We start from the raw sequence: 69,884 nt of genomic DNA on the forward strand, positions 1-69,884 counted from the left end.
AAGTTCTACCCCCTGCCATGGGCAGGGACAGCTTCCACTAGACCAGGTTGTCCAAGTCCCATCCAACCTGGCCTTAAAGGAGACTGGTTTGTGGCAAACTGCTTTGGGGGGTTATCTTACTCATATCTGTGCAGAAATATGCTTAAACTGGAAAACAGGAGTGGGGAGACGAGAGCAGCCACCCCAGAGCTCTGTGCACCTGAGGGAAGGCAGGTAAATCCAAGGCTCTCCAGAGCCTCCGTGTAAGGATGTGACAGGGGAAGAACCAGCCAGGCACAGGCAGCCGGGTTTTCACACTTTTATTGTAAAGCTTTAGGAAGGGCTAATTACAATGGAGTTGGTCATCTGACAGCTCAGCAAACAAACAGAACAGGAGAGAGAACGGAAAGGGGATCACGACGGTGTCATGCTCACTGCTCCGAACAGAAAGAGTTACAAGGGAATCAATTGTGCTCACAGCGCCCGGGGAAAACCAAGCCCAAGGCCCAAAGCCTTCCCCGCACAGGGAAATGCATCACACATTGAGAGCAATACAACCTTAGCAAGAGGCGTCGCCTTAGACATAGGTCACCATCTGAAAAATAGTTGGGTACTTTTACTCTGCCGTAGGATTTCTCCTTTAGAAAAGCTACACCTGCATGTACATAAAACTGTACAAAAAACAAGGCATCACAAGCAAGGAAATGAAATCTCGTATAAATAGAACCAACACTGAAGAGCTACAAAGGGGTCGCTTAGATCCTTCCCACGCAGCCCGCCTGCTCCCTGGCTCCCACCTTTGGTTTTACCCCTGGCTTGTCCTAGTGCAGTGTGAGATACAGTGAACCCTCCTCAGAGGCGTCCAACCCCCTCCTCTTCCCTGTGCTTGTCTAGACTGGAGCCCGTGGGGAGCTTCCCCCTCCCCACGTGCACAGAGGCTTTATCCTTCTGGCTTATAATTGTGCAAATGAGCTTCTTTCCGACAGCACCTCTTCTACACCCTCCCCCAGGACCGATCCCCAGTGACACTGGCAACTTCACCCCGGGACAAATCCCCAGCACCCCCTCTCCCAGGGCCTTCTCCTCCCCGGGGCCCCATCCCTGCTGCACCCCACAGAGCCTCCTACCCCTCTGGCACCCCACCGAGGACCCAGTCCCGCTGCCCCCTCTGTTCTTCCCCACACACCCACCCTCCCCTCCATGCTCCCCCCAGCCCCCCAGCCCCTCTCCACCCCCAGCCCCCCGTGCCCTCTCCCCACTGTGCTGCCCTCCAAACCCCCGGCCCCACCATCCCTCTGTGCACCCCCCCACGAGACTCATCCCCCCAACCCTCCCTCCCCATGGCACCCGTGCTCACACCCACCCCTCGGGGACCCCCTCTGCACTCCTCCCCTCGCACCGTGCTCGCACTGAGGACATCGCCATGTGCTCCAGGAGACAAGGACAGCACCTCCAGCCACGGGGCTTCCAGCCTCAAGGGCCCTCTGGAGACCCCGGGCACAAGGCAGGGAACCCACCCGCAGTTGAGGGGCCAGGATAAAGTTGGTCTTGGACAAGCACCCCTCAGATGGGGCCACACCGCTGTCCCAGGGGGTCCCCACGAGGGGCACTGGACACTGCCACTGCCTGAGCCCAGGGGAGGCGTGAGCAGCCGGGTCGGCAGCGGGGTCAGAGATCCTGGCCAGCACGGCCAAATTGCACATTCTGCCCAGTTTGGCCCTGAAACTACAGAGCTACAATAAAAACAAGTTCAGGAGCGGGACCTGCTCAGGCAGCCAGACCAGGGGAACGCGGGCCCCCCGCGGGCGAGGGGAGAGCAGGGATGCCCGGACGGGCGGGCTGGTCCACCGGGAGCATCGCGCCCGACAGGAGGGACGCCCGGCCGGTGGGCAGGAGCAGCAGGAGGCCGGGAGGAGGGTCCTGCCTCCTCCGGGGGGCACCCCGGGTGCCGGGGCCGCGGGCGGTGCGTGGCACGGTGCCGCCCGGGGAAGGCAGGGCCGGGGCACGAGGGAACGGGGGCGAACAGGCGCCTTCTGCCGCCCTTCCTTTGCCACCCGGGCTCGGCTCGCACCGTGCCCCCTCAGGCCAGCGGGAGCCGCACCCGCGAGCTGGCCGCGTCCTGCCACCGCGGAAGGAGAGGAGCTGCTCAGAGAAGGATGCTGGAGGGAGGGAGGAGGCTGGGCAGAGGGGCCCTGGCGCGCTGCACCCCGACAGGCACTACAGCTGTGGCAGGGCAGTCCCTGACCCGCAGCCCCGGGGGTGTCCCTGTGCCGGCGGAGCCCCGCGGTGACGGACCGCGCGGTCCGAGGATGAGCCACCACGGGGGGAACCATCCCGCAGCTACCGCTGGCCCCGCTCCCTAAGGAAGATGCCAGAGATGAAGACGCGCGAGTACGGGAAGAACTACGGTGCAGCACAGCCCCTCCCCGCGCCCCGGCGGGGGAGGGCCGGGAAGGGCTACCCGGGAATGAGGCGAGAGTCGCCCGGACCCCATCTGCCAGGGGGGCACGTGGAGCGCCCCAAAACAGGACCATGCCCCAGCTCCCAAGGGAGCAGAGAGTGCCCAGGCGGCCCCTCTGGGGAGTCCCTTGAGGGGCAGGGGGTCCTCTCCCCGCTGCCCACGCAGGGTTGCCCTGGCTGGGTGCCCTGCAAGGGAGCTGAGGATGCCAGGGCAGCGGGGACCTGCCGGGGAGACCGGTGGACCTTTGACAATGGAAGAGAAAGCTGGACCCCGTGAGAGTGGCCCTGTGGCCTAAGGGCAGCGGGAGTCCAGTGGGCAGGGGCTCGGTGGCCCCCGGTGTGACCCTGAGACAAAGCTCCTCCTCACAAAGGCAATGGTGGCTTTACAGGCGGGTGGGACGGAGGTCCAGGGCATGGCACAGCCGCCTCACGGGCATCCCCTGCCCCGAGGAGGCACGAGGGGATGGGCTGAGACACCACAGCCGGTGACGACCTCCCTGCCAGCAGAGTGGGACTGAGGGCTTCTCCGGACCCAGCCGGTCCCTGCACTGGGACATCCCCTCCCCGGACCCAGCCGGTCCCTTCACTGGGGGCTTCCCCATCCCTCCTCCACCCGCCAGGCGCCAGGGAACCCCCCACCAGGGAACCCCCCACCCCCCAAAAGCAGACCCCACCTATGGCACCGGGCAGTCCCTAGGGACCCTGCAGCTTGTGGGCACAGTGACAACGTTCAGAAAGAGATCCAGGCTGAAAAATAGCAAAGTCCCTACAGTCCAGCAGGGATGCTGCCCCTCTCCTCCAGCTCCCCAGCTGTTGTTTCAGGGACTGGTCACATCTCTATTTACAATATAGAACATGAGTGCGGGCCGGACGCTGCGTTCCCAGGGGCTCTTCCACGCAGCAAACCATTCCAAGCTGGAACTTGCTCCCTGTGGTTTTTCTTTTTCCTTTTTTTTTTTTTGTTTTTGTTTTGCTTTTCCTCTTTTTTTTATGTGTGTTTTGTTTGTTTGTTTGTTTTTGTTTAAACGTCTTTTTTTTTGTTTCAAGGACAATAAAAAGTTTCGATCAGGCAGGACTTGAATGTCATTCCTAAGTATTTACAGGAGTCTACAGCAAAGAGACAGGCAGCTCGCTCCCCGTGTGCGGGGACACCCCTCGTCCTATGCCCCAGGAACTCCACCAGCTCTGCGTGGACCTTTGGTACGTAAGCCCTTCTCCCCAGCCGTGCCCTCCGCACCAGGAGCCTGCCCAGCCCTCCCCGGCGACGCAGCAGTTCGGAGACATGCACCCGCAAGTGCTCGGGAATCGGGTTTCAGATGCTTTTCAGCCTTCCCACCCACCCCCAGCCCCGGGAAACAGCGGGTTAAAAAGGCGCTCCTCGCATCCCTGCCTCGCCCCGCCCTGCTCTCCGCAGAGCCCACTGCCTGGAGGACCGGCCGGAGCCATAAAGCATCGAAGGTTTAAAACGTTCCTCTGGGCACTGGCCTCAGAAGCGCGGCTGCTCCCTGCCCCTCACGCCCAGCCTCACAGGTAGATCTCCCTCTTGGTGGTCTGCGCCGAGGGGGTGGTGGCTGGCTGGAAGTCCGAGGTCTGGGTGAGAGGAATTTCCTCCATGGGAGAGTCCTTGCAGGGCTCATGGCTACTATTGGAGAAGGCACTGTACGTGGGGAGCAGGCGGAGGTTGGCCATTTTGGTGCTGCGCTCTTCTGAGAGTCTGGGGCTGCCATTCCCGACTTGCTCTTGACTCCCTCTGTCTTGGTAAGGCACAAAAGTGGAGAGTTTGAGGGCGTTCTTGGGCCTGCGGCTGGGGGAGGACTGGCCGGGCATCCAGCAGGTGTCGGAGTGGCCGAACTCCGTGCACTCCCGGGTGCAGGTCCCAGTCATGGCTACATCGGGCAGAGGCCGGAGATCTGCGGGGAGGGAAGGGAGAGCATCGTTACACACCCCCGGGGTGCCGGGACGGGGCACAGGGATGAGCAGCACAGACTGGGGGTCTCCGTCCTGCCCTCACCCTCCAGCGGTGGGAGGGAACGGCTGGACCCACAGACACCCACGGAGCTGGACCCACAGACACCCACGGAGCTGGGCCCATGGACAGCCCAGGAGCAAAGCAGAGCTGGGAGGGGAACCCAAGGCTCCCATCCAAGGTGACAGCCCCAGCTCCCCCTGGACAAAGGACCACCCTGCAGCAGGTCCATGCAGAGAAGTGGGGGGCAGAGCGCAGGGCAGAGCTCACCAAGCCCACCCCCTTGGAGGCAAGGATGGCACAGGAGGTGCTCCACAGCCTGGATTGGCACAGCAGGGGACACGCTGCCCCCAGACCTGTGATCCCACAGCTGTGGGCACCACCTGGACCCTGCAAGGCTCCAAGAACTCCCTTGGTCCAGCACCTTTGGGCACCACCAATGGCTTCACCGTGCAAAGACGGAACTGCCCTAAACACAGCCCAGCTCTTCACCACCCCGAGGCACAACCGTGTTTCCTGAGCAGGATCCTTGGGCAGCCCTGCCCTGCTGGCATCAGTAATGGCAGGCCACCTGCCAGCCTCCCCAGGCACCCATCAGCAGGAGCCACAATCCCGGCCAAAAGTCCTCAGGCATCTTCTGGTCTCCTGCGGAGTCTGAAATCCCTGAGCGCAGCAAAGCACACGTGGGCAAACCCATGTCCCCCCCCAGAGAGGCTGGACATGCTGTGAGACCCTGTCCCCAAGTCTCTCTGTGCACCAAACACCTGCCCCTGGGGGAGCCTGGTATGTGAGGGCACCAGTAGCTCCCTGCTCCTGGCACACACAGGACGCTGACCACCAGTTACACCAGCCCACGGTCTGGTGCCCTCACATACCAGCCACCCCCCCAGCCCAGGCACTACAAGGTCTTCTCGAGCCTTGGCCATGTGTCCTTGACACATGCCACAAGTTTTCAGAAGCCAAAACTTGGCATTTCCATCCAGAAGTGTGTCCCTCCAAGAGCCATGCCAGACAGAAGCCATTCCTTGACTTCTCCCCCAGTTTGGGACACAACACAGTGCCCTGCTGCTGCCTGGGACACATCACTGCCTGCTGCCACAACCACCTGTGGGCAGATCAAGCCTGGTGCTGATGCTGGAGTGAGAGGGGGGGCTGTTCGTGACCTTGAGACTTGTAGATGTCCCTTGTGGTTCCCAGAAGTCCTCTCCATCTCTCCACCCAGGAGTTCACTACCTCACTGATAAAGACTGACAGAGGGAGCTGCTGAGGAGCTCTGGGACCTGAGGCACACAGGGCATCCCCCTTCCCACCAGACACACACTGGTACACGCAGTTCCCTTCTCCTAAAAAAAAAGACCCAGTGGCACTGCCTCAGCCCTGGGAAGAAGGAAACCAGAGCACCATGCTGGGGGTTCTGCCCTCATCAACACTCCCTCCTGCCTCCAGTTTGGGACCCTCAGACACAGATGTCCCCATGAAGAGAAGTGGGGGACAGTGCAGTCACCCTGGCACAGCTTTCACACACAGGCAACCCCAGGATTCAGGGAAGGACTCTGCAGGAGAAGGCTCCACACAATGCTGGGAATGCTTGACAAGGGTTACGAGTGACACGGGAATGGAAGAAGGGGCAAAGTTAGCAGCAAACCAGGGTGTGAGCATATCTTGCCCTAAAACAGCCCCCAGTGACTGCATCCCAAATTCTCAGCTCCTCTGGGGGCTGAGGCACCCCAGATGTTTCCCCTGGTTCCTGCAGGGGCTCTGGCCCCCATGCTGGGAGCCACCTCCTGTATCCCATCCCCTGGCACACACGGAAGCTGTGATATCCTGGCAGAAGCCATAGGGACATACCTCAGCGCAGACCCCCTTCACAGCCTGCTCCGCTCAGGGGACTCTAATGAGGAGCAGAAAAAGGACGAGAGGGTCACATCAGTGCACAGCCCCCACCTCCACACCCCCCCACAGGATCCTCCTGGACCCCTGACCCTCTGCCAGCCCGAGTCCCAGAGCATCCCCCTGGTCCCCACTGCCTTCAGGAGTCCCTTGGCCTCTCCTGGTCCTGCTACAGCCTCCCTGAGGCTGCTGGGCCACCGCTGCTCATCGCTCACTAGTTTCTCCAGCCTTATCCCAAGCCTTCCCGGAGCCCACTGGCCTCACACGTGATCCTGAGGCAGAGCTTGGAGCCACCTGGCTCGTGGCAGCCCAGGTACAGGCGTGCAGAGGGGCTGTGCATCCCAGCACAACACAGAGGCACGGACACAGCCCGGCGGGACGTGCCAGCACGCTCACACACCACCAACGAGCACAGCCACGCTCACACTGCGGGGACAAAAGCAGGAGCTCAAAGCATCACAGGGGACAAGGCACAGGCACGGGGCAGCACGAGAGCAGAGCTTGGCAGGGCATGTCTGTGGGGTCATCCTCGGGGCTGGCCACCGACCAAGTGTCCTATTTCCCGCAGAGCCGCCTCGGTTCTCTCTCCCAGCTGCAGCTGGAAAGCAAGAGATGACACCAGAGGCACGACAGCTTGGTTTTCATCTCTGCTCTGTGCAAGTCAAAGCAGAGAACAGAGCCCGAGCCCAGGATGATCCATCAGGTCTTCCTCTCAGGACAACACAACATCTTGGTCAGTTTGAGGTCGTGTTACGTCGTTTTCCACTTCTGTCCAAGAGGAAATATTGCCATCTCTTTCTCACCAGCTTTCCTACTGGACATCATTTCCTCTTCCAGAAATGCCTTGGGCTCCAAGGGCAGGCAGTGGATGGGTGCCATCCCTTCTTCCTCTGGCACAAGGTGCTTTGCTGAGCCCACAGAAGGGACTGGCAGGACTGAAATAAAACCCACCTCTGCAGCGAACAAAGCCCTGGCGATTTCCTCGTGCCAGCGGCAGCTTGGAAATGGCAGGATCAAGCAGGAACGCTGTGTTCAGGGGCTTTTATTCTGGTTTTCCCATTGTCTGTTGCTGGCACTAAAGCCTTTTTCCAGCATTGTCCCCTCGTTTGCAGTGGGATGTTGGCACTGGAGCTGCTGGAGGGAGTATTATGTGCCATGAGCTCTGCTTTGAGAGCCCGGGAACGGGGCAGGGTGTAATTCCTGAATAGCTGTGATTTAGGGCAAACACGACCCTAAGGCCTAATTCTCAGCACATGCTGGTGGCTCAGACTCTGATGTGCCACCGCACACAGGCAGCAATCTTTCTCCGGTGGAAATTTTGCCCACAAAGTGCTGACCTTGGATGCCCTGTGGCGTGGTGAGGTGTCCACATCACCCTACAAAGGGTACTCGGGATTTCAGACCCCTTCTCCACCCCAGAAATGCAGTTTTGTGCCTCCGAACCCCTGAAATCTGTCAAAGTTCCCAGGTGATGAAGAGGATGGCCGTGCCCTCTCCAGCATCACAGCATCCTGGCTGTTCAGAGCGAAGCTGTGCCTGTGCAGCCGCCGTGTTTTCCTGAGCTTTGCCGGCTCCCAGGGCTGGCCCATCCTGTGTTATCCTCATTCCAAGTCAGAAGGCTGCAATCCCCAGCCAGGAGGGCCGTGGGATTGGCTGGGCATCCTCACAGCCTTCTGGCTGCCCCCTTCCTACAGCTTTGCACTGCTCTGGCATCCATCCCCTTGTCAGGTGCCTCCCGGTGCTCTCCTCAGCACATTGCTTAGGGATGAATCCAGGGTAGGAAAAGTGGGATACCCTTGATTTTTGCAGAGGAAAAGGGGGCACGGCTGGGGTTTTACACCAGGATGCACCCTGGGCCCTCTCTCTCTGGCTGGAGGAGGGGAGGCTGTCTGGAGCCATGGCGCTGCTCTCATGGCTGTTCCCACCTCCTGCCATCCAGGGCACCTCTGCTCTTTGTGAAGGAGACTGTGCCAGGCTGGTTCCTCCGGGAAGAGGCACATATTGGTGCTGCTGCTAATTATTCCTCTCTCTCTATCCCCTCCCAGGGCAGGAACACATCCTGTTGCAGCCGTTTGCAAGGGCTCCTCTGGTGACATTATTGCTCTTCGTGGGGGATTGCAGCAGTGCTCTGGAGCACTGTGAGGGATGAGACAAAAGCAGGCACTTCCCTCTCCTGCAGGAGCCCTGCAGAGGTTCCCTTGCCCACTCCAAGCCAGGTGGCTTCAAGCAGAGGCTGAGAGCCAGCCCCAAGCACAGTTTTTATGCCACCATCTGCAACCATCCACAGCCTGGTTTGGTTCTCCCTTGTCTTCAGACATCAGCACTGTCTGGGGGAGCAGGATTGATGCAGCACAGGAGGCCAGACCTTGCAGGTGAGGGAATGTGGTGGAGCAGCTCTGGGAGGGGAGGCAGTGGGGCTGTGACAGAGCAGAGCAAAGCAGAGGATGCAGAGAAGCCTGGAGAGAGGAGGAGGAGGGAAGCACAGCATGCTAGGAGGGACTGGAGAGGTTTGGTGGCATGGAGAAATGGGGGATATGAGTGTGGGGAGAGCAGCTGAGAGGCAAAGCAGGATGTTTTCCCAAAGCGTTAGATCAGAGAGTCTCACCTTCCCTACCTGGGGAGAACACCAGCCACTCATTTTAACCAGCTACCCCAAAAGCAGAGCCCAAAAGCCCTGTACCTCTGCTACCCTGGCAGGTAGAGGGATGGAGGGTGGCCCAGAGCACAAACTGAGGTGCGAGGTGTCCCTTTCAAGTGTCCAAGGTGTCCCTTTCAAAGGTCTATCTTTCAGCCAGGGAAGGATGCAGTGTTTCCAGTGGAGGCAGCTTTGCCACCTCATTGTCCTGCTGTGGACACCTGGAAACACCCCTTCTCCCACTCAGAGCCCTCAGGGCTCTGCAGACCACCCCGGGCCATCCCCTACGGTGGTGCCCCCCCAACATCACACCCCAGCAGCACTGTCCTCCCTCCCCGTGCCATGGGAACAGCCTCCCTGATGCTGCCCTTTCCAACCACTCCCTTTCCACAGCACAGCTCCTGGGAGCGGGCACCACTCCCTACTCCCCTTCCCAGTGTCCCTACTCCCTGTTCTCCGGTGCCATGGCTCCCTCCAGGCTCCTGGAGCGCCGCTCCCCACAGGCCCCACTGCTGACGGATCCCATTCTCCGGTGCCAACGTTCCCTACAGGTGCCACTCCCCCGCAGCGCCACTCCCCACAGGTGTCCCCCACGGGTGCTGTCCCCCACGGCGCACCCACCCGAGGTACCCCTCTCCCGTGGTGCTGCTCCCCACGGGTGCCATTCCCCCCGCGGCGCATTCCCGGGAAGCGCCGTTCCCCCCCGGGCGCTGTTGCCTACAGGTGCTGCTCCCCCACGGTGCCACCTGCTCCAGGTGCCACGTTCTGAGCTGCTGCTCCCTCCAGGTATTGCCTCCCCCCGCTGCTGTGTGCCCTGCAGGCACTGCTGCCATTTCCTCCAGGTGCCATGTTTTACAGCGCTGCTCCCTCCAGATACCACTCCCCTGCCGAGCTGCTTCCTCCAGGCACCACTGCTGCTGCTCTGCTCCCTCCTCACTACACCCCGAGGCTGGATAGTGTGTCCCAACATCCCATTTCCTTACACCAGCAGCCCCATTGCTATCCTACCCTACCCTACCCCACCCTACCCTACCCTATCCTACCCTACCCTATCCTACCCTACCCTATCCTATCCTATCCTATCCTACCCTATCCTATCCTATCCTACCCTATCCTATCCTATCCTATCCTACCTTATCCAATGCTATCCTATCCTATCCTATCCCATCCTAATCTTATCCTACTCTATTTTATCCTATTCCATTCTGTCCTTCATGCCTGTGCATCCCGACACTGCTGGAATAAATGTTCTGCATTATCCCACCCCTTTATTTACCCCTCTCCGTGCCAGACCCAGTAGCCTGGAGGAGCCCCCCCGACCTCGGCACCAGGAGATGCTCACCAGCCCATCCCCACCTGGCTCAGCTTCCTCTGGGGAACAGGATCCCAGTGGCTCCTTCCGAACACATCTTCCCCTTTCAAGTGCTGTCGGGAGAGGGAGGCTGTGCTGGAGGGGGTGTGGGGCCATGACCTCCTTTGCAAAGCTCAGACACCTCCTTCAGGGTCCCCAGATGATCTGGGCACAGCCAGTGTGTTATCCCAGCAGGAAATCATAGAGTATCCTGAGTTGGAAGGGTCCCCAAAGGTCCTCAAGTACAACTCTTAACCCTGCCCAGGACACCCCAACAATCCCACCCTGTCCCTGACAGAGTTGTCCAAACCCTCCTGGAGCTCTGGCAGCCTTGGGGCTGTGCCCACTGCCCTGGGGAGCCTGGGCAGTGCCCAACCAGCCTCTGGGGGAAGAACCTTTGCCTGAGATCCAACCTGAGCCTGCCCTGACACAGCTCCAGCCATTCCCTGGCTGCTGTCCCTGGTCCCCCCAGAGCAGAGATGGAGCTGCCCCTCATGAGGAGCTGCAGATCCTGGTGAGGTCTGACCTCAGTCTCCTCCAGCTGAACAAGCCAAGTGACCTCAGCCACTCCTCTTTGGCCCCTCCAGATGCTTTACCATCCTCATGTCCCCCTCTAACAGCTTTAAATCTTTCTGACATTGTGTCCCCCCAGACTGCCCCAATGTTGCCCCAGGGCAGAGCAGAGCAGGACAATCCCCTCCCTGATGCCCCCCGGACACGGCTGGACACCCTTTGGACACAGGGTGCCTCCCACAGCTCCTCAGCCCATCTCTGCCTCCAGATTCCCACCTCCCACGTGGATGTGCCCAGAGCTCTCTGCCTCCAGAGCAGCAGGAGCACAACACCAATCCCACTTTCCAGGCCCTGGGGGAGGCTGCTGGAGTGCTGCCCATTCCCACAGCAATGCTCCAGAGATCAATGAGCACAGAAACGTCCGGGAGCTGAAAGCACAGGCAGAGAGCTCCCTGCAGTCCACGTCAGCCCCTGTTTTTCCCAGTCTGAGCTCACATCATCCCCCCCCCCCAGGCAGACGGTTTGCAGGACCATTCCTAGCACTACAACACCCAGACAGACGGCTTCGGGGACCAATTCTAGCACTACAACACCCAGACAGATGGCTTTCCAAACTTACCACCGTCACTACAGCGCGCAGACAGATGGCTCCTGGTACCAGAGACCGACCTGCCACTGCCCAGAAAGGTGGTGACTGCAGCTCCACGCCACACCTACAGCTCCCGGGGCAATAACGAGCAACACCCACTCTCCCAATAAATACTGAGGCATCCTCAGGCTGGTGCCAGCACGCAGATGGATCCCTCCTTGGCGCTGAAGTCATGAGATATAACACACAGAGCCATCTCCCCCAGACCCTACAGCACTGAGCATCTCTCCCCTCTTGCTAAACAATAGTAGCTACACTCTGGCACAGACAGCTTGCTCCGGAGTTAATGGCCTGTCAGCCCCCAGATGCGCACACGGATCAAACCGTGGCCTCTGGAGTGTATTACAACACTCACACGAGCTGCAGCTCCGCGGCAAACGACTTCCCAGCTCCTGCCAAGGGTATCCCAGCAGAACCAGCACGTAATGAATGTGGACAGATGCACCCACCAGCCTCGGCAGCACCGGCACAGGTAGTGCTGGAGCGCTCTGTCGGCAGCAGGGCCTGAGCCCGGGCTCCCAGGGGACGTGTTCTTCCCGTGTTTGCCGGAGCTGGAGCGTCAGGAACCACCTCCCTGCTGCAGTTACACCACAGGCGGCTGTGTGACAGCGGCCACATCGCCACAGCAACGGGAGGCAGAGCTCTCAGATGGATGTTTCTGGACACTGACCGTGTCCCTGCAGGGATCAGGAAGGGCTCACAGGGCTCAGCAACACACTGCGGTACCCACAGGGCTCCCAAAATCCCCACCTGCCCTCCGGCTTCACTGCAATCCCTGTGATACCCAGCAAAACAAATTCAATCCTCCTATAACAGATTTTGGGCTTGTGGTGCCACTTACATGATCTTCTGCCCTGCCACAGTGGGTCTTCAACCTTCACTGGACTATAAAAAGCAGAATTATTACATTAAACTACTGAATAATTATGTTAAGAAGTACCTTAATAGGATTACAGGGTTCAAAGGTTAGGAAATGCCAAAATTAGGATTGTCCATGCAGTCTTAATTCACTTCATGGAAGCCTGCTTCATGAGGCAGACCAGAGTTACACTCTGGTGGGAAATACTTTCCTCGGGGTCCCTTTGTGCCTCCCACACTTTGTGCCTCCCACGGAGGGGACAGAACCACCTGGAGATATAACAGGCTTTTCAGGAAGAAGATGCTTTCTCAGTGAGACTCTGCCCCAGAGGCTGCAGAAATTGGGGAAGGTACAAAGAAAAGGTCAAGAGATCACAGAAAATTGCTCCTCTAAAGAAAGGGCTGGAGGTGAGGGGGGTTGTTTTCCTAATGAGGAAAAACTGGCAATTTCCTTTCCTACCTCCTTTTGGAAGTGAAATACCTGGGCAGATTTCACTGGCACCTTTCAAAATATTTGGTATGTGGCACATGTCCACTGTGAAAAATTGGGTCCTTGCAGTTAAAACTTCCAGCAACTGAAACCGGGTGATAAGCATTGCTGGGCAATCCTCTTCACTCACAAATAAAATGAAGAAATCCAGCTCCAAAATTAAATCCTTATATCCAAACTCTCTGGTCAATCATGACCGACAACAGACGTTGCACAAACAGCCACCAGAAAGGTCGAGGAGACCCACAAACCAAAGTGTGCAGTAACCAAACCATCTCCCTCCTCACTGTTTGCTGCTGCAACATCCAGCCCAGGCGAGTAACAACTCCTGTGGGACCTTTAAGAGCACACAAAGGTCCTGACTAGGAGTCTGTGGAGCTGCCCTTCTTCCAGCCCTGCCCGTGGAAAAGGGACAGGTGGGAGCACACAGAGGGCTTTTGAGCCTCTCTCACAAGAGCTAATGATGGTTATGTAAATGCCATCAGGGAGCAGCAGCACCTGCTCTCCCCGGGGGCTGCCAGCTCATGCATGCCTTGTATGCGCATTCCTGCTGCCCAAATACCTCCACAATTGCTCCTTCCCCATCCCCACTTCACCTTAGCTGATGGATGCCTCCAGTGCTCAGGATTCCTCCCGGTGGGGGTCCCAGCCTGGCTCTGTGGGGATGACCTGTCCTGCTCTCCAGCCAGAGGCTCCCTGGGGACACAGGAATGCCCAACCCAGGGCTCCCTGGCATGCTCAGGGTGCCAGTGTGCTGCCAGCTGATGGGAAGGGGGTGGTCAGAAGGGGCCAGGCCACTGGGGAGAGTGTCACCTGTGCCACTGAGAGCTCTGGCCACTCCCTGACCCAGTGACACGGTCCCACAGCAGAGGTGCCCTCACCCAGCCCTCCAGACTCTCCAGCTGCATCTGGGTGAGGGACAGGTTGTGCCACCCTGTGGCACCAGGTCCTGGAGAGCTCCTGGTCCATGTCATTATGGGTTGGTGACATACAGTGCTCCTCTTACCCCACTTCCCCAAGTCCCCCCCTCTCAGAGCATCACTGAGACACACTGTGGTTCCGGAGGGGACTGGGGATGTGACCCATGGCAGAATTGTGCCCTGCACTCCTGTCCCTGCTCCCGGGGCTGGGGACACTCACCCCACACCCATGGGGTGTGTTAGAGCAGCAAATGCTTCTTACAGAAGGAACCTGGGCACCTAATCCTTGAGCTCTGCCTTGTGCCTGAGCCTGTGAAAGGCTGGGTCTAACCCTCCCTGACCTCTCCCCCCTGCTCAGGATCCAGGGCTCGGGGGAGCACATGGAGGGATCCCCTCCAGCCTACATCCCACACACGCTTCCAGGGGAACTGCAGCCCCCCATCCCTTGGGATGACCACAGCACTCTCCGTGTGCTGCAGCCCACCGCTCCACCCAGCCTCCCTCCTGCTCTCTAGAGCTTCTCAAAGCTAATTAGAAAGAGCCTGGGCAAGTGTGGTGGCAGACACCACTGCACTTATCTCCCCACTTCCGGGGCTCTGCCCTTATCATTTAATTAAAGCTGCAGTCGTGCTTCCCTTCCTGGCAGCAGCTAATCACGGAGGGCACTGGAGCTTGAGGCAGCCTCTGCCAGCTCGCCAGGGAAGGAGCAGAAGGGCAGAGAACAGGCCCCAGGAAGGACAATAAAAGGGAGAAGAAGACAAAGAAAGAGTCCCTCTGTGTTGGCAGCCCAGGGACTGGGAGGCCAGAGGGACCCCAGGTTGCCAGCCCTGGTGCTGTGGGGGGGGGGAGACACATGGGGTCCTCTGAGCTCCAGGTGGAATTCCACAGTGCCAGCCTGGGAGTGAGCCAAGGAAGCTGCCTTGGCTGGGAGGCACTACAGGTTGGCTCCATCTCCCAGCAGGAACAGGACCCTGGACCCCAAACCTGCCCCAAAGCAGGTTTCCCACAGAACCAAAAATTCACAGAATCATTGAGGTTGGAAAAGACCTCCAAGGTCACTGAGTTCAGCCATTGACCATTCCCCACCTTGTCCTCCAGCCCAGAGCACTGAGTGCCACATCCCATTCCTTGAACACCTCCAGGGACTCCAACACCTCCCTGGGCAGCCCATTCCAAGGCCTGACCACCCTTTCCATGAAGAAATTCCTCCTGATGTCCAACCTGACCCTCCCCTGGCACAGCTGGAGGCCGTTCCCTCTCCTCCTGTCCCTTGTTCCCTGGGAGCAGAGCCCGACCCCCCCCGGCTCCCCCCTCCTGTCAGGGGGTTGCAGAGCCAGAAGGTCCCCCCTGAGCCTCCTTTTCTCCAGGCTGAGCCCCCCCAGCTCCCTCAGCTGCTCCTGCTGCTCCAGCCCCTTCCCAGCTCTGTTCCCTTCCCTGCACACGCTCCAGCCCCTCCATGTCTCTCTTCCACGAGGGCCCAGAACTGGGCACAGCCCTGGAGGGGCCTCAGCAGTGCCAGCACAGGGGCAGTCCCTGCCCTGGTCCTGCTGATCACACTATTTTTGATATAAACCAGGTGTCCGTGGCCTTCTTGCCCGTCTGGGCACACACTGCTCAAACAATCACATCACTGCTCCCAGCAAGGCACCCTCAGGAGCACCCTGACACCAGAGCCCGTGCGAGCTACAAGCCCCTGTGGCAGAGCAAGCCATGCTCGACCCTCCCAGAGGAAAAGGGCAACCCATGTCATGCTGTACCAGAAAAGAATTTTCTTTGCTGTTACCAAAGAAAATTGGGCACCCCTAGAGTCCTGGGGAAGGGGCACATCCAGGAGGGATGCCACCAAGCAACAGGATGGATGGTCATCAAGAACCAGGAGGGATGTCCATCAAGCAACAGCAGCAAAGTCTTGCACCAGGTCTCCAAAGAAGGACATGGATCATAGAATCACAGAACGGTTTGGCTTGGAAGGAACCTGAGAGATCATCTTGTTCCAACCCTCCTGCCATGGGCAGGGACACCTCCCACCAGCCCAGGGTGCTCCAAGCCCCGTCCAACCTGGCCTTGGACACTTCCAGGGATCCAGGGGCAGCCACAGCTTCTCTGGGCAACCTGTGCCAGGGCCTCCCCACCCTCACAGGGAACAATTTTTTCCTAACATCTAATCTAAACCTACTCCCTGTCAGTAGGAATCCGTTCCCCTGATGATTCCCCTGATGCATAAACCCTGGAAATGCTGTTGCTTGAAGGCCACACAAGGGTGTGTGGGCACAGCTCCCCAGGGAATGGTGCTGGAATACAATCAATGAAAGGCTCAGTCATTTTGGGGCAAGCAACCCCCAACTGATACTGAGAGCTTCCATGCCAAATTCCACACCTCTCTTCCAAAGCATGGTTAAGCTAATGGGTCTTGAAAAGAAATTCTCATAATCAGTTTGTTAGCAGGGCTCAGGCAGCATGTCTTGTTCTCAGAAACCAGCTGGAACAGCTCTGCTAAAACTTAAGAAAAACAGAAAAAGAAATCAACCTGAGGGAAACCCAGCATGGAAAATTGAAGCTTTAGTGCTGGAAATCAGCTGCAGTGATAAGCAATCGAAAGTAAGCCTGTACAATACAAAATGTCAGGCAGCCCGAGGCTGCAGAGCCTACGGAATGATTCTCCTTGCAGGTTCCCAGGGCTGCTCCGAAGGCACAGCCTGGCTGGGAGATGTGTGTGAGTGCTTGGCACGCTCAGAGCAGGAGGAACAGAGCCGTGGTTCAGCCTCGTGCCAGCACTGCACAGCCCTGCCCTGCTCCTGGAACCGGGAGCACGAGTCTCCTGAGGGAGCTGGGGGGGCTCAGCCTGGAGAAAAGAGGCTCAGGGGGGACCTTCTCTTCTCCCTGACAGGAGGGGAAAGCTGGGGGGGGGGGGGGGAAGTTGGGCTCTGCTCCCAGAGAATAAGGGACAGGATGAGAGGAAATGGCTTCAAGTTGTGCCAGGGAAGGTTCAGGTTGGACATCAGGGAAAATTTTTTTCACGGAAAAGGTTGTCAAGCCCTGGCACAGGCTGCCCAGGGCACTGGTGGAGTCATCCTGGAGGGATTTAAAAGCCATGTGGGTGTGGCACTTGGGGACAGGGGTTAGTGGTGGCCTTGGCAGTGCTGGGGAACGGTTGGACTTGATGATATTAGAGGTTTACCAACCTTAATGATTCTGTGATTCTATGGAAAGGGTGATCACCTCCCACCACCTGCTAGTTCCTCAATCCTCCTCGTGCCCTAATCGCATAAGCACGTATTAACACACTATATTTTAACTATTTTTAGTTCATTTTCAGCGAGGCCAGTTCTCTCACCTCACCTACAGCCAGGCAGCCACACGCACAGCCAAGGAGCGAACTGCAAGGAGCACCAGTTCGTGTGCACAGGGACTGGGGACTACTGGTGTGGCTTTATGAGCCCTCTCTGTGTTCGCTCCTTGGTGGCTGCCTTTCATTGTTCCCCGTACTAAAGCTCTTGTGTCAAGGAGAAAAGAGCCGGCATACGCATGTCTGCCTTTGAACAAAACCATTGTTAGGCTCCATCAACAATTTAATAATCTTTCCCTGGCAGGACAATGGATGGGGGGAAATTGTTCATGCAGGGGGGCCGGCAGCCACACAGCAAAGCTCTGCTCCAGGCCTTTGAAGTCACGTAGGTGTTTAACTGACAAAAGAAATCACAAGTTTATGAAAAGGGCTCCCCTCAACAAGGGCACCTGGAAACAAAGGAAACCCAGACCACTCAGAGAGAAGCAGAGCAGGCAGAAGGAAGAGCCCTTGGAAGAGAGTCAAGCCAAACCCCAAGGAAACTGGGAGAGGAAATGACAGTATGGATTTGCATGTGGATGCTTTGTTTTCTTCCCATGGATCTTTCCTGGGCTGCTCGGGAGTGAAGTGAGCACACTCACATGTCATTTCAGCTCTTTTACAGCCTGTTCTGACTGCAGGAACGTGCTGGTTGCCTGAGCCATAATGCAGACACTGAGGAGGAAGAGGTCAGACCCCTGCCCGAATTCATGGTGGCTGTTTGAAGGATCAGGGGATGGGCACTAAATCCAGGGCTGATGCTCCTGGGCTGCCCTGAGAGGGAAATGCCTGTCTGCTGATGGAGGGTGGACACACAGCCCCGGACACCCCAGCCAGCCCCCAGGGAACCAAACACACATGAAATCCAACATACAGCAGTTTTGTGAGCATTAGACCAGGGATACAGTCAGGAAACTTGGGAGGAATGATCCGACACCAAACGAGGATGTCTGACTGCTGATTGCTCAAAGATCAGGAGCAGCCAACGCAGGAGAGCCTGAACCCCTGAACTGCCCAGCCCCTTTCTCTGCAGTGAGGAGACGTGCCACAAACCCAGCTGAAAATGCTCATTATTGACGCCTCAAACGCCCACAGACTCAGTCACAGGCTGAAAATCTGCAGTGGAAGCAAAACGGGGAGAGATTCTGTGGCTGGCACGTGGCAGAGGCAGCATATGCACTGGTCAGATCCTCCTGTGGTGCAGCCAAAAGACGTGCCAAGGAATCAACCCAGGTGGTTAACATTCCTGAATCGGACCACTTGCCATGCTTCTGGCACCATTCCCACCCAGGCACTGAAAGGATCTGCTGCTCTGATGGCCAGGGTTGGGGAGAAGTCACCTCCTCCTGAAAATCAGGAGGCATCAACACCAATGCAGCTGGGGAAAGGAGAAAACGGGGACATGGGGAGGTTTAGGAATGGAGGCACACAAGTTATTTGGGAAAAAAACCCCAGATCCTGATGAATATTGCTCTGCCTTATGTTTGTTATTAGGGTGGCAGAAAGATGCTCTTGTGGGAAAGTGGGAAAAAGACAGATAATCACTTCCGATAGGGAATATCAACCTCCAGCTGCCCCTGGGTGCTGCAGTTTACAGGCTGCTGGAGGTTAGATGCAATAAAGTTTGCACCACTCGAGGGAGACCTGCCAGAGGCTGTCCTAAAGGCGCCAGATGAATAAAACACACTTTAAAGAGCGAGTGAGGATTAATCCCAGTGCCTGAGATCCGGGCGGGACAACCGGGATCCATCAGCACCCCCCATCAGAGGCAGGTTGCCAGACGGGGTTTGCCAGCTCTGCCACCCCCAAAGCACAGCACGAGGGGGGCAGCAGGATGATCACAAGGAGATTTTGATTTCACGGTCCAAGAGAGACACGTGAAAATGTCCAGAATCGGTCCAAGGGCGTCGTTTTTCGAGCGATTCTTTCCCACAAGGGAGGGGTTGGTACCAGCAATACGTGTGCAGCATCAGGCAGAGCAGCCTGTACCTGTCGGAAAGAGCAGCCCAGAGCTGGACAGGGAGAGAGCTCGGAGGGAAGCGTGATTTGAGAGGTGCGGGATCGGCAATTGACCCTTTGAAGGAAGCTGTTCATCATCATTAAAGAGGTTTATGTCCCCGGGGAGCGAGAGGCAGAACAACACCAGCCCTGTGCCTCACGATGTGGGTGAGCACAGAGAGAAAACAGGGCTTGGGGGATGAAAAATGGGATGTGTGTGGGTGGGTGGCAGGGTTTACCTGCAGCAGGGAACTGCCTGAACACGGGAAGGGTTCAGGATCTGGCTGCTGAGGAAGCTGATAGGGGGAACAATAGCCTGGAAGCCGCATTGTTTGCAGGAAAGGCAAGATATTTGCTTTCTCTCACTGATGTAGCTGCATCTCTGTGGGGGCCCCTTCCTGTGTGGTTAATAAGCAGCAAGATGCTAGACATGGAATACACAATTCCTTTTGCTTTTATTCATTTTCTTTCTAGATATAATAAGTCTTGCCTTTGTCAAGATCCCTGTTGTCTGGGTAATTTCATCTAGAGATCCTCAAGGAACAGAGATCTCCATATCACTCAAAGTTTAATATCTTGGTTTTAGTTGGCATATTTTCAAGCAATAATTTATACAGCTGAAGAAGAAAAAAAAAAGATTACTTATGTCTAATTGGCATTACACTAATTACCAGCAAAATACATCAGGCAAATATCACATCTACTCACTCTCTGTCATTTTACATTCCCTACTCCATCTTCTCTTTCCTCAGCAGCTATAAAACAACTCGACATGCCGTTCTGACACATCCCTGAACAAATATCAGATCCTAACCCTCTCCTCCTTTCTCTCGCTGCCTCCCTGTTTCTCCACTTCAAAATAAGGTTGTTCTAAACCAGCCACAACCGAGGGAGAACTGCTGCTCCTTCCTCTGGACCTGAGTCCCTGTCCTCCAGCATCCTGGATCCCTTCTCTGCTGGATCCCTTCCCCAGCCTCTCCCATTGTTTCTGGTACAGAGGGTTCATGGTCATCCACGTAAGAACATTTTACCTTTTATATCTGAATAAGTACAGAGCACAGACTACAACAGAGGCACACATCTCACACGTGGGCCATCTGAGCTGATTTTTTCCTGACTCACAGCCTTTCTACCAGTTTACCCCAAATTAGTTTAAAAGTGAAATTATTTTAACGTTATTTTAACATGGTAATGCCAGTTTTACACTGGAGTAAGGGTCACAAGTGTAAATCTGAGCATCTCCAAGACCCACCACGAGCACTGTCCTCATTGTCTGGCTCATTTTGATGTTAATCTGCTTTCACCCTTCAGAGCAGCTCCCTGCCAGAAAAGAGCCCTGGCACAACCTGGAGGTGAGCACTGTGGAGGGACCTTTCCCTGTTCTTGGCCTCCAAGCCCAAGAACAAGATGTGGCTGTTTGGTTTTCATGACATAGCAGTGGAAGGAGCCCCCACTAAGTCTCCATCAGCCCCTGGGCTGTCCCTTGCTTCCACCAGTGAGGTGCAGCCCTCCTTTTCCACCAGGCTGAAGTGCACCACAGAGATTATTTGGGAAGCCTTGTACCCAGTGCAAAGGCACAGCCCCTTCTCCATCCCACTGGGTCCCAGTAACAACATACAGGGACAACTTGTCACTGTATGTTCCCGAGACCTGTCCTGGGAAAGCACATAGATTTCCCCCATTTCTGGGGGGAAAGATCCTTGTCCTGCTCAGACCAGACAGAGGTGCTGGAAAGGAAGCCCAGGGAAGAAGGACCTGCCCACCACGTGTCCTGCCCACGCCGCTGTTGTGCCGGCCCCGTCCCTGTGGCTGCATCAGCTCACACGAAATGAGCCCTGGTTCCTGCTGGGGACACTCAGCTCTCTCTGAAAGGAGAGGCAAATGCAGGGGCTGATACGGTTTGGTAACCTCTGAGTCAAAGCAGCCTATCCCTGGGATCGCTCTCCACATGCCATGACTAATGTGAGATTTATGGAGTGTCCTCTCCGCCAGCAAAGCAAAGCGCCGGCGTTACAGGCACTTAATGGAGGTGACTTCAAATCAGGATGGATGAGAGCTTGTGGGAAGGAGACAGGAAGAGAGATTCTTTAATAGTGAGAGCACAAAGGATAAAATCCTGGGGAAGAGCGAACAACTGAGACTGACACTTGACCTGTCTCAATAGCAAAGCTCCCATTGATTTCACTGGGGACAGGGATGAATCCCTTATCCTCTATCTCATGCCGATGAGAGGGATTTTCCATGTGAGGGATCTGACCGATCCTTCAAACTCAGACACATGCTATTTTTATGAGAAAGAAAATGCAGTGTGAAGTCCTCAAGAAGCTCAAATGGGAGACTTTGTAAGCTTCTCTGGCATTAAGTTTAAATCCCCCACTAATGCAGGTCCCCTTACATGGGCAGAGGCACTGCCAGGCAGGTTTATAGAGACATCCAGGAGCATTTGGAGGCAGATAAAGGGGGAAATAACTGCGGTAGATCACACAGGAGCTGGAAATGGCACGTCAAATTACTTCAAAAGGAGCTTTCTAAGGAAGCAGGTCTTTGAAAACAACAAATAGTCTGGGGCTGCTGAGGGATCCTGGTTGTCTGTTGCTTTTACACTTGGTCGCTTTTTCTGGTTTAGACGTGTTCGAAACCCGAACGTCGACCTCAGCTCCTGCAAAATCCCTGCTCCTGCCAGTTCAGCGCTTTGTGGAGCCACGGAGCAGCCAGGTTAGGAAAACTGCTCTGCCTGAAGAGTAATATGGCCAAAAAAAGAAAAAAAAGTGATCCAGCAAAAACTTCAGCCTGCTCAGCTCCCCGGTCCAGCTGGCCAGGCAGCTGTGTTGGCACAACAGGGCACAGGGATGAGCAAACCAGGACAGAGAGGAGGGGACCTGCCTCTTTTGGCACTTCTGCTACCAAAACATATGGGGGGGGGGTGCTGTGGCTCATCAACAGAAAGGCTCATAATTCCCATTCCTGGCTCTTCCCAATGGATATCACATGGAGCACCTGTCCAAAGGTGGGACACTGGGGCTCAAGGCCTGTTCAAGTGCATATTCTAAAATGTGGTAGAAAACACAAAAGAAGAGTCTGACAGAGCTTCATCCAACCCCCCACTCTGAGGAAATGTCCTCTCTGGAGAACAACATGGCACAAGGGAAGGACCCACCCTCTTGTTCCCACCGCGGATTCTAATTTGGAAAATTTCTTCCTGTAACACAGTTTAATGAACTTGAGTTGAAGCCATGAATAGTTTGAGGATGACATAAAGTATTTTTGGAAAATAGGCTTTATACCAAAGAAGGGATGTTTAGATTTGGTCCAGAGATAAGAATAGCTGTGCATGACCGTTTGCATGGGCATTTGCATCGGAATTTGCAGCCGTTTCCAGGCAAAAGTAAAATATCAAGTCCCGTGTGGACTGAGTTCCCTGTTTTAATGCCACTGGGGTACAGGAGGGCATGTCCTGCCAGGTGAGAGCTACAACCCTTCCCCAGGTCTGCTGAGGTGAAATGGTGGTGGAAAGTGTTCCTGCCCTGGACTGGAAGAGGTGCCTGATGCTGTTTGGTCTCCCTGATCTGGGAGACTTGGGGAGTCCTCCCTTCCCTGGGACAGCAGGAGTCATCATCCCTGCATGAGCTCATTTGTAGTTCTTAGATAAAAAATGATGCTCTCCAATCTGTTTGCAGCTGATTCCTTTAAGAAAAGTCTCAAAGTTTGCCATGGAGCTGACCAAGCCTAGTGAAGAGGGAAGAGTGTTTTTAAAGAGTGAGGTGAGTTTGGGGTCAGCAGCTTTCAGCTGTTCTCCAGTGTTCTCCAGGCCTGTGGTCTCTGCAGTACTGCCCTGTAAATCAGCAAATTTCAAGCAGGGTCACCCCTCTGAGATGTGCCCTCATGGCAGCACAGGGAGAGGATCACGTTGGGTAGGGCTTCCAGATGGAAGAAAGAACAAAGATTAAGAAAAACGATCAGATTTTCTCCATCCAGTAAGTTCAGAGCAGGAAGAATGTGAAGGGCATAAAACAAGGGAGAGGACATTCACTCATTTCCATCATCTTGCCACAGACAGCAAGAGGGAATGGAAGAGCTCACAGGATCACAAGGAGTAGCAGAAAACTCTAAAAATTCAATCTTGAATGCGGGAGGCACACACACAGCCATAGGGACCCATATATTCTACAAGAGAAGGCACCTTCCTACTGAAATATGGAGCTTTTTGTCTCTTGGGCATTGACTCAGAATGACTGCACTGCCCAGGTCTTTCATAATCACATAATGGAACCACAGTTCAGGGACAGAGAGGGTGGAAAAAGAAATCACAGTCCAACAGGGAAATTTGGTTTCTTCAAATAACTCCTCTAAAGATGTCCAGGATCTGCAAAGGATCTTTGGAGAACTTGAGGACAATCTTATATGTGCACTACCACATAATCCTGTGAGGCAAGAGAGACACTGCCAAATAAATTATTAAAGCTATTTTGGACAACGTCTGAAGGAAGCAGCATCCTTCTTAGAAGGTCTTGAGAGGATTAAAGGCATTCTCTGTAGCTGGTAGAAATGTACTCGTTACTCAGTCCGGGGAGGAAAAAACAGCTGTACCCTGTTTACCCTGGGATTCTTGGGACAATTAAGGAAGGTGACCTAGTTGACGTGGCGTGACACAACTGCTCTGACCTGAGCAGCTCTTTCATAAGAGTTTACCCAGACACAGCTGCTGGAAACCATGGAAAATAAAGACATGGGGTGAGAACGAGTTGGAAATTACAGCTCAGGCAGAAATGGGGTGTTGAAACCGAGGTGGTGTAATCCATGGCCATTTGCAATCTGTTGGATGTTGTCTCTGGTGATAAAAATCTTTTTCCCACAACTCTCTTCAGCAGTGATTAGGCAAATCACGAGCTGTCTTCGGGGATGAACCAACATTAAGGGTGGAAAGTAGAGAAGCTCCCGATTTCTTATGGAGAAACGCAGATGCCTGTAGAGCTGAAGATCACTGAGGAACCCAGCCATGGTTTGTAGAGGCAGATGAGATGGTCACGGAGACTGTGCATACCCTAAACCCGAGCAGCACTAATAGGGTTGTGCTAATAGGGACAAAACAGCGACAGCAAGGAATTCCAGCCCTGAAGTCACGTGTTAAAAAGGAAAGGGCTGAAGATGAGTTAAAACCCCCCAAAACCACAGTCTTAGCTAGAGAAGAGTCCAGGCACCAGCCAGACCTGACGTTCTCAGCTGGCCAGATGTGTGACCTGTTGGCCCTCAGTCAGCAAGGGCAGACTGGTGCCCAGTGCCAGCCACACACCAGCTTTATTCCAGAGATGGCAGCTTTTATCCCATCCCATGCCATACCCTCCATTTTCTCCCACAAAATGTGAGATCTTTCAGTAATAGAAGAGGTCTGGATACCAGACAACCTGTCCATGCACCCTGGCATTGCCCAGGAACAGCAGGGAGCTCAGATCCCACATCCCAGACAGAGCCCACTCCAAGGCATTTCCCAGCCCTCTGCTACAAAGCAAAACCGCTGCAGGGTACATTTGAAAAAAAAGCTCTGCAGACTGAACATGTGCCTGGAACTCTTTCTGCAAGACAAAAGGCACATTTAAAGATAATGTAGAAAAAAAAGAATAGGTTTTAAGATCTAGACAAGTCGCTGTGCCAGAGAAGGAGGCAGAATGTAATTTTTTTGTCCCATCTGTTGGCTGGGAGGGATCTGAACAACAATCACAGTGTGAGCCTTAAAAAGAAGCTCATGACTGGACTGGCACTAAGCAGAGACAGGAGGTGGTGGCTGCCCAGTGCTGCAAATCCATCCTCACCATGAGCAGGGAGAAGGGACTGTTGGTTTGGGAGTCCTCCTCTGAGCCACCCACCTTCTCAAGGGACTGAGAGCTGGGGGTGTTCACCCAGAGAAGAGAAGGCTCCAGGGAGACCTGAGAGCCCCTTCCAGGGCCTAAAGGGGCTCCAGGAGAGCTGGAGAGGGACTGGGGACAAGGGATGGAGGGACAGGACAAGGGGGAATGGCTTCCCACTGCCAGAGGGCAGGGTTAGACGGGATAATGGGAAGAAATTAATCCCTGGGAGGGTGGGCAGGCCCTGGCACAGATTGCCCAGAGAAGCTGTGGCTGCCCCTGGATCCCTGGAAGTGTCCAAGGCCTGGTTGGATGTCTGGTCTAGTGGAAGGTGTCCTTGCCCACGGCAGGGTGGTGGAATTAGCTGATCTTTAATGTCCAACCCAAACAATTCCATGGTTCCCTGGCACTGCAGGGTGCACACACAGCCCAGTGCCAGCCAGGAGCCACCGCGTTTGCATGCGATGGACACACATGAGCATCGTGAGACCAGGAAGACAAACACAAGCAGGCACATTATCCCTGATACAGATGTCACTGAGTGCTGCTGGAGGGCTGTGGACCATCATCTGGACACGTCCACACCGCTAAGAGGTTGTTGGCAGACTGATGGTCATGCAGAGAAAAAAAAACGCTACAAGGGAACGGAAGACCTGAACTATAATCAGAAGTGCAGCAAAGAGGAGGAGGACAAATGCTCCCCAGACTGCCTTTGCAAGGGTTGCCAAAAAGCAGCACATTACACCCAAGATGTGCCAGATGTTGCTGCTGCCCAGGAAAGGGGCTGCAGGTCTGTGGTGGTGTCAGGAGCAGATGGCAATGGCTGGGAGGAGCACGAGGAAGGGTGGGAGGAGAGGAAGAGAGACCCAGCTGCCAAAATAGCTTGCCTTGGCTCTGCTCACAGTGAGGGAGTTGACTCAGTTTTCGAGTGTATCAAAGAGAACTTTAATTGATGACTTGCTTGAATGTTGATCTACAAGTACACACCAGTATCATAGGACTCCACGGAAAGAAGTGGGAGGTAGAGCAGCTGAAGCAGAATTTAAGTGTAGACTGGTGAAACTGGAGGCAGAGAGGACCTACCACTGGAAGGGCTCACCTGGGGTCTCACATGCTTGCCAAAGTGGGATATTCCCAAAGGAGTGCTCAGAAATCACAGGGTGGAATTTCATGGCAGTGTCACGCAGGGGTAAGACAAGCTGCTCCTCTGGCTTCACAATGCATCAACCTAAATCTCTCTTGAAACAAAGAAAAATCCGGACTGACGGGGTTTTATTAAGCCCAGCAGTCAAAGCCGGGAAATGGTATCTCAATTCATCTGCTCAGGCTGTGCTGAGGTGTACAGAGGAGGTGGGGGACCACGAGGAGAAGGCTGGTCTTGTCAGAAAAGCCCGTGGCTATGAACCAGATGAGAGGGTTTTACATGCAGCCCTGCCACGAAGTCCCAAAGCCGAGCTGCTCGCGCCTCCTACGTCAGCAGCTGCCTGGAGGCGGCCGGCACAGCCTTGGCTTCACCATCCAAGAGCAGCTGGAGACCTGCCTCGTGGCTCTGGAGCGCTGGGAAGGCTCTCACCTTCCAAAAAGAGCAGACAGAGGAGCTGCCAGCTCATCTGGGGGTCACCCAGAGCTTGCAGACACCTCCAAAATGCAGAACATAATTTCCTGTTTCATCCCCCCCACCTACGGTGGAGTTTCTTCCCTGGGAGGGGAGCTGCGAGGATAAACTCATTAACATCTGTGAAGTACAGATACTACCACACTAAGTGCACTGCCAAAGCTCAGGAGATGACTGTTAATTACATATTCAGAGCGGGGTTGTTACAGAATGCATTTAAAAGTGGCATGGGGTCCCCACTTTAAATAACGGGGATAAAACAGATTAAATGTTTGCCCCTGTTCTGAGGGTTGAACAACACAAATCAGAAAGGCTTCATCCAATATATCATAATCTTGGGTACGTCTGGACCACACAGGAGCAGAGGGAAACAGCCTCTGTGTAACGTTTCCTAAATTGCACATATTGGTCCTGTAATCCTACTAAATTCTCTCCATCGCCAATGGAGAGCGACTGGCACTGTCATAATCCAAGCTCTGTGTGCATTATGGCAGGGCAGATCCTCTGCAGAGCACAATCACTCCCAGGCTCCTTCCAGCTAAAGCAAATCTGTGGTGCAGGGGGAACAGATGTCTCCAGAGAAAGCAACGGGTGGCCAAGTGGGAGACTGAGCTCCGTTCCCAGCTCAGAGTACCCCACCAAGGTGGGTAACAGCACTGCAAAACGCTGGGGAGGAAACAGTGGGCAGCCAGGTAAAATACCAGGGATGGCAAACCTGGGCTGGCTGAGGAGCTGGCACACGAGTGCCAAGATCCTGGAGAAGTCTTCATCAGAAACATCATAATTCCTCCTGAAAAGGACCTGGCTCAGCCCCTGCAATACAGCATCTTACTGCAGTCTGCACAGCAAAAAGGGTCCAAAAAAGGAGGACACTGATATGTGTGTTAATCAAGTGAAGAACCATCTACAAAGAAAAGGCATGGATCTGTCTTCCAGTTGAAAAGCTATAAATAGCCTTGCATACTTGCTTATCAGATTGGTTCGGCTGCAGGGATAATCTCCTGGAGAAAGCAATGGAAGCCCTGTTATGTTGGATATTTATAACTAGATGAAAGCCTAGAAAATGCACAGTCGTGTCAGTCTTGCGCTCGTGCCACGAGATAGGGTGTGTGGGATCCAATTCGTCTCCTCAGTTTAATATAAGGTCAAGAATGGCTTAGTCTTCCCAGCCTCACAAAAACACAAGATCCGATCTCTTTGAGGGGCTGCTGCTGCTTGAGCTGAGACAAGGGCATGGTGACACCGTCCCCAAAAGGTCATGGTGATCCCACATGGCTGGAAGCAAGGCATGACCCTTCTCTGGACAAACGAGACGGAAAGGTTTTGTGGGAGCCACAGAGGGGTCGGACGTGCCACACCTTGGGCAGACAAAGCGTGGGAAACACTGCTCTGATGAGCTGGTCTAACACCACCAGCGCCTGCTAATCCCCAAATCACCTGTCCCGGTGCCAGGGTCTGCTTAAAGGATCATGACCCTGACCCTGCTCCTCAGGTCCCTGGAACTGCCGCTGCCAGATTATCCACAGAGCCCCAGGACCAGCTGGGGCTAATGCTGGTGGATTCCCCAGAGCCTTGGCCCGCCGTGGCCTCTGCACTCCACCTGCTTTACACGGGTCAGGATGGCTGCTGGAGGCACTGGGGCCTGACCTCCCATCCCCTGCCATGGGAAGGGAGCTGAGACAGGACAGGCTGGGGGGCAGTGAGCAGAACAGGGTTATGGTTATGGTTATGGTTATCCCCTGGGAGCTCTGCACCTCTCTGTACCACACGTGCATTTGTTGGTGGATGGGTGTGGGGTGATTCCTGTCCTCCTGGGATGGGAACATACGCAGGGAGCCTTGTACAAAGAGAGGGATCTGCCTGGTTTATAGGGCAGGTTGGGGTTTGTGATGCTGGGGGCAGGGAGCCGTGCCCTGCACTCTGTCCCAGTCAGAGCCACTGCTCTGGGCAGTGTCCCTCAGCCTTCCTCAGCTCTGCTCATCACCTGGGGCAGACAGGGAACATCCCAAGGACTACAGACAGCCCCCTCTGCCCTCCATCTCCTGCTGCAGACCTCCCAAGTGCTCCTCTCTCTCTCCTCTTTCTACTTTTAGTCCTGCTCCTCCCTCACCATCTCCAAGTTGCCTGGCACTTTCCAGGACTCAAACTTTCCTCTTCCAGGTCCCCTACCACCGCTGCCTCCCCACAGCCTTCAGCACAGCCACATGGAATCTCCTTGCCCATGTGGCCTTCAAGACTCTCTTGACTTGGGAAGTCCAGTACTGTCATTTGTACTGTGTGCCAGGGTTCCAGGAACCTCTCCACACTGCTCTTCCCAGTTGCTTGACCAGGAAGTTGCCTGAAGAAAGTGATCTGCACAACACTCCTAGACAAGAGGGTGCCTCATATTGCAGGAGCAATAAATGGATTTGGGAGCCCTGCCAGACCTGGCCCCACCATGGGGCTTCAATGGTTGTAACACAGAGAACTCCAGCAATACTCCAGGAACTAATGCAGGAAGAAGGATGAGAACTTCCACTGAACCTTCTCACGTGGTTCCTTAATAGAGGAATCCAGCAGGTTTGCAGCTCCCTAAAAAACAGCTGAACACATTCTCAGCCATTTTCACACCACATACAGACCTGTCCCAAAGTCAAGGATGCTCCCAGAGGTAGGAGGAGACTTCAGGAGAACCCTCTGCCACCACTTCCCTTTCCCTCCCAAAGGTTTCACTGAACTTTCCGGCTCCACAGCAACCTCCCCTCAGCACAAGAGCACAGAAGGCAGCAGGTGCAGGACAGAAGATGTTGTATGCACAGCGAGAGCCAAGTCTGAGGAAGCAACTGAAGCTGGCCAGAGAAGACAGTGGGGGAGTGGGCTGCTGAGGGCAGTCAGGCAGGCAGCACAGAGGCAGCACAAGGAGCAGAACCGGGGGTAAAGCTGCGCCAGGGCAGGGGAAAGCCTGCAGTGAGAGCACAGACAGCTCCTGGGGGGTTCTCAGGGGAAGCTGGGCCCGAGCAGGAGGTGACCTGCAGGGCCCAGTGAAGGCAGGACACGTCGCTCTCAGGTTTGCCACCCCCACGCTCTCTGATCCTCCACTCCACGGGTCTCCTCACCCCGGCCTGTGCCCCTAAACCTGCTCTCCCTCTGCTCCCCGGGAAACTCCCATGGCTCTGACTCCCCCCACAGCGTGGAGAGCTGCATCACACCCCACTCACCCTGCCCTGCCATGGGGACAGGCACCCGTGGGACCCCCTGAGTGCGGCACACGAGCTCACCTTGGCTGGGTGCCCCTGTGCTGCCACCCTGGACACCCTGCTGGACCCCCTCTCTACATCATGCCAAACCCATCCACCTCCTGCCAAACCCATCTGCCTCCTCAACTCTTCCCGCTCCCACATCCCCTTGCCTCCCCCAGACCTCCCTTCCCTCCCCCACCTCTTCCCCTCCCCACCACGTCCTCTCTGTACCTGCTTTGAGTGAGCCTCGTCTCTCCTCCATCCTCCCCTCCCCACCACAGCCCAGCGTGGCCAGCCGAGCTCCTCGGCCCATCTCACCCCCCCGGGGAGGTGCAGGGTGGGGGATGAGCATCCCCGGGCCCCGGGGGAGGGAGGGGCGGGCCCGGGTGGGCGGGCACGTACCGTTCTCGGGGTGCTCCATCTCCCCGATGCTGCCGTCGGGCGTGGTGCGCTCGTAGTGGTCCTCGGGCAGGGCCAGCGGCCCGATGCGGGGCCCCGACGATGATTTGCTGCTGGGGGTCTCTGATTCCTCCAGCCCACTGTCGTAGTAGCTGTGCTGGGAGGGATCCTGCAGGTCCTGAGCCTGGCTGGCTGCAGAGAACGTCACTCGGCGATGAGGTAACTGGAGAGAAAAGAAGAGCTGTTGCATCACCCACCCAGCAGAGGAAGGCAAAGAGGGGGGTCATCAAACCTGACACACAAACAGAGGCAGAGAGCTCCTGCCCGGCGCTGCCAACACCAGCAGGGTCCATCCTCAGCCCCCCACAGCCATCCTGACAGACACAGTGCTGGGGCCTTCCCCAGCCAAGAGCAGCCCATCAGACACCACCACACGTGGGGAGCACGCTTTGCACGGTCCCTGTGCTCCCCCAGCCCACCAGCTCCCCCCGCAGCTCCTGTCCCAGCCTCTTCTTTCACCCAGAGACAACCCTGGGCAGATGTCCTCTCCCATGGCAGGAAGGTTCTGGAAACACCCCCCTGAATCCTGAAGCACTTCTCCCCCCCTTTCACCTGGGGTCCCCACTCTACATGTCCCCTTGGTGTCTTCAGAGACCCAACCCAGAGACCCACGTGGCCAAACCCACCCCAGAGCCCCTCTAATGGGATCACTGCCCAGCACAGAGCCACGGTGACATCATCCCTCACCTCCCAGCCTCTGGCCTGACCCCATCTCTCATCCTCAGAGCTTCTCCACCAAGGGTCACCATCGCAGCTTTTGTCTGCTCGTTAAGCATTTCAAAGACCCTACTTCACACTTTCTCTCCCCAGCTTTGCCTCACGCTTAGGAGGAGCTCCGCGCAAACAACCATTAAGCTACATCATTATCCTCCTCCAAATCCTTCCACAAAATCCTTCTTTGTCGTGATTGCCGAGGAGTGGAGAGGGTAGCACGAGTTCACAGGGCAAGAGCGGGATGATGCGTGCGGAGAATGAAACACAAAACACAAACACCAGGAGAGAGAAAAAGACACCACGGCGCCCATAAATGTAGGAAGGAGCCCAAGAAAGGAGCTATTTGATGGAAACCTGGAGGTGATGAGGAGACAGAGGAGCCAACACATCGTTTAGGCTGAACACCTTTTTTTTTTTGCTGGTGTCTTTACTACAAATGAGTGGCAATCAGGCGTCCCACACAGCGAGCACCGACCAGGAAAGGGAAGGAATTGAGACAAACGGAGGGAAGGAACATACAGGGAGCATTTAGATGAGCTAGCTGCTTTAAGGTTGGTTGGACCTGATTAAATTCACCCCAGATGCTTAGAGACCTGATTTAAGTAACTTCAGAGTTGTTGGGGCTGGGTTGTTTTTTTTTTTTTTCCATACTTTTTTTTCTTGAAGAATTCGTAGAGAATCAGGGAGCTTCCAGAAGGCTGGAAGAGAGCTAAAATAGCGCCTGTCTTTAATGATGAGAAAAAAGAAGAGCTGGAGAATTATAAAACAGTTAGCTTAATTTCAGTTCCTGGAAAAATACTGAAGCAGATAAAAGAACTCTTTGTAAGTACCTACAAGATAACAAGGAAATGAGTAACAGCCACTGTAGGTTTGTCACAAACAAACATGTCAAGCCATTGAACTTCTTCCTTTGAAAAGACAGCAGACCCGGTGGATGGAGGAGGAGCAGTAAATGTTCTACCTTGACTTTAGGAAGTTTTTTTGACACTGTTTTCGATGACATTCTCATAAGTAATGCAAGAAAACAGTGTAAGTGCAGCATGTACATCTCTGCCTGGGTAATATAGTGCAACTCACTGCAGGGTGGATGCAAAGCGTTTAGAAAGTTGCATTCACAAAGTCATTACTGCAGACAGGCTGGGACGATGGATCAAATTAAATTCTCTGGGTTGTGTCCCGGGTCCATCTCTAGCCTGTATTTCCATTAACTGCTCGGGTGACAGATGTGGGATATATCTGTCACATCTGCCAGAAATAATCCCCCCCCGAGCAGCGGGGCGGGCGGAGGGGCCGGGGGCTGCAGCACACCAGGGCTGGATGATCCATCAGCGGCGTCAACCCGGCCCCAAAAAACACATCTATATTGGGATGTGTAAACAGCCTTTGAGCCACGCAGGGATCTCTCTGCTCTGCTGAGTTTGAGCCGGGCTTTGGAGGCAGAGCTGTGCCCTGCTTGGGTGCCACTCCCAGGATGAACAGAAACAAGCGGTTGTTAGAAACCACGGCAAAATATTAAAAAAGGAGTGAGGAATTTAGTTCAGGAAGGAGAAGGGTAAGGGTGGCAGAGGCCGCTCTTGAAGCTTGTGAAAGCCTTCTGCAAAGAAAAAGATGCTGCTTTGGACCACAGGCAGATAAGGAGAGGCTCTCAGCCACGGGAAGACTGAGGTTAATCACTATGGAAAAAAAAATGGTAGTTTTGGCCAAGTGCAATCACAGAATCCTGGAATGGTTTGGGTTGGAAAGGGCCTTAAAGATCATCTCGTTCCACCCCTCTGCCATGGGCAGGGACACCTTCCACTAGATCATGTTGCTCCAAGCCCTGTCCAGCCTCACCTTGGACACTTCCAGGGGTGGGGCTTCTCTGAGCAACCTGTGCCAGAACCTTCTTGCCAAAGCAGAAGGTGCAATCTTTGTCATGGAGGGACAGGCAAGGCCCTCTCAGGAGGACTTTGTGCCCAGCTGAGGGCAAGGCAGTCCCACCCATGGCAGAGCTGTGTGCTGATGACCCTCTGGAGTCCCCTCCCAGCCCACTCCAAGGGCAGCCCAGCTGTGTAAAGCCCACAAAAGCCACCACTGCACAGACATTACCGCACACTATGCCAGGAGCTGCTCTCCCACAGCCTCTTCCTGCATCCTGACTGCCTGCCTGAAGATGATTTCCTCCCTCACCGAGGCTCATCCCGAGCTCCAAGCTCCTGCTTTCACTCTGTGCTTGTAAAACCTCAGCCAAACAACCCGGGCTCCTCGGGGTGCCTGCAATAACACAAACAAACAGCCTCTGAAACCCAGCCTGTGACAGCTACTATCCCTCCCCTGAGGGGTCTCCGTCCAAATAGCATCACTTTTACCTGAAAAACACCTCCTTTAAATGTCACATCCTGCCTGGCAGCCCTTGAAAGGGCTCTTCTCCTCCCTGGGGGGGAAAGACAACCCGCACTCAACTCCACTCCCCCCCAGCCCAACATGACACTGAAGTGGGCAGTGCCCCCCTCATTCTCTGCCCAGCCCTACCCAGCTTGTGCCTTGTGAAGCTCTCCAGCCCGGAGAGCCTTGTTCTGGAGTCACGGAAAGACACTGAATCAATTTGTCTGGCACTGACTTACAGAAATTGGGTTTTGTTTGACCTTTCTGTGGTAGGTTAAAGAGCCTTTCAGCACGCAGCATCCTCTACACAAGGAGTCGCTTGTACAGTGCAATCCAGGCATGCCTCAGTCTTCTTTTCAAGTCAAACAAATCAGGACCAAGTCACAACCTGCAAGCCAGCAAATCAGTTTTGTGGCCCTCATGTGTAATTGCCCCAGTTTTTCCCCATTCCTCATGGGAGGTGATCCTTGCAGGACCACTGCTGCCATCTCACCAGGGCTTCCTGCAGAACCTTCCTTCTCCTACCTCTCAGGTTTTTCTCACCTGAGGTCTGCACTAGCCCTTAAGTGTGAGTGCCACGAGCACTCACGCTGAGCTACTCATGCAGTGTGACCCTTAAATCCATTTTAAAGTCAGTGCTTCCCAGGATATAAACCAGCATTCCTCATTTCTCAACGCGCAGCTTTGCACTCGGCTGTGTTAAAATGCACTTTGTTTAAATGGGCCCAGTTTACCAAGCAATCTGGATTGCTCTGCATGACTGCTCTATCCTCATCATGATCTCCCACTCCACCAATCTCCATGTCAGCTGCAGGTTTTATCAGCGGTGATTTTATATTTACTTCCAGATCGTTGATTGCAGCGTTGAATGGCAGCGGTGCTGCCGCCGGGGAGCTCCTCCAGGAGAACCTCCTTCCACCAGCACTCCAGACAAACTTTTCTTCGCCCAGCTGAGGATAAACCAGATCTTCATCCGTCTCACAATGCTTCGCTTGTAATCACAGAATCACTGAGAAAAGCCCTCCCAGCCCACGAAGTTCACCCTGTGCCCCATCCCCACCTTGTCCCCCAGCCCAGAGCACTGAGTGCCACGGCCAGGCCTTCCTTGGACACCTCCAGGGATGGGGACTCCAGCACCTCCCTGGGCAGCCCCTTCCAGTGCTTGACAACCTTTTCCATCCTTCCTGATGTCCAACCTGAGAGTAGTGCTTGTTCAAAATAATAATAATAATAATAATAACAACAACAAAACACATCATCAGCTCGGCGTATCCATCAACTCCAAGCTGATCAGCCAAGCCCTGTAACCTCAAACCGGCTCTGCCGCTTCAGACCCGCAGGAATGCCTCGAGCAGATCCTGTTCCTACAGAGGCCAGGACCAGATGCCTAAGGAAAGGTTTAAAAGCTGGACCTGTCATGTAATGACACTGCCCAGTATCCCCTGCCATCAAGCTGCGGTGACTGACGTCAATGCTATTTCCATCATCGAGTTCCCTGCTTTAGCCATTAATCCAGTTGTTCCCCGGGGCTGGGAGGACAGTGTGCACTGCACACAACATCCCCATCCCTGGCCCAGCTGGCTCATGCCCTCCCACTCCTCCTGGCCCTGCTTGGGCTCCCCAGCTCCATTAACACCCCCGGATCAGAGAGATCCTACTCCAGACTTTTGAATACTCTTTGGTACAAATTATTTCATTCAATTATATCAAGTATCACTCTTTCAAGGCGATTTTGAATGACTTCGCTGGTTACCAATGCATGGGCAGGTACTGCATCCTACGTTGTTATGTCTCAGTCCAAATTACTACAACTATTCATTGAATACTTTTGCAGTTTTCTACATAATTAACAATTTTGCAATCTCCAGTTGGAATTGACAGTTACTGGATTCCACCTCTTCCCAGCACATTTTTTAAACTACTTATTGTGTTTACCTTGTCAAAATTGATTTCCCCCCAATGTCTTTGGCTTTCCTTGTTAATTTTCTACACTCCATAACTACTCATTTCTACTAATTGCTATCCACTCCTTCCCTTTTCCCCCAGTATTTATTAGTTTTCTATTTCTATTTCTGCTGCCTCCACTTTGCCACCGCGCCAAAATGGGATTTGGGGCAAAGCTGTCTATTTTCTCAGCTGAGAAATTGTGGCTCTGGAAAAAAATCCTTTCAAGGGCTCCCCAGTGCTAGGGAGATGATGGGGAGACCTGTGCCAGCCTCTAAATCTGAGGAACAAACCAAGCCCCCATCCCACTCTTTCCTCAGGGAGCACCGGCAGCTGCCTCCAGCACCGGCAGATGTTCTGATGAAGATGTTCATCCCCTGGTAAGTCCTGTGGGTTTCTGTGCTGCCACAGTTCAGGGTTTATTTCCTGAGAAGGAATGGTTTGCAGCTCTACATTTAATGACCCCCGTCCTCTGTGAAGTGTTCTCTTGCCTTTTTGAGCCCGTGGCATCCTGCAGCAATGAACTCTCTGCTCCGTGGAAAAAGCCCTTTGGTTCTATATGTGCTGCCTGGTAATTTTGCCTTGAACTTCTCCTACCTGCAGGGTTGTGAGAAAAAAATAAAATTGCTCCTTGCTCTGCTCCTTTCCAATTCCACAAATCCATGCTGCATCCTGCTCCGTGTGTTCTCTTGAGCGTGTGGGGACGTGCAGGTTGTCCTCCTGCAGACACCAGGCAGGTCAGGCCAGCCTTGCTGCCCTTCTCTCTGCCTCTTCCAGCTCTGCCACAGCATTCCCACAACGGGGAGGCCGGGGTCACACCCACGGTTCCAGTTTTGGGGCTTGTCTGAAGTAGCACGACCTTGTTTTGATGAGGAATTTTCTTGGGCTGCCCCCGACAGCCTTGCCCAGCCTGCCTGGCCCTGGCTGCACACCCCAAACCCCCCAACGCCAGTCCCTGCCTGTGCTGGTGCCTTCTACCAAGAGGGCACGGTACAAAAAACATTATATTAGGAAAAATTTCTTCATGGAAGGTCTGGTTAAGCATTGGAAGGGGCTGCCCAGGGAGGTGGCGGAGTCCCCATCCCTGGAAGTGTCCAAGGAAGGACTGAACATGGCACTCAGTGCTCTGGGCTGGGGGACAAGGTGGGGACCAGCCAAAGCTGGATGATCTTGGAGGTTTTTTCCAACCTTAATGATTCTGTGATTCTATGAGGATTCCACCCACGGATGCTGGATGGGGACCAAGGGGATCCACTCTTTCCTCTGCTCGCTCCTGCCTCTTCCCTTCATTAAAACATTCCCAGCTTTCAGGACCTGCACCAAGCTGATTCTCCTTGCTAAACCCAGGGAAAACAAACTCAGCCCAAACGAGAGCAGTGCTAGGAGGGAACACTGGCTCCCTGCAAACTCACGGCATCACCCCCTGCGCAGAGGGCATGGATGGAGCAGCAGGAGATGCGGTCCCGAAATTCCATTGTTCACAAAGGAAACCGTAAAATCCGCCCCGGGCACCCTTTTCCTGCCGCCGGGAACGGAGGTGAGCCACCCTGCTCCCCCCCTGAGCGCCGATTAACGCTGGAGTGGTGAAAATACCCAAAGTGTTAACTCCCTCGCTGCTGATCCCAAAGCAGGATCCGCGGCTAATGGGCTCATCTGGCAGCCTCCAATGGCTCCTGCGCCTCCCCACATGCCAGAAGCCTCAACGGCCTTTCAGCCAGCTGCCAAAGGAGCTTGCTTCCCCAACAGCCGCCACAATGCAGCAACTCACAGGGCTGAGAGTGAAAGGCAATGTCAGACCCAACGCCCGGAATATAAAAATAAGTGACAAGGGAGCCATTGTGGTGCAGGAGTTAGTCAACTTCAGACTAATTCATGAACCCCTCTCCGTTACAAACCAACCTGGAGCGAGGCAACATCCCTGGTTACTGAGACAAAAAGGAGAAGATAAGCCCAGGGACCACACTCTGAACTACACAGATCCAGCTTTTCGTGTGTGGAGGCTTTGTGGCGTGTGGGAATCATTTTATTTGCCAGGGTCGTGCCTGGAGAGGAGCACGGCTCCAGTCCAGTGCTACACAGGCGTCGGAGCAGGAGGCTGAGGGGAATATTATGCCCATGGAAACCAGGGCAAGCCTCGAGGAAAGCTGGACCTGAATTGACAAAACCATCCAGGGCAACGCTCAAGCTCTAGGAAACAGGACACCGGCTCGGCTCGTGGCTGTAAACAGCCGACCATTTTACAGCTCATCTGACAACAGCCAGTGCTCCTGCCGGTGTTCCGGGGTGAGGATGGATCCAAGCACAGACAGCCCTTCCCGTCCTTTCCCCAGCAGCACACGGGCTGACCACTGCGCTGATTTTTAGAGAAGAAGCCTCCCAGGGGCATCCTCTGCTCCTTCTGCACCCACCCTGCCATGCCTGGAGGGGATGTGAAGAGCTCATGGCATTACCTGGCACAGCAGCAGCGTGAGGGAGGGTGTTTGTGGACACTGCAAACCAAACACTGCCCAGGCTTGGTGTCACCTCCTGGCATCTACGGGAATCTCTGGCATCTCTGCTCCTCCAGGAGTCCCTCTGCCTCTCCCTCCTGTGTCTCCCTGGTCCCCTTGGTGGCCTGGGCATGCTGTCTGCCCCAGAGGTCCCTCCTTGCCCTGCCACAGCATCTCCAGATGTTCAGAGGCACAAGAACAGGCTATTTCTTTGTTAAGCAAATCAAGACAGCCAGAGCTGCATTCCCAGCAGTGCTGGATTGCTCCCTGTTAGCACAACATGCAGGAATTGAGGAAAGACCTTGTGCAGAGCAAGGGAACAGGTCCCAGGGGCTCTCCCTGCTTGCACAAGGGAGGGATGGAGCACCCAGGCAGGAGCTGCAGCCAGCACAGACGAGGGAGGGAGACAGACGGACCCAGCTCTGAGCAGAGGTGTGGGCTGTGCACACTTGTAAGACCCCTCCTGCATTCAAAACAACCTTCTCAAAATTTTTCCATTGAAGGTTCTGTCTCCAAGAGAACACTGAAAACTCTGGACAGGACTACCAGGAGGCCTGGCTCTCTGATCTACCATTCTGACAATTCAGTGGGGTCACCATCGCAGCTACCGGGGTCACCCAGGGCACATCAGCCACGGGGCTGACAGTTCTGGTCCACCTGATGCTCATGAGTCTCATTTGATGGCTGTGCTCTGCCCACAAATCCTTGTGTCCATCCCCATCCCAGTGTCTGACATGAGCATTATTCCCAGCAACCCTTTAGCTCTTTGTCCATCCCAGTGTCTGACATGAGGGTTGTTCCCAACAACCCTTTAGCTCTTTCCTCAATCCACATCTGATGTGAGGGTTGTTCCCAACAACCCTTTAGCTCTTTCCACCATCCCGTGTCTGACATGAAGGTTGTTCCCAACGACCCTTTACGTCTTTGTCCATCCCAGTGTCTGACAAGAGGGTTGTTCCCAACAACCCTTTACCTCTTTCCCCATCCCAGTGTCTGACATGAGGGTTGTTCCCAACAACCCTTTAGCTCTTTGTCCATCCCCGTGTCTGACATGAGGGTTGTTCCCAACAACCCTTTAGCTCTTCCATTGTTGACAAACAATACTACAGAAGGAATCTGCAACCAGAGGAAAGACACAGAGGAATCCATATGACCCCACGTCCCCAAACCAGGTATTACCCTAAATGCAACTGCTCACCCTTCTGAGTGGCTGCTCGCATGGCTGCCACTGCTGACAATTAAGCGAGTGCTGACCTTGCAGACAGAAGAGACAGTCTCCAAGTCCTGCCGAAATAATGATAGCAGAACAGCCATCCTAAAATGGACATCACATCCCCAGGCACTATTTAATGAATAAATCTGGGTAAAATGTGGGCTGACTCCACATAGGTGCCCTGAAGCCTCCTGAAATTTGCATGATGCTCAAAGAAGCCGCCAAAGCCCGGTGCCAACCTGCCTGGTCAGATCGAATTTATCTAACTCATAGCAAGATCTAACGCAATTAGAAACCCATTTAGACAGCCTCGGGACAGAGCTTGCCTAACCCCTCAGCCTATCAGAGCTCTGAGCCCATGGAGGGTGTGCAATTTGGCTTTTCTTTGGGTGAAATGAAGATTGGAAAGGAAAATATGGAAATAAATCATCTGAAGGGTGACTCATAAAATCTAAAGGGGTCATAATCTTTATGGAATAATGTCTCAATTGGACTGGCCATGGTGTCCTGAAACGTCTATCACTATCAAGCTGATAATAGAGCTATTTTGTAGATGGTTGGTGTAGAGTGGAAATTGCCCAGGACACAGAAGGAGGTCTCATAATCACGTTAAAACCATCTGAAGATCCCAGGGAGAAAAAGGTTCCAGGACTGGGAGTAACACTTGAACAAAGCCCTCGAGGAATCCAACAGCTGTAGAGTGGGAAAATAATGCTGGGAAAATAATGAGCTAATCTGGCTCCCAGTTGCACCCAGTGGAGCTGACAGAGAGTATTGAAAGCTCTGGGGGGAGCAGGGGTCCTGAGCCACAAACTCAGGACTCCATCAAAAAAAACAGAGGCAACCAGGAACGCTTCAACGGGAAGACTCTGCACAGAAAACCTGTCAATTTGCTGAATTCAGATCATTATTCAAGCGAGTTTCTGGTTTCAGGGTTGGGGCAGGGGGGAGATCTTTGCTGACATGTAAAAACGAAAAAATGATGCTCTTGCAAAGGTACCTTTCACTTCAGAATTCAAGCCAAGTATTAATTATGATTCAAAACCAAAAAGGTCAGTGGGAATCATGCCTTTGGAAATTACTAGGAAAAAAAAATATATTTATATATTATATGTATATTGATTGCCTTGGAAAATAGGGGGGAAAAATGCCATTTCTTCCTGATTTGTTTTCAAATTGAAAATTTTCCTCTGAGGGCAAACCTGTTCTTAAACCACCTCTATTTTCACTGGCAAAGGGCAGAAGCTTTTCCTGTTTGCCCAAGGAATTGTGCCTATTCCATAAGTCTGTGCACCAACATGCTCTGTTGGGCAGAGCCCTTCACTTTAGTGGTCTGCAACCAACCTGCAGCTCCTGATGAACGGTGATACTGGGTAAGTCAAGCCTTCATTTGGAGACATCAAACAGGTAGGACAAGTAATAGTGTGAGGCTTGGTAGAGCCACTTCTCTTGCCTGCACTGCTCTGGCACAGAACCCCTGGAATGGATGAGCTGTCCTCAGATCCTGGGAGAGCTGTCAAGTCCTGGGGTCAAACCTTGCAGGTTGTGGCTCAAGACAAATTTCCTGAACATAAGAGCGTGTTTCTGAGCTCTCTTCTCTTGGCAAGAGACGCCCCTAATAAACTGTGATCCACTTGAAATCCTTGGGAAAAAAAACCAGCCCAAGCTCCTCCAGGCACTTGCAGAGCCTTGAATCACAACACCCCAAAAGGTCTTGCCCAGCCTGAATAATAACGAAGGGCTCTTCAAACATCTGAAACACTGATTTTGCTTTCTACAGGGCTTGAGTGCTTTTGATGAAGAAGCAGAAAGATTAATAGATTAGTGTAAGAGGAACATCAGACATCACTTCAGCAAGACATTTCGAGCAGGATCTCCGTCCAGAGCTCAGACAAGAGGTTCCCCCCCCCAAGTAGGGCTGGGTATCTGTCAGAGTCTCCTCGGCAGCAGCTTCACAGCTGCTCCAGAGCATCGGGGAGTTTGGAGGATGTGAAAACCAGGCCATGTGGGAGCAAAATAGCTGCAGGCTTTCAGATTGCTCGGGCCTTTAAAGATGTCTCAGAGGAGCTGAATCAGGGCACTCTGCTCCGGCAGCTTCGCCACGGAGCAGGATCAGTGCAGAGGGAGGGAGGTGGTGACTCGCTGCCCGCCCCAAGTGATGGCTCGGAGCAGCTTTGATGGAACCCGCCAGGATCCGCCGTGCCACGTGCAGATAGGAGATCACAGGTGGGGATGTTGCAAGCAAGGAGGTGCTCAGAAGGATGTTTACCTCTCAGGGCAGGGGCATCTTCAGGGATCTCTGGGCAGCACCCACAAGGCACGGCTGCGAGTGCCAAAAGGGATGTAAATGAGGAGATAGTGTACGAGCTTTCTCCTGCTCTGCCAGCAGGTCACATCCCACTCTCCCACCACAAACCCACCCACGCTTTCCTGCCAGCATCTGAAGGACTGAGGGAGTAAACAGTTTACACCACACAAGACATTGATGCAAAACAAATAGGGGTTGTTTTTAAGGGATACGGGGGAGTTGTGTTCTTTCTGGTCCTCTGCCTGACCTCCTCTTCCTCTCGTGCTCTCAGCCACAGGGTTGAGTTGGGAACATCACTGGGAAAAGAAACCTTTACTACTGGTGGGATATGGAAAGCAGGTCCTCAAGGGTGCAAACTGAGACCTCCAGAAAGTCAGAGAGAACAGAATCACAGAATGGTTGTGGTGGAAGGGATCTTACAGCTCATCTTGTTCCAATCCCCTGCCATGGGTAGGGACACCTTCCACTAGCCCAGGTTGCTCCAACCTGCCCAACCTGGCCTTGGACACTTCCAGGGATGGGGCAGCCACAGCTTCTCTGGGCAACCTGTGCCAGGGTTTAACAACCCTCACAGCCAAGAATTTCTTCCCAATATCTAACCCAAATCCCTCCTTTTTAGTTTAAAATTGTTCCCCCCTTGTCCTATCACTATCTTCCCATGTTAAAAGTCACTTGCCATCCTTTTTAGAAGCCTTCTTGAAGTACTGGAAGGGTCAAGTCAAGAAGAAAAGGTCAATGAATGACCTGTTAGGGAGAGGCTGAGTGAGTCTGAATCACAGATGACCCAGGCTCCCAGAGGGGAGGCCAAGACCAAGCCTCATCCAGTTGGACTGATGGAGCCTGCAGCTGGTGTCAGAGGTGACAAGAGGGGGACCAAGATGCCAGAGGTGGCCTTTCCTGCCTCCTCACTCGTGTTCAACCCTCCTCTGCCCTAGCTGAGCAGACTGTGGGGCTTCCTGGGGCACCGAAGGATCAGGGCGCTGCAGGAAAAGTCTCTTTTGGAGTAACCTCCACTGACCATCTTGGTTTCTCCCAAGAGCAGAGCTGGGGTTGTGCAACTGCAGCTTGGAGGGATCAGCTTGTGGAGCAGCAGGAGGGAGCACAGCTCTGCCATGGGCAGGAGCTCTCACACCACAGGGATGTGTGGGGATGAGGGTGGAGGGGGAGGAAGGTGCTTTGGGCCCGGCACGGGGCTCAGATTTGGCAGGACACCACAGGGGCTGAATGTCCAAACACCCCACGAGCCATGAAGGGGGATCCTGCTCTTTGCACAGCCCCACACGAGGGGATTCATTCCAGGGGTCCCTGGTGGACACCAGGCTCCAGGGACACAAGGGCACAGCATCCACCTCTTCTCTGCTGCCCCAAACCCTGCCAGGGCTGCCCTCCCCACCCCGAGCTGACACAGTTCCCAGGGACAGAGCCACTCTGTGCCCTTTGTTCCAGGCATCCTTTAGCCCTCGCCCTCATCCACAACACCCCTCCCTGTCCTGCCCTACATCACGCAGCCTCTCATTACCCCAACCTCCTCTCCGTCCCATCCCAGAACATCCCTGATCTGTCCTCACCTGGGAACACCCCACCCTCCACCCCCTCCAGCTGCATCCCACCCTTCTCCCTTCATCCCATCCACAGCCTCCTGGATACGTTCTGGTTGGAGGGACCACCAAGTGCCCGGGGACACAGAGGGACCTCCAAATTCCCAGGGACACACAGGGACCTCCAACTCCCTGGGGACACACGGGGACCACCAAGTGCCGGGGACACAGCCCGTCACAGCGCCGGGTTTTGTCCCGGGATTTGGGTGTCAGATTACGGAGGCTGCAGGGCTGGGCCCCGCTCCAGGGAACAGCACTGCAGCTGAGAGCCCGGCCGAGCGGGCAGAGCAGTGCTGGGAATATCAATCAGTGTGGCTTGGAGTGGGCGGCTGCCCACACAGCCAGGGCTTTCATCGCACAGGGGATCCACAGCTCGGCCATCAGAGCCAGCCAGGACTCGGCTCTGCGCTGCTGAGGGCTCAGCATCCCTCTGTGCCATCCCTCTGTGCCATCCCTCTGTGCCAGGTCCAGCACACAGCCCGTCGGGAGAGACTGGTGCCGAGGGGAAAGCCACAGAAATCAGGAGAGAGGGGTGGAGAGCAGCAGATACACAAAAGAAAAAGAAGGGAGATTGGGGAGGAAAAAAAAGAAGAAGTAACCCAGATCCGAGCTAGGAAAGCCCATGTTCACCACAGACCAACACTGGCTCCAAGGGCATCTGGCAGGGGAGAGGCAGGGGGTCTGAGAATGGAGAGGAAGAGGAGGGCAGGGAGGAACGAGCAGCATGTTGCTCAGCAGGGTGAGAAGAGGGGACTGGGCAGTGCTGCAAGTCACCCAGCCCGATGTGGGGAGCCCTAGGAGGTGGCACGCGCTGGGTGACCTTTCAAGGGAGCAAAGAACGAGGTCCCAAGTGCTGGTGGGGCCAGGGACTGTCAGGCGGGAGAGACTTGATGTTCTCCTGGACAGGTTAGGGACAGCAAGTGCCACTGCCTCCTTGCAGATGTGCTGCTTACAGAGGAGTCATCACCTGCCCAGGGCTGCACACTACACACACCCCACTGTCACCTCCTGCCACATCCAGGCTGTGTGCACCCCACTGCCACGTCCAGGCTGTGTGCACCCCACTGCCACCTCTCCCTGTGGCTGCGTACCCCCCCTGCCACCTCCCACTGCAGTACAGGCTGCACACACCCCACTGTCCCCTCCTTGGGGGACGGGGTTGTACCCCTCCCTGTGTCACCTCCTCCCAGGGGCTGCACCCCCTGCATCACCTACCCCTGACAAACAGCCTGTCCGTGTGTCTCTGCCACCCCGTCACAGACATCATTCGCCCCTCTGTGCCACCCCTCTGTGGGGTGCTGGCTGTGAGCACCCCGCTGTCACCTCCCCCTGCAGCACAGCCTGCACACACCCACGCTGTCTCTGGCTGTGCAGACCAGCCCATACCACGGGGATCCTCATCTCCCGTGGCTGAAGCTCTTCATTTTGAGGTCCCAAATACCCCACACTGCTCTCCCAGGTACAGGCACCGCTCCCTGACATCAGACCTGCCATGAGCCACTGCACATTCCTGCCCTGCCCACGGGGCTCTCAGCATCCTCACCAACACCCCAGAAGCCAGCACGCTGTACAACCCACTCCTCACCCCCTCTTGTGCTGCCCCAGGTCCCCCAAGCACTCAGTGAAGCTCACAGGCTGCTGTTTTGACAGGCCCAGCCACTCTTCCCAGCACAATCAGGGACCTGCAGCCCCTGGGACCTCACCAACACGCTCCCTCATTTGGTCTCTGCACAGCAGAGCCAAATCTGACCAAAGTCCAGTTGAACCCGGGAGCAGGAGCTGATTCACAGTGCCATGGAATTGCTCCCAGCACAGCGTGTCTCTGAAACTGGGGAAAAACAGGGCAGGTCCCCCATGAACCCTCAGCTCCATCTGCAGCTCGTTGCTGGATCCATTTATCAGCTCATTCCACGTGAACGACCTTGAGAAAACCCACTGACCCAGGACAGTAGGAGACTTTCCCAGACATCTGCCAACACCTAAACCTGCAATTTATGGAGACTCCATGCAAAATTCTAAAACAAGACAATTTCATTTCTGTCCATTACAGCTACAATATTCCTCTTATCCCCCCCCCGCAGAGAGTAATTAATGCTGCACCGCGCTCCGGAGCCCGCGGGCAGGTACAGGCACCTCTGCTGAGCTCGCCGAAGTTAACACCACTCCAGCCAGCTTCTGGGATGGTGGGGGGCTGTAAGGACCCGAGGCAGGCTTGGGTATGTGCAGCCAGCAAAGGATGTAGCGTATCCCCCCCGGTACGAAAGGATGGAGCCTGGGAGACGGGCAGAAGAAAGAGCCGCTCCCCACACCTCTGTGTTCTCACCCCGGGCTCATCAAAGAGCTGCGGAGGACAAGGAAGGAAGGGAAACTTCTCTCAGAAAGTTCCCAAAGGGAAGCAGATGGCAGGGCTGAGCCAAGCCCCCAGACTGCCCTGCCCAGCCCCGCGGGGACTAGTTATTTAGGTGGTTGCTGGTGTCTCCTTTCCTCCTCTGCAGCCATCGCATCTCCCCGCGGGTCCCAGCCCTGCCTGCCCAGGAGGCCCAGACACTTCCTGGATGGTTCAAGATAAAACCTTATGCTGTTAGCAAAACAAACGAGGAGGCTGTGAGAGTCAAGGCTGGCACAGGGCTCAAACCACCGAAGCCAGAACCACTGGTTTCCCCAGATGATCTAATCTCTCCCAGCGCCAGAGCTCCTCTTCCCCGGCAGCCTGGTGCAGCCAGTTGGAGGCCCTGGGGAAGAGGTGAAGCTGGTGTGACGGGCACAGGGATGTCTGCCCCAGTTTGAAAGAAAAATCATGAGAAACAGGAATGAGTGGCCAGGGAGGGGGTCCCTGAGATGTGATGCTTGGATGGTGGGAGGAGGATGTAGGATGGACTCATCCACGGCCTGGGGAAGGGGTGCTGTGCTGCTGCTGCCTACCAGGATCCATCCTCTCTCCAGCCACCTGGAGACAAGACCCTGAGCAAGCCCCACGGCAGCAGCATCACCCCCATCCACCCCTCCAGGAAGGGCAGAGCCATCTTTAGGGGGAGCGTGTCTGCTCGGCTCCGTCACCCTCCTGCCGCCAGCAAGCTTTTCTGGGAGCATCTCTCCTTCCCGACGCATCCCGGGGTGGGGGAGCACCTTGATCCGGGTGCTTCCCCCCGGCGCTGCTGACACGCCAAGGCTCCATCTGCAACCGCCAAGTGCGTCCTCATTGCAGCACTGCGGCTCCCAGCCCTCCCGGCAGGATTTGGGTCATGGCAGCGATCTGCTCCTCCATGCACCGGCTGTGGGACACGGCTGGGGCGCAAGAGGATGTGGGGATCAACCAGGAGAAGCTTTGAGGGAGGATGTTGGGGCGGAAGAAAGCCGGGTTGGTTGGTCCGTGGCTCGGACTGCCTCCACATCCACACGTGTGCATGTACACGCGTGTGTTGTGAACCACGTCCTGGAGGAAGCTGCATCCTTAGAGGGCCAGGCAGTGACTGGAGATGGGAGATGTACTTGGGAATGAGGGGTCAGCACGATGAGGCCTCTGGACTGGCCACACTGGCGTGTGGTGGAGGGTTTGTGGAGATGGCCAGCCCACGTGAGCACAGAGCTCTGGGCTCTGTGGGGCCTCACTGCTCCAGATGCTGAGAACATGGAAAATACACCTGGGAAATTGCTGGGAGCAAGAGCATCTTCAGGGGCAGCGGGGAAAATAAGGCACAACTGGTCAAAAATAGAAAACTTTATTGAAGTCAATCCAACAGGGCAGCTGAGCTCAGCCCCACGGCAGGAGCCCAGCCTGCCGCTCTCCGGGGTACAAAGAAAGGAGCAGGGGTCTCCATAGGGTGTACAGCACGGGGGGAGTGGGTGCTCCTCACCCACGGGGCCCCAGGAAGAAGGCAAAGCCACAGGCGTTCATCCCCCCTCTCCCTCCCTAGCTAGTTAAGGATAGGCCCGACAGGTGCCAAAGCAGAAATGTGGTGCAAGCTAACTGGCCAGACAGCCCGAGAAAGAGGGTCCTGCAAGCTCCGTGCTCACCCCACGACCTCCCAGGACAGCTCCAAGCTCCAGTGCACACCAGCGAGCAGCCCTTCCCCGCCCGCAGCCAAGACCTGCCTCCACCCCGCCCCGCACGCAGCACGACCCCCGGCTACACCACGAGCAGTGACCCCGCAGAGACCCCGGTGCCCCGCTCCCCCAGCCAAGAGCACAAGACCCAGCCCTGGTACACGGACGGCCCCGTGCCCACGCCACCAGGACCCGCTCTCCCTCCTGGCAGCCGCTGCCACGCGGCTCTGGCGGAGCCGCAGCTCCGGGCCCGGTGCTCGCCCTCAGGAAGCCCGGCTTTCACCGCGCCGGCTATGGCAGGGGGCCCAAGCCTGGGGGAAGCCAGAGCCTGAGCCTGGGAAAAAGGCAGAGCTTTGCTCCTCCACCCAGCCCCACCTGCCCGGGCAGCCGCAGCGGGCGCTGAACTCCCTTTGAGGTGCCTTGGCGCAGGGATGGTGGAAGGTTCAGCCTCACCAGCAGAGCCGGGCTGGCAACAGCGAGGCCAATGCCTTCCTCGCTGCTCCCTGAACCAGGGCAGGGCTGGAAACCGGCTGCCCAGAGCTGTGGCAGGAGCAAGACCAGTCCCTCCTCCCCGTGAGCCAGCCCAAGCAGAGAGATGGATGGGAGGGTGGGCATCGCCCTCCTCAGTGCTCTAAAAGCCAGTCCCCAAAGGGGACACGGGTGGGTGGGATTCCCTCCCCAGAGCCCCACATGCAGAGGAACACACATGCAGCGCCCTTCACATCACCATCACCCAGGCAGCGCCACCAGGACCCAGCCCCGGGCGCTCTGACAAGGGCTCCGACAGTTTTTGACCTCCCCCTCACCACCCCCGTCCCCTCCCTGCCCCACGACCAGGCTCCGTGGCTCAGCTCCAGGGTAGTCCTCCGCCAGCCCCCTGGGCCACGCATGCAGGGCTGGGGGCCAGTCCACGCTCACTCCCACACCTCTGTCCAGATGGCTCCCCGGTGCAGCGGGGGGGCCGCTGCCGGCCTCAGGATGAGCTCTCCTACCTGCTTGTTGGTGTATTTCTGGGGATTGGTGCGGTAGCTGTAGTCCGAGTACTGCTCGGAGCCCGTCGAGTTGTTGTCCCCGGTGCCAACAAAGGTGTTGGTGGCCGGCAGGTCCTGCACCACTTGGTGCTTCTTGGAGGCAGAGGGTGACTGAGGCTGCAGCTGGATGGAGGGCAGCGGCGAGTTGGAGCGGTAGTGGCGACCCAGGTCTGGGCTGCCCGGCGGGTAGTTGAGGGGCAAGTGGATTCGGGGGCTGTCGCTGACAGAGTCATTCATGAGGTTGAACTTGAGCGATTTCTGCAGCCCCGTCTCCTCCTCATCCTCTGTGGGCTTGGGTGGCTTTGGAGACTTGCTCTTCTTCACCTTGCTCTTGCTCTTCCCGCTCTTGCTGGCCTGCTTGGGTGCATACAGGTCTTTGGTCTCCTTCTTGCCCGCCTGGTAGCCGCTCTTGGCCTCCCGCTGCCGGCAGTAGCGCACCAGGACGACCAGCACGATGACCAGAGTGACGGCCACGATGCCGGCGATGACTCCGAACAGGATGTTGCTCCGCTGCTTGCTGCGCTCGTACTCGGGGTCCCCGGCGATGTCGATGTCGAGCGGGGTGTCCAGGCTGTGCCCCACCAGCGTGTCCAGCAGCGTGCGGTTGGCCAGCGTCTCGTTGACGTAGAAGTGCACCAGGGCCGTGCCGTGCCGCGAGGGCTTGCCCTTGTCGTTGACACGCACGACCAAGCGGTGCAGGCCGTGGTGCTTGCGCAGGATCTCCTTCTCCAGGGTGATGTCTCCGCTCTGCGGGGAGATCTGGAAGAGCTCAAAGGGGTTGCCTCCTGTGATGCTGTAGATCAGCTCCGCGTTGACGCCGGAGTCAATGTCCTCTGCCTTGACCTTGCTCACCTGCTGGCCGGGGCTGGTGTGGGGCAGGATGTGTTTGTAGGTGGCATTGGAGGGTGAAGTGATGAAGGGGGCATTATCATTCTCATCCAAGACGTTGATGGTCACCCCCACGTAGGCAGACCTGGGAGGATCCCCACCGTCCACCGCCTTCAGTCGGAAGGTGTAAGTGCTCTGCTGCTCCCGGTCAAAGGAGATGCTGGAGAGGATGGTGCCGGTGCCATTTTGGATGACAAAATCCCCATTGTCTTGCTCCACCGACAACTGGATACGGGCATTTTCTCCTTTGTCAGCATCGATCACCGTCACCATGCCCACAGGGCTGAGGGGCGGCATGTTCTCCATCACTGAGAAGTTGTAGCCGCTCAGCATGAACTTGGGGTCGTTGTCATTCCTGTCCATGACGTTGATGGCCACAGTCGCCGTGCCCGTCTTGCTGGGGCTGCCCTTATCTGTCGCCACCACCGCGAACTCGTAGCGTTCCCGCTGCTCTCGGTCCAGCACTGCCTTCACCCGGATCTCCCCAGAGTCAGGGTCAATGGTGAAGGAGCCCTTGGAGGCAGGGTCTGTCACCAGGGAATAAACCAGCTTGGCGTTAGAGCCACTGTCAGCATCGGTGGCACTGACCTCCATCACCAGGTCGTCGGGCTCATTGTTCTCGGGGAAGGCCACCTCGGTGAAGCTCTGGCTGAAGACAGGAGCGTTGTCATTCACGTCCACCACCTGCACCTTCAAGGAGTTAGTGCTGGAGAGGGGTGGGTTCCCCGAGTCCACTGCCACGATCTCAATAGTGTACTCCTTCACTGACTCGTAGTCCAGCGGCGTGGTGGTCTGTAGGAAGTACTTCTTCTTGCTGTCACTCCCCGTCTCGCTGGCCTGCCGCAGCTGGAACGGGACGTCACCAGCCACCACGCAGGTCACCACAGCGTTTTCACCCTCATCTCGGTCGGACACCTGCACCAGAGCCACCGCTGTCTCTACTGGCACGTCCTCCGAGATGTTGGCCATGCCATCCTGGTGGGTGACCAGCCCTATGCCTCGGATCTCTATGGAGGGCGCGTTGTCGTTCATGTCCTTGATGGTGACCACCACCTGGGTGCGGGCACTCTTGGGGTTGGCGCCCTTGTCCTTGGCCATGACGGAGAACTTGAGGGTGCCAACGTCCTCGCGGTCGATGGGCCCCTGCACGGTGATGAGCCCCGTGGCGCGGTCCAGGCGCAGCAGCCGCCGCACCATGTCCGAGGCCTGGTGGAAGGAGTAGTCGATCTCGGCGTTGGCGCCCTGGTCCGAGTCGTTGGCTTTCACCTGTGGGACAGAGGGATGAGTGGTGAGCAGGAGGGCCTGGTGGAGTGAGCCCCTCCACAAACCACCACAGCCTTCCCTGGGGACAGCCGGAGGGGAAAAACCAGGATTTCCTCTTCTGGGGCCAAGGACTATGGGGCAAAGAGCCTGGGACCGGCAGAGCAGCTGGGAGCCGCCCTCCGGCACGGAGGCTTTGCCTTGCTCTTCCGGAGAAACCGGCTGGGCCGGTTGGCTGGGCTCCCCTCCCGGCCGGCTCCGGCACGCAGGGAATCCTCGGGAACCGTGCCGCTGAGACCCAGCCAGCAGCAGGGAGGGACCTCTCCAGCTGTGCCCCCAAGGAGGGGCTCGAGCAGCTGCCTGGCTGAGGTGAGGATGAGGAGGGAGGCAACAATGTGTGAAGCTGCAGCAGATCCATCCCGGCATCCAGGGACGCAGCCGACGGGAACTGGGGCTGTTTAAGCTCTGCACAGCACCGTCCATCCCTGCCTGCCCGTCAGGGGCTCTGCATTCCCATAAACCTGCCTCTATGCCTATTATTTGCTTTCTAAAGAAGATGAGGTTTGTCTAACATTTGCCTCCCTAATCGGCTCTCTGAGCAGCCTCTTCTCTGCACCATTTGCTGCTCCACCGTTATCTTGCTCAGCAGATTTGGATGGAGAACGAAAGTTGTTAAATGTAAATTCCACCTTTTACCTCCACTCACAAAACAGGCGGAAGTCATTTTCCCCCTGAAAGATAAAAGCTGAGCAATGGCAGCAGCGGCGTCTCAGCCCATTCTCCTCCCGGCCATGCAGCTCCCTTATCTGCTTCCAACTTCCATTCTCTTAACAGTGAAAAATGAATTCTTAAAAAATTCACATCAGAATTAGCAGGCAGATGAGAGCTGGCCGCGCTCCGCTTATTAAGATGGCAGCTGCAGATAAACAGATGTCGACTACTATCATCTCAATGCCCCCTCCAAGCCAAATCCACCAAGATCCACCCCCTGGGCTCCCTGGGCCAGTTTGCACCGCTGTCTGAGGCAGGGCAGAGCCCCCGCTCCCTGCAGACAGTAAGGCACCTGCAGAGCCATGGGCAGCTCCCCCAGGACGGGCAGCAGGGATGCTGCCTGCCCCCCACCTCCTGTGCGAGCCTGAGTTTCCACGGAGCAGCCAAGGGAATGCAACTTATGAAAGGGTCTATGTCTTGTCTGCAGGCAGCATTGAGACCGGCCTGGCCTGAAGCCAGACTCCTTGTGGACCTCGGGTCCCAGCCCTCCCAGTAACCCAGCTCCCTGCTCCCACACACCCGCCAGCCCTGCTGCTGCCCCTCAGCCACGTCCTGCAGCCCCCACTCTGGCTGTGCCCTCCTGCACATCCTCTCCAACCTCTTTTGAGCAGATGTGACATCCCAGGGACCTGCCTGCCCGCTGGCCCCGGGGTGACACTGTGGGCTCCTCCATCCATCCCTCCCTCCTCCCCGTGGCAACGAGCAGCCATGATGCTCCCCGCGTTGTCCCTGCTGCAGCCAGGTAGGAGGGGAGCTGGGGAGGAGAAGAAAGCCCCCACGCTCACCTGGAGGACAGAGTGCCCCACGGGGCTGTTTTCGGAGAGCTCTGCCTCGTACAGGGCCTTCTCGAACTTGGGCGCGTTGTCGTTCATGTCCAGGATGGTGATGCGGAGCAGGGCACTGCTGGCCCGCGGGGGGTTGCCCCCATCCTGCACCTTGATGGTCAGGTCGTAGGAGTCCCACTGCTCCCGGTCCAGGTTCCCCATGACGATCAGCTGCGGCTGCTTCTCGTCCTGATCCTCGGCCACCTGCAGCCCAAAGAGCTCCTGCGCCTCCGGACCAGCCGTCAGCTCGTAGGAGGCAACGCCGTTGGGGCCCGAGTCCCGGTCCATGGCCAGGGGGATGGGGAAGAGCGTCCCAATGTTGGTGTTTTCGGGGATGGAGAGGGTGAGGACGGGTGAGGCAAAGTTGGGGGTGTTGTCATTGATATCGAGCACCTCTATCTGCCCCTCGAGCAGGCGGGGGCCGCTGTTCTGCACCAGGTCAGTGATGGACACTTCGAACTCCAGGAAGCAGGGCTCTCCGGGCAGGAGGTGCTGGCACTCACGCAAGCTCTCCCGGTCGATGGAGGTCTCTGTGGTGTAGATGTCCCCAGTCTTGCCATCCACACGTAGGTACGGGGCCCCCACTTCCAGCTTGTAGAGGTGCCCCACGTCCGGCAAGCCATAGTCGGAGGCCAGGCTCCCTATGAGGGTGTTGGGGGGTTGTTCCTCCTGCACTTTGTAGAGCACACGTGTCCCAGAGACCAGGGCAGGGAGCTGGAAGAGGAGCCACAGGCCCAGGCAGGATGCCAGTGGGTTCATCCTGCGCTGCAGGGGACCTGGAGGAGACACAGATACTGGAGGTTAGGGATCAGTCCGCCCCAGCCCACTCCCCTGGCACATCCTTCTGGCTGAACCCGCTGTGCCATGTGGGACTGCACATGGTCCTGACACAGCCTCCCGAGGGAAGGGGCTGCAGGGGCTGGCCCAGCCGTGGGCTCCTGGCAGCCTCCACCATCCAGTGCCCTGAAGGGCCGGTCCCACCTTGCAAAGTTCCTGCACCGCCCTGCTGGGGTGAGCAACCCAGTCACTGAAACCTCAGCCCTGGCTTCCTGCAAGGGACAGGAAGCCACTCCTGCCACTGTCCACCCTCTTCGTCACCACACAAACTGTAATTAGACCCAACGAGGCACACTAACAGGGTGGACTGCAGGCAGCCTGCTGCCAGCAACCCGATGGGAGCCGGCCAGGCTCAGAGACAGCTTCTCACCACCCAAACACAGGAGCATTGTGTGCCACCAGCACAGGGGCACTGCCTGCCATGCACGGCAGGGACACACAGGCACTGCACGCAGCTGCCAGCCCCGCAGAAACGGGAGCACCGAACAGGGAGCTCTGCCTGCTCTGCAGGGATGCAGGGCTGACACCCACCCGGCACTGCAGGGACACAGGGCACTGCTGGGATGCAGAACTGCCACCCCTCCATCACTGCAGGGACGTGGAACACTGAAGGGATGCAGGGCTGCCACCCATCCAGGGATGCAGGGACAGGGGACACTGTTGGGATGCTGGACTGCCACACATTTGGCACTGCAGGGACATGGGGCACTACCAGGATACAGTTACCTCCCAGCCATCACTGCAGTATTCAAGGCACTGCCTGCACTGCAGGAACAGCACCCATCCATCACCACAGGGACACAGGACACTGCAGGAATGGAGGGCTGCCACCCACCTGGCACTGCAGGGACATGGGGCACTGCAGGGCTGCCACCCATCCCTCACTGCAGGGACACTGGGCACTGCCATTGGCAGGGACAGAGCAGCGCTGTCCTCGCTGCACTGCCGGCACTGCCAGCCTCGCACTGCGAGGTACGAAGGCACCACCCACTCAGCACTGCAGGGATGCAGGAGCCCCACGCATCATCCATCCTGCACTGCACACAGGGCACTGCCACTCCTCTGTGCCCCTGGCAGTCAGAGGGACACAGACCCCCTGCCCACTCTGTGCTACAGTGCAGGCAGCCTGCACGGGCAGCCCCCGGAGCAGCGGCACTGCACAGCCCCGGCACACTGCAACGGCAGGCACAGCATCTCCCCTCGCTGCACAGTCACTAGGCAACCCCACACCCTGCGCCAGCAGATCCTGTTCCCTTCGCTCACTGCAGACACACTGTTCCTTCCCATTTCCTCCCACTCCAGTCTGGGACACTGCACACAGGCACTGGGTGCCCACCCCGTGCCGGTGCCCAGCCCGTGCTGCCCCCCTGCATTGCAGAGACACCGGCTGCACCGCAGGCACCCCGACACTGCAACCTCCTCCTGTACCCACACACTGCCAGGCACCAACAGTCCCACAGACCTGGGCCAAACCACATGCCCTGTCACCAAGCCCCTGCCTGGTGCTGTGCTTGGCCACCAGCTTTCCCGTCCCCTGCTTTCCATTTGGGAACACATCTAACTACTCCAGGGTCCAGGTGCACCCACACAGCTTTGGCTGAGCTGTGAGCATGAAGCGATGCAGCTCAGCTCACCAGCACCCAAAAACACAGTGGTTGGGTGCCCTAAAATCAACAGCCACAAACATCTGCCAAGGCCCCACAGCATCAGCTCTCTCTCCCTGTTCCCATCACTTCCCCTCTCCACACTCTGCACTTAGTCTGTGGGGTTGGCGAGTGCTCCATCACCATGTCCCCTCCATGGTGCCACACAGATAGTGCCCAATTGCTGGTTACCTGGCATTGTACAGATCACCAACAAGTGGGGCATCCTGCTCTGTCCACACTGGTACTTCCCACAAGCCAGCAGCTCCTGGTCCCTCCACCCCTTGGCTTCCCCATGGACGAGTGACATGGAAGAGAGGAGCTCTCCCTCCTCAGGTGAAAATACATCTCTCTGTCTGGAAATGAAACGATGTCCCTGCAGCTGAGCTTGACTCTGCTCCCTTGTCCTGCCACATCCTTTGAGCAGAGAAGAGCCATTCCCGCCTGGCTGAGGCCATGCAGAACTCTCCGCACCAGCGCTGCTGTGGTTCCTGGGATTTATGTCTCCAGGGGGAAAGGAAGAGGAGAGCAAGAGCTCTTCCTTGCCTGGACCTGGCTGAGGATGGAGGAGGCAAGAAGCTGAGCAGAAACACAACACATCTCCGCACCACCACAGGCAATGTGTGTATGTGCACACGCGTGTGTACACACGTGTGTGTGTACCGGGAGGATTCGGGGGCTGTGCACCCACCCAGAGCACAGCTGTGCCTGTAGGGAAAACCAAGCCTGCCACACGTGTGCACTAGCAGGGTGTGCACACACATGGCAAGGAGCACATCTATGCCTGCGTCGGGGCTGTGCCCCAGCCGTGGGTCTGTGTCCCCGCACCCAGCTCACGTGTGTGCGCGCCGTGCCACGCGTGTGCCAGGGCGGGGGCCGCGTGTGCGCATGTCCCCATCCCCGACGGGTGTGTGTTTGTGTGATGTCACCCCGTGTGGGAGCACTTGTGTGTGCGTGCACACCCCGGCTGGGTGACACTTGTGTGTGCCCACACCCAAGGAGGGCACTCACACCAGACCCCGTCGTGTCCACCTGCCTCTGTGGGGTGAGCCTTTGTCCCCCGTGCGCCCTTTGGAGATGGGCTGTGCAGTGAGGACAGGGGAGATGGGCAGCTCCAGCTGTTGGGAAGGGGCTCCCAGAGGATGCCCCTGCCGGGAGAGGCACCTGCACCCACCACCAGCCTGTTTGCACAAGGCTGTTTGCCCTGGGCTGGGCCGTGGCTGCCGATGACGTAGCGCCGTCCTGACTAAGCCTTGGTGTGAGGTGAAAGATCGCAGGTAAGGGGGAAAGTCTCAACGCACTGTGATGTCTCACACGGCTCTGAGTGAGCCAGGAGGGAGGGCCCAGGAGCTGGAAATGCCAGGAGCCCTGTGCCAGCCTGGAGGAGGAAGGGTGTCACCCAAAGGTGCCGAGCACCCACGCTTTCTGCTTCAAAAATGGAGCTGGAGTCTGAACCCAAGCCTCGTTCCTGCAGGTGAAGGAACCCTCCAAAGCAGGGAGGTTGGAGGAGGAGAGGGGCTGGGAACCTGAGTGAGACTGCCAGCAGGCACGAGGGGCCCCGGGCTCAGCAGGATGAGGAATCCTGCTCAGCACCCAGGGGTGCGAATGACACAGAGCAGACCTGAGAGCCCAGAGCTGGGCGTGAGGAGGAGGAGGAGGAGGAAGCCTCCTCCACCGGGAAAAGCACGTCTGTGCAGGAGACAGAGGCTTCCCAGGGGCCAGTCCAAGGCATCAGGCTATTTTCCCATGGGATCTAAGGACCATCCCACACTTTCTTCTTCGGTGCCAGGCACCTTTTCACCAACCTGCTGGCAGAGCACAGAGCACTTAAAAATAAAAACCCCTCCCAAAACAACTATTCCTCCGCACACATAATTCTCCCTATGGGGAGAGTGTGAGAGAGACTGAACCACATGAGAGAGGCGTTAGTCACGCTGCTTAATGCATGACTGGGAAGCTCTCGGAGGACAGTGGCATGCAAAATCCGACAGAATTCAGCCATCCCCACCAAAAAAAACAAGCCCTAATGAGAGAGAGGTTATAAAGCACCGAGAATTTAAGCAACTGCTTGAACAAGCCTGTGCTCCCTGTGATTCCCACAGCCTCTTGGCCCCGTTCCACGGAAGGCAGCACCGCTTCGGGAATGGGCACCAAAGTCCACCCTCTTATTGCTCCCAACGGCTGATTGCGTGGCTCGGAGCCATGGCTTACAAGTCTGTCCAAACCCTGTACTGAGCACACAAGTACTAATCCCCCCCCCCGCCCCCCCCCCCCTCACAGCTCTGCTCTGACACTCGGAGCTGGAGCAACATCCCAGCAAGCAGTAAAGGCTCATCAGCTCATCGCGGCTCCATCGGCTCCGCGCTGAGATCGGGGATCGTGTTATCCGCGAAAACGGCCACTGATGGTCAGCCCTGCACCGAAGGCAAGGATGGGCTGAATCCTGGGTATTTTGTGGCACATCCCAGGATTTCCTCCAGCTCCGGCTGCCACTGCGGCTGCTCAGCATTTCTGCAGGCTGGGCCCGAGCCGGAGCACCCCGTGAGGAACCCCACTGGCTTGTCAACAGCTTTACCCCAAAATCATCTCTAGGAGCTGTGCAGCGATGAAAAGCAGGCAAAGCACAGGGCCCTCCCTCCTCCTGCCGCCTTCTCCACATCCTTTCCAACTCTGGCAGCCAGCGAGGCAGAGACCTGTCAGAGCCTCCCTAGAGTGGCAGCCTCCATCCTCCTACCCAGGGGTCCTCCACAGCCCCTCCGGTCTCCTGTCCCCTCTTGCCACCGTCCCACCCACCACCCCGGCCGGAGGGGGGCCCTGGGGGAAGACAAAAATGTCGCGGGGCCTGAAACACCCCGGCAGGGCCGCAGGGAGCTGGGAACAGCGGGAGCGGCTCTGCTCCAGGGATGCAGCCCGGAGGGATAAAGGGGCCTTGAGGACGGGGAGAAGGTACCCCCGGCCTCGCAGCGCGCCAGGGGAGCCGCTGCCGCCGGTCCCGCCGGCTGGGAGGGTGGATGGAGGCCGGGCTCCGCTCCCGGCCGCCGCGGCCGAAGCTCCGGCGTCCCCGCGGAGCTGCCCGGGCTGAGGCTCCCGCAGCCGCCGGCTCCGGCTGCGGGCACGGAGCGGAGCGGAGCCCCCGGGGGTGAGCGGGGGGCGCCTCCGCCAGCCCCGCTGACACGCACGCACACGGACACACCGCACACGCACGGACACACGCACAGACACATCGCACATACACACGGACGCACACACGGACGCACACACAGACACACACACGCGGACACCCGCGGAAAAACCACGGGAGCCGCTCTCGCGGCACCGGCTTCGCGCTCAGCGTCGCGTACAGGGAAATAGGGATTCTCCGAGGCGCAGGCACGCACAGCCCGCTGACACACTCACCGGCACGCACAGCCCGCTCCCCGCACACACACACACACGCACCCCACTCCCGCACCCGCATCCCGCTGGCACACGCACACCCACGCAGACACCCCGCCACGGGCACGGGCACCCACCGGCCCCCCCACCCCGCTCCTCTCGCACACGCACACGCACAGCCCCGTTCCCAGCCGGCTCCCAGCTCACCCGCAACTTCTCTCGCTCCCACGCACCCGCGCAGCCCGCGGGCGCACACACCCAAGGCTGGACGGGGGACACACACCCAGGGCTGGACGGGGGACACACACCCAGGGCCGCCCCCACGGCGAAAAATAAACACACAGAAACACGCGCGCACCCCGGCACAGCCGCCTTCCCGCAACCACCCCGCGCCGCCCGCCCTGCCCTGCGCGGGGCTGGCCCCGCGCCGCGCCGCACAACAAGTGGCAGCGCCGGGCGGGACCGGGGACAAGCGGGAGCCGCCCCGCTGCCCGCGGAGCCCCGCGCAGCCCGGCGCGGAGGGATGCGGGATGCTCGGGAGCGGGATGCCCGCCAGCGCCGCTCCCGCCGCCGCCCGGCCCCGCGCTCCCGCACAGCGGCGAGCTCCCGCGCGGGGCATCCCGCAACACACCGCCTCCCCCCGCGGTTCTCCCCCGCCGCGGGCGGGGGTCCCGGCCCCGCCGCAGCTCTTACTTGGATGGTGCCGGCGCCGCGCTCCGTGCCGAGCCCCTGCGCGCTGGTCCCGCGGCGTCTCCATCGCCTCCTGCCCGCGGGGACCGGGCTCCCCCCACCCCCCCGGCTCCTCTCGAGCGTTATCCACGGATGAAAACCAAATGTAAAAAAATTAAAAAAAAAAAAAAAAAAGGAAAAAGAAAAAAAAAGGGGAGGGGGGGGCAAAAAATGTATAAATGTTCCGTGGGAACCGCCTCCCTCCCCCAGCCGGGGCTGCGGCTCCTCCGGCGGAGCGGCGGCTCAGGCTGGAGGCAGCCCCGCTGGGCAGCTCGGTCCGTGCCCGCCTCCGTCCCTCGGTGTGTGTGAGGATGTGCAGGGGAAGCGCAGCGCAGGCACGGCCCCTTCCCCCCCCCCCCCCGCCCGCCGATGCCTCCGCCTCTCGCCGCCACCATGGGGAGGTGGAGCTCCGGCTCCTTATCAGATCCCGAGCGCGGCCGGGCTGCCGGGATGAGCGGGCACCGGCTGCCGGGCAGAGCCGCCCGCCTCCGGGCTGCCGGCACCGCGCCCAGCCCCGTGGCCGTGGAGAAGGGGAGTCCTCGCAGCCCCCCAGACCCCCTCACCCCGGCGACCCCTCCGCTCCTCGCCCGCACACGTGTGGCTCGGGTCTCCCCTTTCACTCCGCTCTCGGTACTCTTTAATAATTAATTCACTCGTTTATTCTTCCAGCCGGCGCTTCACAGCCCGTGGCCCCGCCGCGGGGACAGGGACCCGGCGGGCAATGCTGTGGGGAGGGTCCCTCCGGGGGAGCGAGGTCAGCGGGACCCCCCAGCCCAGCACGGCTGGCAGCAGGCTGCAGACCTCACCTCCCGGAGGTGGTGGGGCCCGGAGCGGCGGCTGTCCCCTCCCGTCACACCTCGGTGAATCACGGTTTTATTGCAGGGTGCAGGGACACCTGCGACTCCCAAAAGCACCCGCGAGCTCCCAGTGCCCTTGTGGTGCCTTCACAGGCTGTTCTGCCTCAGCTGGGTCCTCACCTCGGCACCTCAGCTGGGCAAGCAAAGTCCCCGGGGGCTTGGGGACAGCGTGTTCCAGGGGTGCCCCTTCCCTGGATTCCTCCACTGCCCCTGTGTTCCTGCAAGGAGCTCCCTCAGTGCTCCCTTTGCCAGCGAGAGCTGCAGCCTGGCCCTGCCAGAGGCCTCGGCGCTCTCACAGGGGGATGCCGCCGTGGCTCTCAGCACCCTGCGAGGGTCAGGCACCCCGTGGAGCCTCTCACCGAGCAGCACCCACTTTCCCGGGCGGTTGCAGTGCAGATTTCTCGCCAGGATGCTGGAAAGTCCTTTCCGCTCCGCCGCAGCGCGGGGATGGGAGCGTTGCTTCCCGCTGAGCTACGCCAACCTGTTGCGCAGCTCCCTTCGCCGCACACATGCTCAGCTCGGCTGCATCACTGCACCATCTAGAGGCTGCGCCCGCCTGCTCGGAGGAGCCTGGCTCCATCTCAGCCCAAATCACCCCGCTTTTCCCCCAAATTGCACTGCTTTCCCCCCCCCCCCGAATCGCCCCATTTGTTTTTTTTCCCCGGCAACAAGAGAGCTCAGCCCTTGTCAAGGCTGAGCAGAAAAAAGGGGCTGGAGAGTCATCCCCCCAGGATGGAAAACACAGCTCTCCTCCCAGACTTTCTGCTCCTGCAGAGATGTCGGCTTCTCCGTCCGTGTGTTGGGTTTTTTTCAGAGTGTCAATTCTCATGAAGCCGATTTAGCAGAAGATGTGAAGTGAGAACCCAGGGAAGGTCAAAGCCCACCTTTGGGGCAGGGAAAGGAGCTGTGGGGTTTGTCAGGGTTTGCCCTGCTGATACAGAGTGAGCTGGGGATCTGGGCAGAGAGAGGGAATTAAAATCTCTGGAGACAACGTGAGATTTGATGTATCAGTCATTGGCAACACTCCTTGGAGGGACAGAGAGCTGGAGCAACGGGAGGAACTGAGGGAGTGACCCTGTGGATCCAAGGCTGCCTGTGGAGCGAGGATGGCAAACTTCAGAGATTGCTGGGGACCAAAGGTTTCTATTTCACAAGAGTCACGGGGCAGGCGGGAGGCAGCTGTGCAGGGAGTGCCCTGGGCACGCACACAGATCAATGGATGCCGCCTGTTTGTGGGGCACCAGTGCCCGACACCTTCAGCCTCTGCTCAGGCACGTTTACGTTTCTGAGGGGCAGATCCAGGCTCTACAAAAGTGAGGGGAAAAGTGTCCTGGCATCAGGAACCACCTGTGTGCAGCCCAGGTGTGTTCTCTGGCAGAGCCCTCTGCAGTGCCAGTGACCTGGGGAGCTGGTGGGGAACTGTGTCCAGGCCACTGGTGACCTGGCAGCCCAGGGCTGCCTTGTCTGCCTCTACCTTCCTCCTCCACCCTGCTGCCTTTGAAAGCAGACACTCCCAGAGTGCCAGGGTGCTCCTTGCCCTCTGACACAGGCACTGCCATTCCCTGCACTTCCTTCTCCTGGGTGTTAGCATAGAATCAAAAATGGTTTGGGTTGGAAGGGACCTTAAAGACATCTCATTCCACCCCCTGCCATGGGCAGGGACACCTTCCACTAGCCCAGGTTGCTCCAAGCCCCGTCCAACCTGGCCTTGGACACTTCCAGGGATAGAGCATCCACAGTTTCTCTGAGCAACCTGTGCCAGGGCCTCCCCACCCTCACAGGGAAGAATTTCTTCCTGCTATGTAACAGTCACAGGATGAGTCACCCATCCTCACCTTGTCTTCACCATTTCCCAGAAAGCAGAGCCAGTCTGAGCAACAAGAAACCATCAAACTGCAGATTTGGCTGCAGAGTTATTTCATGAGGCCCTCCAGACCCTTCCCACCTGCCTGTCCCGGTGCTGGCAGTGCCACCACCCCTGGAGTTGCTGCTGGAGGCTCTGCCTTGCCCCGTGCCACGGGTACCCCGTGCTGGGATGCTCTGGCATCACCCAGCGACAGCAGCTTCGTGGTGCCAGTGGGGCCTTGTCAGAAGAACAAAGCCTGCAAGGGAAGAGCATCCAGCTAAATCTCTGGGAAAGCGAGAAGAAAGGGAAACACGGAGAGCAAATGAACCTTACAAGAGAATAAATACCCCCTCCCCAACACACACACGCAGCAACCTGGCTGCCGTCTGCTGCAAGGAGTTCAAAGGCTCCTCTGTTCTCTCTCTCATCAGCTCTGGGCTCTGCAGGAGAAGCAGCAGCTCGGATTTGGGCAGCAAATGCTAATAACACAGATGTTCTGACAATTCGCTTGTTTCTACAATTAAAAACAAAAAGATCCTCAAAACCCAAATGCAAGGAAATGAGCACATTAAAGGACTTCTCCCCCGCACGCCTCCCGCCTCAGGAAGGGCTGCGGGTTTGCGGGGGAAGGAGCCGGGCGGGTTCAGCCCCATCCGGAGTGGGAGTGGGATGCTGAGGGAGCAGCACATCCCTCGGACCACAGGGATGCTCTGGCCATGGGATACGGGCGGCCAACCCCACCCTGGGATCGATGGAGGGGCTGGAGGGCTCGGATGTTCACTGCCTGTCTTGCCTGTGGGACACTCGCTGCCGAATTATTGGGAGATTGTTTTTATTACTGTTTTAACTCTTTTTTTAACCTTGTTTTTCTCTTGGCTGCTCTTTCACTCACTCATTAATTTTGGTATTTTTCTCACGGTATATAACCCCTGTCACGGCTGCCATGGCAACAGGAGGGAATGTGCTCGGCGCTAAAATATCCTCTCAAAAATAACAAAAATAAGACAACAGAGGCAGCTTCTGTGGGCTGCTGCAAAGGCAGATCTGGCCCGGCTTCGTGGTGACGGAGGATGAAAGATCCTGCAAGCTGGGGAAGCCCCTGAGCTCTGGTCCTCCCACAGCCCTCAGCCCACCTCGTGTCCCAGGGCCACACGGGCTCCACCACTGCCAGGCTGGAAGCTCCTCCTGGGATGGATGTTGGAGCTGAGCATCTCAGACTTCCTCGTCCAGCCTTGAAAGCTCATCCCCTTCCTCAGGGACTGCCATCCCTTGTCCCTCAGGGCCACATGGTCTACACCATTGCCACGCTGGAAGCTTTTCCTAGGATGGACATTGGGGCCAAGTATCTTGGACCTCCTTGTTGAGCCTTGAAAACTCATCCCCTTCCCTAGGGACCACCATCCCTTGTCCCTCAGGGCTGTATGGGCTCACCATTGCCACACTGGAAGCTCTTGCTGGCATGGATCCCTGGGGCTGAGCATCTCAGACCCCTTCATCCACCCTTCCTCAGGGACCACCATCCCTTGTCCCTCAGGGCCACATGGGCCACATTGCCACACTAGAACTGCTCCTGGGATGGACATTGGGGCTGAGCATCTCAGACCTCCTTGTCTACTCTAGAAAGTTCATCCCCTGTCCCTCACCACTGCCATGCTGGAAGCTCCTCCTGGGATGGGTGTTGGAGCTGAGCATCTCAGACCTCCTCGTCCAGCCTTGAATGTCATCCCCTTCCTCAGGGACCACCATCCCTTGTCCCTCAGGGCCACATGGTCTCCACCGTTGCCACGCTGGAAACTCCTCTTGGGATGGATATTGGGGCTGAGCATCTCAGACCTCCTTGTCTGCTCTTGAAAGTTCATCCTCTTCCTCAGGGACCACTGTCCTCTGTCCCTCAGGGCCGCATGGGCTCCACCATTGCCATGCTGGAAGCTCCTCCTGGGATGGATCCTTGGGGCTGAGCATCTCAGACCTCCTCATCCAGCCTTGAAGGTTCATCCCCTTCAATCCCCCTCAGGGACCACCATCCCCAGAATAATGAGGAGATGTGGGTATGGGCTTGGAGAAGATGGTGAGGGCAGTGCTCGGGGGGGGTTGCTGCTCTCTGGTGGGTTTTAGGTCCACAGATGGATCCCTGGGTCGAGGACCAGGTGGTGATGGGATGTCCCCAGGCTCAGGAGCTGCAGCCAGCGTGGTGGCACAGACAGCAGGGCTTGTCACCCAGACCTGTTGTCTCTCCCTGACAGGATTGCCGGGCTGGTTGAGGAGGCAGTTGTGTTGATACAGCACACTCGGATCTCTCCAAGGCATTTGACTTACTTCCACCTGACATTTTGATTAAAACTTGCATTATAAGGAATTAACAGGGCACATATTAGATGGATTAAAAATGCTTCCCTGGCAGATCTTGGAGGAGCTGCTAATGGGGAGATATCAGTAAGTAGCACTATTTCCACCTCCCTCCCCCGGGGCCCTGCTCTTCGTCCACTGCTATTAAACGTTTTTATCAATGATGGAGATGAAGATATGAAATCTTTGCTGGGAAAGCTTGAAAATGACACCCGGAGTGATGAGATAGAAAGGGAAGGGGATGGTTTCATGCTGAAACAGCTGGTGAAATGGGCAGAGTGTATTTGAATGCAGATAAACACGGGAATATATCTGGAAATGAAGTTTGGATTTTAAGCCTGCGGGCTGGATCTTGGAAAGCAATGACTCCAGGCATGTCTATACAGGCTGGAGATAGGAACAGTGGCTGTTAACCAGCAACCAAGGAAGCTCATTTAAAGCCCTCCCAGGAATATCTGCCTCATCCAGTGACGCAGATTTGTCCGGGGAAGAGTAATTAAGGATCAGTGTGAACAGGTACCCCAAAAGGCACCTGGTGTGCCACTCTGTGGGGGTCTGAAAGGAGAAAGTTAGTGACTAACTCACTGCTGGAGCACTGTTTTTGGCACCCACACCCAGGGGATGTCAGGGAAATACCAGGAGAGCTTGACGGAGCACCACAGACCCGATCACAGGCTGGAAAGCCAGGCCTCGTGATGTGATGCTTGCTAAAAAGTATGTTATCAGGTGATCTGAATACCTGTCCTCCCACGTGGAAAAGACAGTGGGAGACCCTTAAATCCCACAGCAAGGTGTACCAAGAGGGCTGGAGCTGAAGAGAGGCAGATTCAGCCTTGAATTGAAATCCAGTATCCAAGTGGTGAAAGCATTTGAAGGCTGGAAGAGCTTTTCTCAGGGAGATGATGGGCTCACAGCATTGCTGCAGCTTTTGTCAACAGATTAGATCTCTCTTTAAAAAAGAAACCATTTAATCCAGCATCTGGGAGCAGCTCTGAGGCTGAGGCACTGAGGGGCTGGGGTGAGTGACCTCCCCTGGCCCAGTCCTCCACCTCACCCCTTCCCTTCACAGGCCATTGGGAACAGATTGTCTGCGGTGCCCTGCAATTATTCAAGCAATGATTAATCAATCTCTTGCCTCGGGGTTCAGACAGACCTGTGCAGAGAGCAGGAAGGTTTCTCCCATCTCCACCCATCCTCTGCAGCACCAGACATCTCTTCAAGAAGAAGCAGCAGCAGAGCCCCCCCCAAATGAAACCCTGATGGCAGATTGAGCTTTGGTGCTCAGTGCCCAAGCTGATTTTGGGATTTAGACTTGAGAGGAGCTTCCCAGGGACTTTTAGAAGCCTGTGGGATGCTCAGCTTCCCCAGGCTGTGAGTCACCCCCAAGGGGAGGCTCCTGCTGTTCCCAGTCCCATGCCAGGGACTTGGGCTGTGGTGGCCTCCCTCCCATCCCCTGCCTCTGGCACTCTCTTTATTCCCTTAAATACTCAAATTCTTGTTCATGGGGCTTAGCATGGGGGATCCTGGGCAGGAAGCAGTGAGTGGTTCTGTGCATGGGGTGTGAGGTCATAGAATCATAGAATCACGGAATGGTTTGGGCTGGAAGTGACCTTAAAGCCCATCTCATTCCAAACCCCTGCCACGGGCAGGGATGCCACCCAGTAGATCGGGTCATTCAGGTCCTCTGGCCCCCCTGGCTGCCCCCCAACCTGGGCACCCCCTGACCTGGCAGGGTGCAGGTCTAGGAACAGTGCCCTGGCCGGGACACTGGTGATTCATGTCCTGCCAGTGCTGGAGCTGCTGGAAGGTCTGGCAGAGCTGGCCCAAAGGGGGGAGAGTCTGGAGAGGAGCAGGAAGAGGGAAGCTCTCAGGGAGCCCAGTTTTGCAAGCAATGAGCTGAATCTATCACATCACTGCTGCTTTCTGAGCTGGCCTCGCCTCCTCTGGGGATCTGCTATTCCCACCTCCTCCGAAAGGAGAATGACACCCATTTCCTGCTTTTGTTAGGGTCCAACGGTCTCCTGCTTGCAAACCCACCTCCAGCTGTTGCTGGGTGATGGTCCAGCCCTGGAGACAAGCAAGCAGGCGCTGGTGGAGGGAGATTGCCACATCCTCACAGCAGGAGCTGTCGGCTGGGCAGCCGTGACCTCTCCCCACAAGATCCTGCAGTTTGACGGAGGCAGGAGGAAACTCAGGTAGAGGAGACCAGATCAGACCTGCCCTGCCCAGCGTGACTGACACGGGGGATGGGTCACACAGCAGCAAAAACCTCGGCTCAGGCTGGAACTTGCCCGTGGAGGCCGGGCTGGGCAGGGCAGGACAGGAGCTGCTCTGGGTACGGAGGGAGGGTTTCCCTCATCCCTGCTCCTGGAAGGACAGACACGGATCAGGGAGCCATGGCCAGCCGAATTCTGTGGGGCTCAGGGGGACATCACAGCAGGGACCATGGCAGGGAGGGTGCTGGGTGTCAGCGGTTGTGCAGGGACTGTGGTGGGGACAGACAGACTGTGCACAGGGACTGTGGTGGGGACAGACAGACTGTGCACAGGGACTGTGGTGGGGACAGACAGACCGTGCACAGGGACTGTGGTGGGGACAGACAGACCGTGCACAGGGACACCAGAGGATGGAGAGATCAGACTCAGCCTGGATTTGGCAGGAGATGGCAGGGACAGACTGACAGGGAGCCCAAGGCAAGGTTAGTGAATGGAGACAGAAAAGGAGAAGGGGGGTGGAGGTTGGAGGGACCATGAGCATCAGCAGGGTAGGAACAAGATCCCTGTGGACATGGAGGGCAGGGACAGGCAGCCCTGGCACTGGGATCTCATGGATGGAGAGGGAAGGGACTGCACTGAGGCCATGCCTCAGTCTCTGGTGGGAGGTTGGGGTGCTGCCTGTGGAGCTGGCACGTGGCAGGAGCACGGGCACAGGCCTGGGGCCAGCAAGGGGCAGGGGGGAGGTGGTGGCAGCGAGGGACCCCTGTGACCTTTCCAGGGGTGGGATGGAGGTCGGAGGGTTGTGTTTGCTGCCTGTTCCCTCTGCTCTGTGTTTGCTCTGCAATACCCGCGAGCCAACGCTCTTCCAGGGCAAAATCCAGAGGTGCTGGAGCGAGACTCCAGGGGGAATGCAGTGCTAAACAAGTGGCAGACAAGCTGGGATATGTGGAAAAGGCCAACCAAGACTCTCTCACAAGGGATGCAGTCCCCAGCATTCCTGGCCATGGTGGCCCTGATCAGACACAGCCATCCCTAAGGAGAGAATGAGCCTCAGCTGGGATGTCTGGAGGCCTGGAGTGTGGGATCCTTGTATTGGGGTCTTCACTTGGGGATGGAGCCCACGAGGATGATGGATGTGTCAGGGTGTCTGTGCTGCTGTGGGGATCAGCTGGATCTGGGATGCAGTGGGATGGGATGCACGTGCTGAGCATCATTCCCCGCTTGTGCCCGGGCACACCGCTGGCACAGAGCACACTGCACATCCTGCTTCCCCTTGTGCCTGAGCATCACCCTCCCAGCTTGGGATCCAGCGTGGATCTTCACTCCTCCTGCTCCTTTAACAAATTCCCTGTGTCCCCAAAGCACAGGAGCCACCCTGACCCACGAAGGAGGCAGAGAGAGGAGGCAGGGCTGTGTGGGCAGGGTGCTAAGGCAGCTTTGGGGCAGGTTCCTGAGGAACTGTGAGCAACATGTGTCCAGGGAGAGCAGACTTTACCCATCCTGGTAAACAAACAGCATCGATTGCTCTGAAGCAATAACTGACTCAGCCATCCATTTCTCCCCCCAACAGACACAACCTGCAGGGCCCTGAACTTTTGTATATTTATTTTAGGACAAAAGCATTAAAGGGAAAATATCAAACAACAAATAATCTACATGCACACTGGCTTCCCAGGCAATCTCTGCTCCCCAGGGCAGGCTGTCAGGTACAGCCTGTGCTGGTGAGTCCCAGATCACATGTCTGCCTGTCCCCAGACCCACAGCAAAATTGTCTCTGGCCCTTCCACATCTACCCTTCATCCAGCATCCCAAAGCAGAGCAGTGTGGGTGGATTCCTCCAGGAGGGAAGCTTTTCTTCAGACTTGTTTGCAGCACCGGCCCTTGAATTTATTTTTCCCCTCCAGATGGACCCTGTGGGTCCTGGGGACTTGAGGATTTGAGCAGCCCCTTACAGTGCAGGGTGTCCTTTGAACACCTCCAGCACCTCCACATAATCCTCTCACACGTTCCTTTGTTGGTTGCCTTTCATGCCACACAATTCCCGGCGTGCACCCGTCAGAAACGAATTAGAAAAGCTCCATGTTGGTGGGCTTTGCATGAAGGGGAGGTTCCAGCCTGGAGGGTGTCTCCTTTGGCCAAAGTGCCCATCTTGGGGCAGCCCCAGGCCCTCTGCCCTTGCCCAGAGCTCAGCAGCAGCCCGGCCTCACCAGGAGCTCCAGCTTGGGCAGCGATTGCTCACACTTGCAAACAGCCTTGTTTTATCTCCAGAGGAAACTCTTCAAAGCCACCCAAGCACTTTGATTTCAGAAAGGTTTTCGTTCCTGTGAAGATAAGAAAAGCTCCCTTGGCACGGTGCAAGGGCCCCCAAGAGGGACTGCAGCCCACATGCCTGTAAGCCTGTCAGCGAGGGGGTGAGAGAGCAGGGCAGGCAAACCAGTCCATGACCACCTCCAGCAGCACCACTGGTGGCCTGGCACAGGACAGGAGCTGGCCCTGACCTCTGCCAGAGCCAGCAATGAGCTGGGGTGACCCAGAGACAGGTGTCTGAGCCCCTGGGAAATGGGGGGGATACCTCCAGGCACTCGGGACAGGGCTGGAAATGAGTGACAGGGAGGTGACTCCTTGCCAGGGTCTGGGAGAAGGTGAGCAGCAGGTCCCATTGGCCTCTCAGGGATGATGACACGGTGCCCTTGGTGCTGTGCCCAGCTCTGGGCTCCACTGCCCAGGGGTTTGTTTTGGAAAAAGGTGGAGTGTGACTGGATGTGAGAGAAGTGAAATAAGAAAGTGCAAGAGGGACAGGTTGATGGGGTGAAATGAGAGTGGGGAGTGATGGGTGTGAAGAGCCGTGCAGGGACAGGAGAGGGCGGGGATCAGGCTCTTGGGGCAGTCTAGGAATGATGGGGACAGTCTCGTCATGGGGGGAATGTTCTTCCTGTCACCCCTCTCGTGGGCAGAGCCTTTCTCTGACCCTCCAGCCTCATCCTGGCTCAGAGTCACCAAGACTTTAATCACAAGAGACATCGAGCTGCAGGATCCAAGGGCCAAGAAGAAGAAGTACTCTTGGTGTCCAGGTCTTCTCCATAGCAAGATGTAAAAGCTAGTGTCCCTAGACAATTTGGAGGGGAGGTTTGGCTGATGAGATCCCATTGTTAATCCATTGACCCCATTTCAAGGTAACCAGATCCCTCAGCCACTTCAGGTTGAGATCCCTGGCAAAGCCACCACGACCTGGGCCCTCAGGCAGCAAGGAAAGCCTTTTGGAAATCAAGGCTGAGCATGGAGATGGCTTTGTGAGGCACAGGGGTCTCACAGGGGGCTGCAGCCTTTGGTAAGAGCCAGAGGAGAGCGAACTTGGTGCCGCATGGCAAGAACCCGTGGTGTCCCTCATCCAGCAAATCCAACTGTGCCACACACGGGACCAAGCATGGGAAAGGCCACGGGGGTTAGGGAGGGCTGTGTGTGCCAGGCACACGTGTTCAAGTGAAGTGGGAGAGGAGCAGAGGAAGGAAAAACACTGGAGAGCGCTGGCCTGGCTCACAGCGAGGCGTTCTGAGCAAACCTGAGCACACTGTGTTTTGCTCACAAAATTAAACCTCTTGGCCTGATTACAGCAGCGTGGCTTGGGCCTGGAGTGGGCTGGAGAGCTGCATCAACGGGCACTGTGGAGTGGAGAGGGAGCTGCTGGGCCCTCCTGAGTGCTGAGGAAGGTGAAGGGGCAGTGCTGGTGTCACTGGGGTGCTTGGTGACAGGAGGTGGTGGCACGGGAAGGGAGGGTGGAGGGCACAGCCCACACACAGGCTGCTGAAATGCAAGGGAGAAGGGGACCTGTGCTCCCCTTTTCACTCCCCTGCCCTGTGCAGGGGCTGCACTGTGGGTTCAAAGCCCATTGAGCTGAAGCAGGGCTGGTCCCAAGTGACAGCTCAGCTGATGGCCCTTGTCCAGCACCCACTGCTCCAGTGCCACCCTGCAGAGAGTGTGATGGAGCAGCTGCAGAAAGCACAGGAGATGTGGGGAGGGCACAGCAAGGGTGACACCATCACTCCACCACATCAGCCCTTGCAGGGACACCAGCATCAGACCTCCCAGTGGTGTTGGTGGTGCTCGTCACCTCCTGGTCCTTCATGGGGATGCCAGAGAGTGCCAGTGCCAGTGCCCTCATCGCACCACGAGGCTCCTGAGCTGCCTCAGGTGGGCTGAAGGGGCAGTTCCTAGGCTGGGCAATCCACTCCTCTCCCCTGCCCTGCCCTTCTTTTGCGCTGTGTGACTCCAGCCCTGCAGCATCAGTGCCCTGTGAGGCACCACCCGGGCCCAGCTCGAAGGGGGGGCAGTTACATCAGGGGCTCTGTGGAGTTCGAGGATCCCACTGGTGGAGCCAGAGAGGGCAGGGTCAGCAGGAGCGAACTGGAGAGATGCTGGGAGTG

General features: G+C 56.7%; 1 protein-coding gene and 1 long non-coding RNA gene across 6 annotated transcripts; both read right to left on the minus strand.

The window, feature by feature from the left end:
* Positions 1 to 3,421: 3,421 nt before the first annotated feature.
* On the minus strand, positions 3,422 to 59,525 carry PCDH1 (protocadherin 1). 5 transcript variants are annotated; one of them, XM_027705078.1, is made up of 6 exons: positions 54,287 to 54,497; positions 51,576 to 52,390; positions 47,833 to 50,025; positions 30,110 to 30,329; positions 6,254 to 6,296; positions 4,241 to 4,349 (listed from the first exon to the last, which is right to left on the minus strand). In XM_027705078.1, the coding sequence occupies exons 1-5, from the start codon at positions 54,402 to 54,404 to the stop codon at positions 6,271 to 6,273; spliced, it is 3,372 nt and encodes a 1,123-aa protein (XP_027560879.1). In that variant the 5' UTR covers positions 54,405 to 54,497; the 3' UTR covers positions 4,241 to 4,349; positions 6,254 to 6,270. The 5 variants fall into 5 exon arrangements, with proteins under 5 accessions (XP_027560878.1, XP_027560877.1, XP_027560876.1 ...); XM_027705077.1 differs by lacking the exons at positions 6,254 to 6,296; positions 54,287 to 54,497 and adding an exon at positions 59,415 to 59,525 and having other exon boundaries at positions 3,422 to 4,349; XM_027705076.1 differs by lacking the exons at positions 6,254 to 6,296; positions 54,287 to 54,497 and adding an exon at positions 58,163 to 58,487 and having other exon boundaries at positions 3,422 to 4,349.
* Positions 59,526 to 64,197: 4,672 nt separating this feature from the next.
* Positions 64,198 to 65,725, minus strand: LOC113978300. The gene is made up of 2 exons (XR_003537537.1): positions 65,285 to 65,725; positions 64,198 to 64,345 (listed from the first exon to the last, which is right to left on the minus strand). It is a non-coding gene; the product is annotated as an uncharacterized LOC113978300 (long non-coding RNA).
* Positions 65,726 to 69,884: the final 4,159 nt, after the last annotated feature.

The sequence above is a fragment of the Neopelma chrysocephalum genome, unplaced genomic scaffold, assembly GCF_003984885.1.
Source record: "Neopelma chrysocephalum unplaced genomic scaffold, ASM398488v2 Primary Assembly neopelma1_319, whole genome shotgun sequence".
NCBI classification, from domain to species: domain Eukaryota; kingdom Metazoa; phylum Chordata; class Aves; order Passeriformes; family Pipridae; genus Neopelma; species Neopelma chrysocephalum.

Bases quoted from the DNA above. Each gene is read 5' to 3' on its own strand.
- PCDH1 (XM_027705075.1), bottom strand. From the start codon at position 54,404: ATGTCACTCGTCCATGGGGAAGCCAAGGGGTGGAGGGACCAGGAGCTG. The intron at 52,391-54,286 runs GTAACCAGCAAT...TGTCTCCTCCAG, and splicing joins GGTGATCTGTACAATGCCAG to GTCCCCTGCAGCGCAGGATG. The intron at 30,330-47,832 runs GTAGGAGAGCTC...TTTTCTCTCCAG, and splicing joins AGAAATACACCAACAAGCAG to TTACCTCATCGCCGAGTGAC.